The sequence below is a fragment of the Pleurodeles waltl genome, chromosome 12, assembly GCF_031143425.1.
Source record: "Pleurodeles waltl isolate 20211129_DDA chromosome 12, aPleWal1.hap1.20221129, whole genome shotgun sequence".
Lineage (NCBI taxonomy): Eukaryota > Metazoa > Chordata > Amphibia > Caudata > Salamandridae > Pleurodeles > Pleurodeles waltl.
This window is the reverse complement of record NC_090451.1, coordinates 420,250,487-420,322,575: the sequence shown is the minus strand read 5'-3', so window position 1 is coordinate 420,322,575 and position 72,089 is coordinate 420,250,487.

The window sequence follows — 72,089 nt, the reverse complement described above, 5'->3', positions numbered from 1 at the left end:
GCCAAGAAGGTCAGCCAATTAGACCTTAGAGTCACTCTGGGGTCCTAGGTTCAACAGATGAAGGTCCAGACATTCTCATGAAGGCAAGAGGGCAGCAGGTCAGCACAGCAGGCAGCAGGCCTTCAGGGCAGCAGTGCAGCAGAGTGCCAGTCATTTCAACAGCATAGCAGTCCTTCTTTCTGACAGATTATCGACAAGTCAGAGGTGTAGAAAAAGGTTGGTGCCTTATACCTGGGCCTTTCTTTGAAGGGAGAAGGTTCAAGAGGTTTCCCTTTGAAGGGCACAGCCATCCATGCTTCCTTGTCCTGGCTCCAGACTAATTGCAGGGGTTATCCATCCTTTTGTGTGGAGGGAAGACATAGCCCATTCATGTGCAAGTATTGCTGTGCTCAGCTCTATCCCTTTATCCTGCCAATGATGGCTGTCTTAGCGGAATACATAAAGCCCAACTGTCAGTTGCACCCAGTCATGTGCCCCAGAGACAGGCTACAGGTGCTAAATGGCTAAGGCAGGAACTTGTTAACTTTATAAAAGTGCCATTTTCAAAATTGTAAGACACAAAACATGAACTGGTAACCTGTTTCCCATTTGGCAATTACCACCTATTAAATATAATAAGGTAACTACGATGTTACCTATGTTAACCTATGGGAGAGGTAGGCCTTGCAGTAATGAAAAACAAATTTAAGACATTTTTACTACCAGGACATACAAAGCTATGAAGTACATGTCCCATTTTTTATATACACTGCTTGCTGCCCTTTGGGCTGTCCAGGGCCTCCCCTCCAGTTGCTTACATGTATATAAAAGGAAGGCTTGGGCCTGGCAAAAGGTTTACTTTGCCAGGTTGGCATGGCAGTTCAAAACTGTACACACAGGCTACAATGGCAGACCTGAGACATAAATAAAAGGCTACTTAAGACGGTGGCACAATCTGTGCTTCGGTGCTTCTGGCACACTAGTATCATTTGATGTACAGGCCTTGGGCACAGGTAATGCCACTTTACTAGGGAGTTATAAGCAAATTAAATGTGTAAATTAGGTATAAGCCAATTTCACCATGTTTTAAGGAGAGAGTACTTTAGCAGTGGTTAGCAGTGGTAACAGGTGCAGAGTCCTTAAGCCAGCATACATACAGCTAGCAAAACATGAGGATGGAAGGCAAAAGGTAAGAGGTAAAACAATGCCCAGAGTGCAAGGTCCTAGAGGTGGAATGCTTTAATTAATCTCAGCCACCTGCTGTCACTGGGGATTAATTCCAAAGTGTTGTCTTTTGCCCACCATGCTCCCTCAGTTTGCACCTAGCAATATGCAAATAAGACTTGACAGTGCTGCAATGAGAACAGACCAGCCCCGCACTGACAGGCCTGGAACTGGAACACAAGCAACCCAAGACCAGTCTCACCCTTTTTCAGGCTCATAAGCCAGGTACAGCTTGTTTCCAGTGGCACAGTGAGCATGGGACCTGTGTATGGTCATGAATCGCGATGAGGCCCAGAGCAACTGCTATTAGCTGAGATTAATTCAAGCAGTTCATCCATCAATTTGCTTTCTATGCCCTAAATGTGACGTGCATACTCAGACATAGGTCCTATGCTCTCTGTGCCACCGGAATCAGGCTAAACCTGGCTGTTAACAAGTGGAATGCATGATCGTATAATAATGACACAAATACTGATTCTGGAAATAGGGTTTAAATAATTTCACAGGATAATCTTTATTTGTAGGCAAAAGATACGATTAGCTCGCAAAATATTTTGTGAAACATGTTTTGCGAGAAAACTCATTTAAGCACCTGCAAGATAATGTTAGTCTGAAAGAAATCATCACATAAACATCCAATATAACTTAGGAAACATTTGTCCAATGTTACTGCATTTAAGCTTTTAGAAAGATCTTCATTTGGAAACATAGACCTATTGTTGAAGAATACAGTAAACCCAAATCTGCTATAGACAGGAGTTTATGATTTTATCAGGATTTTTGAGTGTGCGTTAACTCCGCACTACTATCTTCTTTCATCATGCAGCTAATTTTCAGCAAAATATGGTGAAATCTGAGTGAGAAAATGGTTTAACAGTGGGAAAAAATGGCAAATTAATGTGAGAATGCCCTATCCGCACTAATTTTCTTTCTCTCACTATGAAACTTGTAAATGTGGATCAGTTCGCAGACTTAGTGCCTCATTTCACATGGCCCTAGAGGCACACTTTGGGGGTGATTTTAACCTTGGCGGACGGCGGAGGCCGTCCGCCAAGGTACCGCCGTGAAATGACCGCACCGCGGTCAAAAGACCGCGGCGGCCATTTAAACATTTCCGCTGGGCCGGCGGGCGCTCTCCGAAAGAGCGCCCGCCGGCCCAGCAGAAATGCCCCTGCAACGAGGAGCAGGGGTGCGACGGGTGCAGTTGCACCCGTCGTGTATTTCAGTGACTGCAAAGCAGACACTGAAATACTTTGCGGGGCCCTCTTACGGGGGCCCCTGCAGTGCCCATGCCATTGGCATGGGCACTGCAGGGGCCCCCAGGGGCCCCGCGGCACCCCCTACCGCCATCCTGTTCATGGCGGGTTTCCCGCCATGAACAGGATGGCGGTAGGGGGTGTCTGAATCCCCATGGCGGCGGAGCGCGCTCCGCCGCCATGGAGGATTCAATGGGGCAGCGGTAAACCGGCGGGAGACTGCCGGTTTACCCTTTCTGACCGCGGCTGAACCGCCGCGGTCAGAATGCCCTCGGGAGCACCGCCAGCCTGTTGGCGGTGCTCCCGTGGTCAGTGACCCTGGCGGTCACCGCCCGCCAGGGTCAGAATGACCCCCTATGTCACTGGAACATAATTTTTTTGACACTCTGGTAACGCAGTGTGCCAGCCCATATTTACAAGGCTATACAAAGCCACCTTGCGTGGCTTTTCATAGCCTTGTACATATAGACCCCTTTCACTCAAAACACTACATGAAAGGGGCTTTTTACGGGTGTTGTGTGGGTGTTCCCACACAAAATCCATGGAATCCGAAGGAATCTGATGCATTCCTAGATTTATAAGTCTGGAAATGCATCAGATTCCTTCGCCACCTCAGGGGTGGCATAGGAATGATGCAGCAGGGTAAAATTTCTTTAGTTCTCACCCTTTTTCCTCTTTCTACATGTGCTGCATTCTGCAGCACACATAGAAAGAGGAAAACACCTTTTGTGAGTGTGAGTCCCACAATGCAGGCACCAGGCGCCTGCATTGGTCCTCGGCAGCAATTTGTGCACCAGTGCAAGGGGAGAGGACAGAAATGCACTGTATCTTGTAGATATGGTGCATTTCTGCCCTTTCACAGTGACGCAGGGCAGCACAGCAAGCTACTTGCTGCGCCGCCCCGCCCCACGGGCCTAGTAAACAAGGTTTTAAGTTAAAGCTTCCAAAAAGAGATGCAAACAGGGATAAGGCTTGTGTTACCAATCCCCATCCCTTTCAGACAGTCCTGTAGCACTAAGTGGGCCACCACTTTGAATGCCGTGGGGAGATCCAATGGGACCCACCCCATAACATTGCAATCGTCCTGCTTAGATAGTATTTCCTAAGTTGTGACAATTCTGTCACTATTTTGGAGTGAAATCAAACTGCCCTGGATTAAAGACATAGCTCTGTACCAGGAAATGTAGCTCTTTAGCAGCCAAATTTTCAAACAGTTTGCCTAGAACCAATAGGAGAGTAATGGGGCAATAGGTTGCCATAACAGTGACACAAAACAATTCCATGTTTTCAGTGCTCAGGGGCCATACCTCTGGCTAGGGAATTATTTGCAGGAGCCAGAAGGTTGTCTGGAATTAATGGAGCCAGCTGTTTCCAAATGGTTGCTAGATAATGAGGCTCTCTACAGTAAATCTGAATACATCAGAAAAGGTTGAACAACTATGTTCCTTATTCCCTAAAGGGAATGATTACCTTGATTATTTAAAATGACTCTGAGCAGATCTAAAATAATTAGAAATGCTCAGATGTTTGGCATAAACAATGGACTAAGGCCCTCATTATGACCTTGGTGGTAAATACTGAATACCACCATGTTGAATGCCACTAGCATACCGCCGCATAGGCGGACATCCGTCCGCCACATTGTGACACATTCATACAAAACCGACAGCAAACAGCCACAACCACAAATCTGCCAGACCCACTGAATGTGATAAACTGTCAGTACTACCACCCATGCCGTTATGCCACCAGTTCTACACCCTCCATAAATGACCCATAAATCACCACAGCGGACATTCAACGACAGTAGACCATTGGTGGTGAACATCACTTCAGCGGATGTGGCAACACAAAGACAAAATAAGACAACATTGGCCAGAACAAAAAAAACACAACTGACACAAATACACCCACCCACCAATAGCACTATAAAACACATACCCACATCACCCACAAACCTTTGCAAACACGAAAAGACTGCAACAGCTAGCCATGCAAATCACAGAGACAACTTCACACACACACCACAACCACCCATTCATCCGTGACGCACCACACTCCCCACCACATTACTCAACACCCTCAGCACAACACACACATCACACAACACCCATGTCCCCACAAAGGCACCCCCGTTTCACTGATAAGGAGTTGCGGGTCATGGTTGAAGAAATAGTCAGGGTAGAGCCACAGCTGTTTGGAGCACAGATTCAGCAGATATCCATTGCCAGGAAGATGGAGCTATGGCAGAGGATCGTGGACAGGGTGAACACCATGGGACAGCATCCACGAACAAGGGACGACATCAGGAAGAGGTGAAACGACCTACAGGGGAAGGGTGGTGGACCCCCCCCACATCCTCCCCCACAGCTGACAGCATCAGAGGAGCAAGACTTGGCAATCCTGAGGTACTCACTGGAGTTGCCGGAGGACTGGACACCGGTGAGTCAACATCTACTATCTATCACCCCCCAATACCTGCATGCCACCACCACCATTCACCATTCACCCTGACACCCATCACCCCACTCCATCCCACACAGTGCACCACCACAATTAACAAACCTAAATGGCAAGCCCTGCATGCCATACCCAATGCATGCACATCCCTTCCAGCCCTGCATGTACATGCACTACCAATGCATGCTCAGCATGGAGAACTAACAATCCCACAATACATAACTATACACAAACAAAGGCGGCAGGGCAACAGCAATAATATAAGGGATGCTAGGGATGCAGATTATGTCACAGACATGTAGCATAATACACCACTTACATCCCCACAGGTGACCCAGCTAATCTCAGTGGCAAGGAGGTGCCACGACTACCCAGTCCCCCACCAGAAGATGTCCCTAGTGATAACAGCAACTTTGGAGTTCTGGATTTGGATGAACTCCCTGGCCCATCAGGGACCACTGGTCAGTCGGCTAACCCAGCCCAAACCAAGTCCACCACAGAGCCTCCCCTCTCAGTATCCAACACCACAGCAGCCACCCAACATCCCCAGACCTCTGTCCCCAGGACACGTCAATCAGCAGTGTGCCCACCTGTACAGGGACCCCAGTCCAAACCTCACCGGGGAGACAATGAGGGTCCTGGGGCTGCTGGCAGTGAGCACACCATTCAGGGGACACAGCCACAGGGGGCCAGGGATGGTCGGAGGACAGCTGAGCGCCATCATTCGTACAATGTGTCAAAAACAAGATTGTTGGTACAATTAGGCTCCTATATTGTTTATCTGTGTATTTAAACAAGCTTTATTCTCTCCATAATTCTGCTGTACAAATAATATTTGTTCTAAAAACATTACCATATTTCTAAATGCTTTGTACAGCTAGGATGACTCCAGATAAAAGAACAGATAACATTTGGTATTTGGCAATTATTCTGAAAATCCATCCAGCTTATATCTACCTGTGCAGATCACTTCAGTTCCATCAGCATTTACAGCCTTGCCTTCTGTGGCACTGCAAAGCCTAGTTAATCAAAGATGGTGGTGGTGGTGGGTAAAGCTCGCTAGTGTTGCAGGAGCCAGACTCTAATTATCTTTCTGCCCAATTGGGTTGTTTCAGTGGCTTAAAGAGCTTTAACTTCAAATTGAAAATGTATTAGTTGATTTCTATCTTTTAACAGTTGTAGTTTTCGTTTTCAATTATTTATTTGTTATTTTTGGATGGAAGAAATGTTGTCACTGTTTCTGTTTTTATTAGTTCTGTTTGTATTGCTTGTTTAGTGGTCCCTTGAAGCTTAAATTGCTTTGCCATTGTTTTGTGATATTAAATGAACAAATACAGCAAGATTGCCTTCTTCCTCTGAAAGCGTCTGGTGTTTGCCAAGAATAGTCAGTTTTTAACTTTTGTAGTTTTCCTCAAGTACACTTCTCCACAATGACATATGAGGCCATATTACCTAAAGTGCCCTGGGGCCACAAAGTGTGTGTGCGTCACTTTCTGCACCCCTGGTGCACTTTAATATTACAGACAGGGGCAAAGAGGCTAGTGTGGTATCTTCACTAATACAGAGAGCACCAACTCACATGTAGCACTGGTTCAAACCTAATGCGGCATTCTCCCATTTGCATCTGGGCGTGGCCCCATGAAAATAAGGGAAACTTTTTGGCATTGTGCCCTCTTTGTATTATGGAAGTGGACACAGAGGCGAAGAGGTTGTCAGAGAGTGTCACAAAGAGTTGGTGCAGTCAGAGTACCTGCCCCAAGGGTGCACTAGGGAGGAACATGTGTGCTCTGGACCCCCAAGCATCCCCTTTAGGTCTGTACAGCCATTCAATTCACCTTCCTGCAGTGATATCCCTGACTACTTTGTAAAAATGATGAGTGTCACCAGCTCTGTGAAAGATGGGGAGACGGCTTGACTCACTGTGGCTTTCACTAGAGGGCTTCCCCCAGGGAATGCACAAGTTTGTGGCTGCCCTGGGGCAGCACATTAGCTGTCATATGGTGCACTGTCCCTGTTTGCACAGAGAACACCTATTTGCAGGTGTGCCCCAGTGTCAATCAGGACAGTGCACCCCTTCGATAATGTGGCCTATGTTATTTCACCAATGGAACTAAGATGCCAGAAAAGCTTCATTTATGTTTATACTTCACATCCTACAGATCATAGTTGACAATCTGCAGTGCAAATATATGCTTTATTAAACAGTCCTCATAAACTACAATATTATAGCATGTGTAGTGCTGTATGATATTTATGTCTACCTATACCAGGAGAAAAAGATTGCAAATTGCACTGTGGTGGGCAGGTGCCCACATGCATGCCATATACTTCAATGAAACTACAATTCCAAATGAGGACTACATACCATTACCCAAGGAACATCTGTTGCATCTGTACAAACCCAGAGAATGCTCAGTTACCAAGATAACAAAGAGTAACAATTTCATGTTGTCTTCCAGAAAGAGTCCACAATTTAGTAACAATGATTAAATATTATCTTAACTATGTGCGAGCTCAAACTCTAGCCATCAAACTTTCTATTGGGGTGTAGAAAATATCACCTTGAAACATATGACTCAGGAAGCAGTCAATAAAGAAGATTTCTTTTTAGTTTGGGGAATTTAGGAAGTATGTTAATTGCAACTTCTAGAGATTTTCTCTTATTGTTTTACATTATAATCAGGAGTCTGATTAGATCACAAAAGGGCGAGATGTTTTAAAGCTGATAGGTTCCCGACTGTGGACTTGAGTATCATCTAATTGGTGCTGTAGGTCTATGTAGACTATCTATTGTGGAAAGTGTAAGGAAGTCTGTGAACAATGCATGAAGAATCACAAATATTGTAGGTTATACTCAGTAGAGATGTTTTACTTGGTAATTTAGATGGTACAAATTTTTCACAAGTTGCTCTTTCAAACCCTGCAGTAGACAACATTGAAAATATCATAGAAGGACAAACCTTGGGTGTCTCAGGAGTGTCTTGCACACCTTATCTTTCCTTAGCCTTGGTAGATAAATCCCTATGAGAAAGTGTCTGATTTTGCATTGTCACTTCCATTTATTTTGGCTGATGTTGCTGGTTTATTGACTCAGTGACTAGAACGCTGCTAATTAGGCACCAGTGCATCTACTCTGACCCCCTAAAACATTTCCAATTGGCTAATATCTTACTAGCATATTTAACTTTTCTATAAGTCTGTAGAATATGACGGTCAATCTTCACCTATGGCATGGAAGGGTAAATGTAATCAATGGACTACAGCACTGCCAGGCCATCCAATATTTTTACTTGCAGGCATGACTCCAGGTCTGCCACAGCAGTCTGGCAGCTGCAGTTTACAACTGCAACCCAACATTTCAAAATCAACCCTTTCTAACAGGAGAAAATCTCCATTTAAATATTACTAGGTCACTCATATGTAGGCCCTGTAGCCCACAAGACAGGGAGCATTACATTTAAAAGCAGGACATGTAAAAATGTCAAGTTAAGCTATTCTTACGGTGATTACCACCCAAAAAGTCCTCTTTCTGTCAGAAGGCTGGCTAGCCCAAAGAGAACCACTGGAAAGGAATATTAATTATTATTTTTCTGTCTCAGGCTAGTGACTAGCTAGAAACATAATTCACAGTCTATAATTGACATTATTTAAAAACCCACTTCAAGGATGAATTCAAATTTGTAATAAATCTTAAGGAAAAAGGAAATTTAGAAAGCTACTTTTTCCTGACACAAAGGTCCTTGAGGACCTGATGAAATATGAAAACTTCTCCAAGAGCAAAGACAATGGCCTGGGTATCAGGAGGTGTATTATTGCTCTGGTAGGAAGGCCAATTTGCCAGTGCCCAGTGAGAGGAGTGTGGTTTATTATGTGTATTGTTGTGCAATCTCACTGTGTAATAAACTCAAAAACCCATCTTGGGTCATGTCAGGATTTCATGCAAGAACTTTGACCAGTAAGTATTTGTCAAAGGAACAAATTTGAAACATTTAGAAGTGTCAAAACAGTTGAATAAGCTCTTATTTTTATGAATTTTAGAAACCACAAAAAGAAGTCTGCTGGAGGGTTCCCGAGATATAAATTATTAAGCAAATAATAAAATAATACTTTCATTTAAATAGCAAACAAACATTTTCAACTACCATGTTAGCGTTTAGTTGGAAAACTTTTTAAACCTTTTGTAAAGTTGTATTCGGCTACTCTGCCCTGATTTGGGTGACCTACTCCGGCAGGTAGCAAGTCACAGGGGCCAATAAGGCTAGGTAGGACAGTTACTTTGCAGTCAAAGCATCCACAAGTCCAGCTCTAGGCTCTATGGGTGAACCATTATAGACATCAATTAAGTGGTTCTTGTAGTTGGCCCTTTCTGCATTCATCCCTAAACATTTTGCCTTCACCCTCCAGTTTTCTGAACTGATTTGTGTTGTTCTTAGGACTCTGCGCACTTTAATACTACTAACCAGGGCTAAAGGCCTTGTGCCCACTCATGTAGTCTAAACAGGGTGATATTGACATATTTAATTTACTTATATGTCCTTAGTAAATAGTAAAATGTGTACATAGGGCCTGTAAATTAAATAATGCTAATGGGCCAGCAGCACTGATTATATCACCCACTTAAGTAGCACTCTAAGCATGTCTCATTATGTCTCATTCCTGCCATTGCAGCCTCTGTGCGCATTTTAAAACTGCCATTTTGACCTGGTAAAGTAAACATTTTGCTAGGCACAAAGCTTCCTTTTTACAATGCAGAAGTCACCCATAGGGTAGGCCCTAGACAGCCCACATGGCAGGCTGCAATGTATTGAAAATGGAAGGCATGTACCTTTAAGTTTTACATGTCCTAGTAGCAAAAAACTCTTTAAATTATTTTACACTACTGCAAAGCCTACCGCTCCCAAAGGCTAACATCAGAGTTATCTTATTGCATTTTAAAAGTACAATTCCCAAATGAGAACAGGTAACCAGCTCAAGTGTTGTGTCTCTGGAATAGTAATAAAACATTCTATCTCATGGTGAAGTCAGATTTTAATTTGCAACTCTGAAAATGCTTCTTTTAGAAAGTTGACATTTTCTTGCCTTAGCCATTTGGTGCCTGCAGCCGGTCTCTGGGTCACAGGACTGAGTGAAGTTGACAGTCAGGCTTTGTATATTCCTTCTAGACATCCACACACAATGGGGAGCTTAGGTGTGATGTGCAGGGCCGTCACTGGCAGTATAGGATGGTGGAGCTGGACCCAGCCTACTTACACTTGAACAGGGTACGTGGTCTTCACACAAAGGGCTTCATACCACCTGTAGTTGGCCCGGAACCAGGGCCAAGAAGGCAGTTCACATGTGCACTTCAAAAGCATGCCTCTAGCAGCTTCTCCCCACTTCAAAGGCATAACTGGGTATAAACACTGGATCTCAGAAACCACCACATCTCGACCTCTGGATACTCTGACCTACCAGGAAGGAGGACTGCTGTGCTGTTAAAATGACTGCCAACCTGATGGACCGTTGCCCTGCTGTGCTGGCCTGCTGGCTGCTTCCTTCTTGTCAGGGTGAGAAGGACTAGCATCTTTTTATAACCCAGAACTAAAAGTGACTCCAAGGGGTGGTGGGCTGACCTCCCGATCTGAAGTCCCAGGAACACAAAAGGCTTCCAACAACCTTGCACCTGCACATTGACTCTGCTATCTCTGAGTCTACGCTGCCAAGTGGTGCTACCTCAGTCCTGGACTTTTAGAATTAGGCTTAAAGTGCTTTGCAAGTTTAAACAAGAGCAGAACCGCCAAATTACTGGGGCTGTGTGGATTGGACTTACATCATATCTCACAACATTGGAACCCCGATGTGTGATGCATCCTTCACATCTATCACCGACAGCAGCCTTAACAACATAGCCAGACTCTGCATCACAGCCTCGTAGCTTCTCAGAAACAACACATCGCCCTGACTGTGTACTTCATCCTCTACCTGGACTTTGCATCACAAGCTCCATCGATGGTGTCCTTGACAACAACACAGACCCTCACATCACAGCCTCGCTGCATCTTGGAACCAATGCATCACTTCAGCCGCATGACACATCTTTGACGCAAATACTGGTAACTCTCTGCAACCCAAAATTTAAAGTACCTGTTCAGCAGGCCTAACTGGGTCCCTGTCACTGTCCTGCACTGCACTGCAGTCTTCAATTATTTATGAAAATTAACTCTAGTTTTCAAACTTGGGTTGCAATCCTTTTTGTGTGGTGTTTTCACTTTATTACTATTTGGAGTTTTGCACAAATACTTTGCACATTGCCTCTAAGTTAAACCTGCCTGCTCTGTTGAGCACAGGTTAAGTCTGGGTTGGCTTGTGTCTCACCCTGACAAGGATTCTGGTTGCTGCTTGGCCAGGGCTCACACCACAGTCAACCAATAACACAATTTCTTACAGTAATCCTGATTAAAGGGATACAGGGTTGTGGAATTATTGATGGGTGCTGTGGAAGCTGATCAAATGATGAGGGTCTTCCTAAAGCCACTCCTCTGTCCATGAAAACAGAAGGGTGACTTTGGCCATGGGGGTCAATATCCCTTGATCTCTGGTTGAATGCCAGCCAAAAAACAGTTGCAACTTGCAACAGGTCTACTGGTCTCGGGTTACATTGAAACCAGTCATTCCCTTTAACTGAGGCTAGTGTCAATCCTGGCCAATCAAACTGCACTCTGACAATTCTACAAGGTTCAGCAGACTTGGTGCAACCTGCGACTTGAGACTCAGACTTCAAGGCTGTATTTCAGCTGGGATTGGTGATCAAGTGATTGAGGTGACAAACTCACAAAGGCAGACTTATTCAGCTTTATTTTCCCTGGACCTGTAACAGGAAGGCAGCCAACTGTCTCCTGGAGTCAGCTCTTCTTTCTGAGCTTGGGGACAACTTGTGCTTAAGCAAGGCACCACAGGCACAGCCCTATCTTTGCTAGCCCCAGAATCAGCAGGTTCAATCTAGTCTTTGTGCAGCATCTCTTTTTTCCAGGTGCAGGGAACAGCAGCACAGTCCTTCTTTGGTCCCAGTGTATACATGAGCTAAGGCCTGGGTGCCTTCTGTGCCATTTCTAATCCCAGAACGTGCCCTCAGGGTTACTTCTAGCCAATAGGATATCAGGTCCCCTCCCACCTGATGATGAGACCCTGCATTCTGTGGCATCTGCCTATCCCAGAGTGCAATATTCTGCCCACTCTTAAGATGGCAGAACCCCTCTCCTAGTGTGTGGAACTTGGTAGCCCACCCTAAAGGTGTGACTACCTGAGGGTTACACGCCCAGGGAAGAACAGCCCCTCTCATGTATGTCCTCCATTTGGTCTTTAAAGCCCCTTCCTCTTTGAAGCTTGCCTTTCAGGTTCACACACTGTTTGGCCTTCCTACCAGGAAGAAGTAACACCTCTACCAAAGACAGAACCTCTGCTTTCCTTTCTGAGAGACTGTCACACCCTCCAAGAGCTTAGAAGGCTGTCTCATGGCCAACAACTATAATGATCACTGGAAAACTTGAACTAAAGAGTTGCAACATTCTTAAGTTGCCTTTTATATAAAGGTTACATTAAATTAAAATCGAGCATCATGTCTGCTTTAATGTAATGATTTTTCTGATACCTGGAAGCACCAACTTTACTAGCCCCATTCAGACCTAGATACGATATAGTAGTGACTTATAAGTAAGTGAACATATGACAATTGTGAGTGTGCCAATCAGACATACAAGTTTTAAGGGATCCTTGATATCAAAGCATGTAAAATAGAAACACAAAAATATAAAAAATTAAATACCAATAACAAAAATATTGACTTCCTATACTTAACTATAAAAATCACAAATATCAAGAACACAAATATCATTGTTAAAAATATACATTTTTACCCATATTGAAAAGAAAAATATCAGAACCAAAAAAATTACCTTTAGATAAACATATATATCAAAAATATCAATTCCAACAATATTGACCACAATATTATTGCTAAAATAATTAATCATTAAAAAATGAAAAAATAAACACATTTTACAGAAAACATGCTTCAAATAAACCCAAATCTTGTTATACACATATTTAAATTGAATACAAATATATTAAACCAACAAAATACTTACTTTTTACCCCAAAAAGTATATTTCTAAAATATTTCCAGTACAACCTCCCCCAAAAATACCATTAACTACAAACATTTCAACACTGACCTAAATATTACTAAACATATATATAAATAAATTATGTGACCAAGGCTGCGGAGTCGGACGAAATGAGTCAGCTTCGGAGTAAATTTTCTTTTCACCTGCAGCCCAAGTGAGCGTGTTTATTCCTGAATTGTGGTCACATTTCCATCAGTGTGCTCCTCTGGCACATTCTCCACACCCCAGGGGTATCAGGCATGCTTTTGGAGCATCGGTTTGGTGTAAATGAACTTACGTCCAAAAAGATCAAAATGTATATCATACATCAAAAATAATGCCTACATTAGTATTTTCCATAGGACAGGACTGATAAAAAAAATATATCTAGGCTAACTCAACCAATAAAATAGAACTATCAACACCTTTGATAAAATCTAACAAATAATTCAATCAACAATATAAAAGGTACACTAATTTAAACAACGAAATACTTCAAAAATGACAAACGCTGCAAGAAGAGGAAACTCTGCCAGATTCTCTACCTAGACTATTAAAGAAGAAATATGTACATTTCAACAACAACCTAACCTAGTCAGTAAAAGTTATATTTAAAGTAAAATAAACCGTAACTGTTATTAAACTTAGAAATGAAAAATAGTGAATAAAGATTAACATACTCTCCAACATATATCTATTTAGATAGATTTCATAAAAGAAAAAAACTACAACATGAATCTGATAAACTGCCAAAAAACAACTATTAAAAATCTGAAAAAGATATAAGAATGTAAATATAAATACATTAATCAAAAAGTATAAACTCACCCAAATAGTGAGCACACATAGACCTAACAACCTTAACTTCTACAAGCTGCCAACAATGTAAATTTAAAATGAAACTTAATTTTTTTTCATCTTTCAGAAAAGAAAGCACCGGCTCCTGATTAGAACACGCTCAACGAGAGAGCTACAAAGCTGTGTGAAACATATAAACAGAACATACATGTATGTATACAAAATTGAAATAACTGCTTTTTATGTAAATAACAAATGTGCAAAAATTAAAATATAACTAATATTTATACTATTGTACTACTTTCAAAACCATGACAGAGACTGCCATATTTATAACTTCACACTAAGGAAAGCAGTTGATAAATCACATGGGCTACACATACAGACAATGAAGTGTATCATCAGAAAATATAAAATGGAAATTTACTAAATATTATTCTAATGCATGCTATGGGACGGCACTTACAAAATATGATGTTGCAATTCGTGTAAGAGACCACAAATGAACCCTCCAAATCTGACAAAAGTAGAAGTAGGAGAGGTAGTGCAGGATATCAGAGAGGCTAGCACTAGCTCCCAGAAAACCACAATCAAAATACTAAAAGATATGCTACCAAAAGTTCCTGAACACATCAGAGGCCAACTACTGCCTATACCCAATCTAAAATGTTTAATTGAACAAACTAAAAAATCCATCAGTGATACCTCACCTGCCCTTGGAAGATGCCAAGACATAAACATACCTGAATATTTAACAATGACACATAATGAGAAACATTTCCTTTTACATGACAATCTAAATAATGAGAAATTAATACTAATATTCTGTACATCGGGCAACTTAATAAAACTTAGACAATGTCAAACCTGGATAGTGGATGGAACCTTAAAATGTGTCTCAAACCATTCACTCGGATATATACCATACATGGTGAATAACAAAACACACAACACTTTTTATACATGCCCTACTACCAAATAAACAAAGCAGCACAGAGTACAACCCTTAAACCATATAAAACATAAAACAAATAATTACTACCCTTCAAAACATAATCATAGGTTTTGAGCAAGCCATGAATCAAACCATTCTAAAAAAGTACCCCAACACAGCCATACAAGACTGTTACTATCATTTCAATCAAAGTATATGGAGACAAGACCAAAACTCTGCACTGTTTAGGATATCCTACAAACCAATTTGTCTTTAAAAATAAAAAAATTATAGCACAAGTCTATGTCCCTGTCACAGAAGTAGCTAACCACTACAATTTACTAATAGAAAGCCCTTTCTGCCAAACAAACTGAAGACAAACTTAGGGCCAGATTTATGGAAAAGTGGCGCACCGCAGTGCTGTGCCAAAATTGGCAGCGCTGCGCTGCGTCACTTTAGAAATGCAGGGATGCACCATATTTAAGTGAATACAGTGCACCACTGTGTTGTCCCCTGCGCTGGTGCTAAATTTAGCACCATCGTGCAAGGATGTCAGTTTGAGGGTTGTGATTGTTTGTGTGCAGGAAGGTATCCCTTCCTGCAAATAAACAATCACTAAGGGCATTCCTGCACATAAACAATAACTAAGGGCACTTTGGCACTTCTGTTTGTGCTGCACAATGCAGCACACACAGAAGTGTCAAAGCATAATTTTCAAATGATTGTTTATGTGCAGGAAGGGACACCTTCCCGCATATAAACAATAATTTCTGGCATTTTGCTCTTTCTATGCATGCTGCAGAAGGCAGCATGCATAGAAAAAGCAAAAAACGAGGAGGAATAAAAGTATTCCTCCTCGTTGTGCCCTGCTAACAGCACCCCTGGGGGTGGCATTAGATTTTGGCTCTGCCTCAGGTTTACAAAATTTCATAAATCTGAGGCAGGGTCAAAATGCAATGGGTGTTGCTGTGGCACGCCCACAGCAACACCCATTGCACACCCCTTCGACGCACAATTCTGCATGCGAAGGGACCATATTTATAAGGTGATGTTAAACCACAAAAAGTGGTTTAATGACACCTTGTAAATACAGAGCAGTGCTTAGCACCACAGGAGCGTCATGAAAAGAGATGCTCCTGTGGCACTTGGGGCCTATAAATATGGCCCTTAGTCCACTAATGGGGCAATTTGAAAACCCTTGGGTTGGCAGACTGCACTGTTCAGGACACAGACACAACCCAAATTCCAAATACCATGGTACAATGTCTATGACAGCACCTTGGCACAGGAAGCCAAAAAAAAACACTGCAGTGGAATGATGGCAAACACAGATTCATTGAATTAAATGAATGACTCTGTGTGACTTGCCTTTACGACGAAAGAAACAAAGAACTTTACACTTCAGTGCCCCTAAGGCACAGCCATCTTGTAACAATACTGTGCTGATCCTTCTGAACTGCTGCCACCCTAATCTGGCAGCCTCTTCACTGCCTCTCATGGTCCTGCCTTATTCAGATGAGCTTGCTCATCACTCCAAACCAATGTCTCTTGGTCACTCGCCTATATAAGGAAAGAAAAGAAGAACACTTCGCTTCAGAGTCTCTAAAGCGTGGACATCTTGTAATTGTACTGGGCTGATCCTTCTGAACTTCTGCTTGTCCTAATTCAGGCAGCCTTTTCACTGCCACTCATGGCCCTGCCACTACACCTCCTCTGAAAACACTTGTGCATATGCTACAACTGACTGTACATCTGACACTTGTTTGTAGCCTGGTCTGACTCTTAGTAGGATAGTTTAAACCTTTAAAACTGGGAGTGGCTTTCACTAATATGGAGCCAAAGAACTTAAGCTCTAGTGATAGCTTGCTGGCCCTGGTGGCCACAATGTGTTCAAGAATAATTATAAGAACACAAAAGAGAGTTGTGGGAGTAATACAGCCCCACACGTACTCCCGAGAGGAATTAACACATCCATATGTGGCTAGGCACCGGCATGTAGGTACACCCATCGGTATTCCCTTTGGAGTGAGTGTGACTACAAGGGATACCTTACCCCGGCATCTCCCAGACCAGAGGCAATTTGCCTTTTTCTTTGGGACCTACCCTAATATGAACAATCAGTTCAGGTAGGCTGTCTATTCTTCCTTTATCACTCAGCGAGCATGCTTAATAGAATCCACCTCTAGGGGATCCTTGACCCTGACGAATGCCCCTAACCTTCCAGCACGTAGAGAGGGCAGAAACATGTTGGTCCCTGACTTTTAGACTCCGTGAGTCATTAAAACTCAACTGAGTCCCAATCATAATTTTAACCTTACCTACATGCACCTCTATTAAAGTACCTAACTAACCGTGATAGGTGACGTGTATGGTAATTTTATTTTTACCTCATCTGGATCACTGCGAAATATCCAGTTAGATTTATTTCAGCACTCCCTTTGTCGTTCCTTTAACAACGAGGTTGAGTCCGCCCAGGTAGTACTATCTTACCTAGGTGGGGCTAGGTGGTTAAATGATGAAGCATGATACTATTATGTGTGTGAGACCACTTAGGGGGTCATTCTGACCCCGGCGGGTGGCGGTTGCCACCCGCCTGGAGGGAACTGCCATTTGGCCGCCCCGCGGTCAAAAGACAGCTGGGGCCATTCCAACTTTCCCGCGCCTGCCGGCCCAGCGGGAAAGGGGCCTGCAACACTGAAGCCGGCTCCGAATGGAGCCGGCGGTGTTGCAGGTGTGCGACGGGTGCAGTTGCACCCGTCGCGCTTTTCACTGTCTGCTAGGCAGACAGTGAAAAGCATGCTGGGGCCCTGTTAGGGGGCCCCTGCACTGCCCATGCCATTGGCATGGGCAGTGCAGGGGCCCCCAGGGGCCCCAGGACACCCGTTCCCGCCATCCTGTTCCTGGCGGTAAAAACCGCCAGAAACAGGCTGGCGGTAAGGGGGTCAGAATCCCCATGGCGGCGCTGCTTGCAGTGCCGCCATGGCGAATTCGCCCAGCCGGGGGAAATCCGGCGGGAAACCGCCGGACCCGGTTTTCTGACCGCGGCTTTACCGCCGCAGTCAGAATGGGCAAGGAAGCACCGCCAGCCTGTTGGCGGTGCTTCCGTCACCCGCGGCCCCGGCGGTCTATGACCGCCAGGGTCGGAATGAGGGCCTTAGTCTGTAAAAGTAACTCCCTCTTGCAGACACAGCCACTACCATAGACACTCACTACACACACCTCCCTATATAACTAATATACGCTGAATCAGCATCATTAGTTGAGGGTTCACTAATCCAGTTTTACCCTCATTCTGACCACCCCACACTTTCAGTGGTATATTCAAGAATAATTACCCTCCCATCCTACTTTAATGCCCCTTTTCTGCTAAAAAATGAGCTGTGGTTACTGATTTTATCTTCACCAACAGAAGAACACAATGAAGGAGAGCTGTAGCCTCAACAAACACATAGAGGAGAACACCTCATGGGGCATGAATCACCATAACACCCTCAACTGTCTTCAAGGTCAACACCTCTCCTTTTACAACAATGCGAACATTCCCAGCCAGCCATCTGACCCTAATCTAGAGAGGTTTAGTGAAATTTTCATTAAGATCAATGTTCCAATCTCCTCTCAAAGTCAAAATTATTCCTCTGGCTCCACGTTTGGAATACATGCATCATCCAGACCACCTCTAGCTTATAACCTATTCCTCCTAACGTCCACTCTTGCCTCTCCGACACTAGAACCACTGCTGATGGCTCCGGATCACCTACTCCTAATGAGGATTCCTGCCCTTCCCCCATAATCCGCATATCTGATTTGCCCCTGTTCTTAGCTCATAGAAGGCCAGGAACTGATACAAACAGCTTGAGAATTGTCAAAAGCATCAGCTGGAGTCAATCATAGGTACTAATCACCCCCTTTCAAGCAAGGGCACCCCCTCACCTTCCCCATCTGCTACATCTTCGGCAACCCACACAATCATACCAACATCCAACTGACTGGAAACGATCTTCCAACAGCATGTGATGCCCGTCGCTGGTGCTCCTAGTAGGCTTCTTCCTATCCCACACCGAATGGAGCCGGCGGTGTTGCAGGTGTGCGACGGGTGCAGTTGCACCCGTCGCGCTTTTCACTGTCTGCTAGGCAGACAGTGAAAAGCATGCTGGGGCCCTGTTAGGGGGCCCCTGCACTGCCCATGCCATTGGCATGGGCAGTGCAGGGGCCCCCAGGGGCCCCAGGACACCCGTTCCCGCCATCCTGTTCCTGGCGGTAAAAACTGCCAGAAACAGGCTGGCGGTAAGGGGGTCAGAATCCCCATGGCGGCGCTGCTTGCAGTGCCGCCATGGCGGATTCGCCCAGCCGGGGGAAATCCGGCGGGAAACCGCCGGACCCGGTTTTCTGACCGCGGCTTTACCGCCGCAGTCAGAATGGGCAAGGAAGCACCGCCAGCCTGTTGGCGGTGCTTCCGTCACCCGCGGCCCCGGCGGTCTATGACCACCAGGGTCGGAATGAGGGCCTTAGTCTGTAAAAGTAACTCCCTCTTGCAGACACAGCCACTACCATAGACACTCACTACACACACCTCCCTATATAACTAATATACGCTGAATCAGCATCATTAGTTGAGGGTTCACTAATCCAGTTTTACCCTCATTCTGACCACCCCACACTTTCAGTGGTATATTCAAGAATAATTACCCTCCCATCCTACTTTAATGCCCCTTTTCTGCTAAAAAATGAGCTGTGGTTACTGATTTTATCTTCACCAACAGAAGAACACAATGAAGGAGAGCTGTAGCCTCAACAAACACATAGAGGAGAACACCTCATGGGGCATGAATCACCATAACACCCTCAACTGTCTTCAAGGTCAACACCTCTCCTTTTACAACAATGCGAACATTCCCAGCCAGCCATCTGACCCTAATCTAGAGAGGTTTAGTGAAATTTTCATTAAGATCAATGTTCCAATCTCCTCTCAAAGTCAAAATTATTCCTCTGGCTCCACGTTTGGAATACATGCATCATCCAGACCACCTCTAGCTTATAACCTATTCCTCCTAACGTCCACTCTTGCCTCTCCGACACTAGAACCACTGCTGATGGCTCCGGATCACCTACTCCTAATGAGGATTCCTGCCCTTCCCCCATAATCCGCATATCTGATTTGCCCCTGTTCTTAGCTCATAGGAGGCCAGGAACTGATACAAACAGCTTGAGAATTGTCAAAAGCATCAGCTGGAGTCAATCATAGGTACTAATCACCCCCTTTCAAGCAAGGGCACCCCCTCACCTTCCCCATCTGCTACATCTTCGGCAACCCACACAATCATACCAACATCCAACTGACTGGAAACGATCTTCCAACAGCATGTGATGCCCGTCGCTGGTGCTCCTAGTAGGCTTCTTCCTATCCCACACCATGGGCCAGATGCGACTCGCAATTTGCAACTCGCAAATTGGTATGCAGTACGGTGTCTCAGACACCGACTGCGACTCGCTATGGGGTCGCAATGACCCACCTCATCAATATTCATGAGGTGGGTCGCAAATTGCGGCCCCATAGCGAGTATAGGCACTCGCAAACATGGAGGCCTGCTGTCGTCAGCAGACCTCCATGTTCGTGACTGCTTTCAATAAAGCATTTTTTTTTTTTTTAAGTGTAGCCCGTTTTCCTTAAAGGAAAACGAGCTGCACTTAAAAAAAAAAATGAAACCTTTAGTTTCGGTGTTTTTTCAGGGCAGGGAGTGGTCCCTGGGACCACTCCCTGCCCTGAAAAAATATTTTTGGGTCCATTCACAAAGTGGAAGGGGTCCCATGGGGACCCCTTCCAATTTGCGAGTGGGTTACCATCCACTTGAAGTGGATGGTAACTGCGATACGATTTGCGACCGCGTACGCGGGCGCAAATGGTATTGCATACCACTCAGACTCGCAAATAGGAAGGGAACACCCCTTCCTATTTGCGAGTCGGAAATGCATTTTGCTAGTCGGTTCCGACTCGCAAAATGCATTTCTGCATAGCAAAGAGGCATTTGCGCCTCGCAAACGCGATTTTCGTCGTTTGCGAGGCGCAAATCCTTTGCTACATCTGGCCCCATGTCACTTGAGTTTGGACTCAGCTATTTCCAAATCAGTCTTGACCCTGCACTAATGAGAACAGTCCAACCCAAACTGTCAAGCCAAGTCCTACCCGAAGCAGAACACAAGCAACCCAGGACTGGTTTTGCCCTAGTTAGGGGCTCATCAGCCGGGTACAGCTTGGTTCCAGTGACACAGTGTGTCACTGGAACCAAGCTGCACCAGGCTGATAAATGATGGCTGATAAATAGGGGCTCACCATGCCTGTTTTCAGTGATCAACTGTGTGAGAAAGCCAGAGAACACAGTATTTGAATCCCATACTGACATCATGTGGTTAGTGATTTTAACCTTTAAATCACTGATAACATCACCTTATTCTATGCATGCTGCAAATGGAGACAACACATTCTTATTTTCCAATCACTGTACATACACGGCAAAAGGTACCTGTTGTTTTCACATAAAAATCATACACATTGCATTTTGGGTAGTCTAGCTGGAGTCCAGTAAGTTTTGTGAACAGACAAGAATCTTGAGTGTGCTAAAGCAGGGGTGATTTTAGCCAGAAATGGGGAGCGCCAAATCTTTTTCCATACTGCTTCCCTGAAAGAATTGTTGTTTGAAGCTTTCATGTATTCAGACTACTTCTTTTTTTTAGACCTTTCATTGGATAGGTTTTATTGGCTTCAAGCATTTTGTAGAGGCTCGATGTCATGTGACCAATATTTCCCAAGTTATCTAGCAGGCTTGGAAAGTTGGGTATATGAGAGTTAGCAAATCTTCTAAGTGCACCATTCAGTTTTAGAAAATTATACAATTCTATGCCCGGGAGAGACAATTTTGCACGTGAAGTGGCGAAAGGTATAGGGTTATCTTGTGTTCACTTTAGGATTTATTCCTCTGCTAGCCCATTATTTCCAATATAGCATTCTCCCTTCTAGCTTGGTTCTTTTATTGTACCACAATGAGGCCTGAGAGGAGTGACACATTAGTTTTGCAAGTAACTCGTCTATTTTTTGCAGGGAATGGGCTGTAGCCACAATTATGGACCACGAATATTCAAGATTCAATTTAGATATGTGTTGGATGGAGAGCGTGGATCTGAGAGACAAGGGTTGTAACAGAGGGGATTCTAGTGATATTTCAGGTAATTTGCTAGCGATTTCTCAGCTCTGGTTCTGGCACATATTTTTGTCAGCTAAAGAAATACCTACCCACTTTTTAGCTCTGAAATGGAGTATTTTATTATATTTGTATCGTAGGTGCAAAGTTTGTAAAATATGCAGAGCCTTATGAACAGCTTAGCTTCATTTCTACATTTTGAATTTCAGATTGTACTACTGCCAAATGATTAGACATTGTTTTATTTTTAATAGACATAAGGTGTATCAGGAGCACTTGCTGAAAATGTGAAGAGGTGGTGGGTTCCTTTGAACATGTTTTGTTCCTACAAAGTGGTCCAACCCTTTTGGGCTTAAATACAATTCTTGGTCCAGGACATCTTCAAAATACATTTTAGGAGAGGTTTTCTGACGATTGTGTTAGAAATGTCTGCAAACTCAATCTCATCAACACTGTCAGCTTAAAACTCATTATTCCTTGACCTATTCTTAGCTTTAGGTACCAAAATGATTTAAATGAAGGGGAAATCAACATCCCCAATCTCATTGTCTGTCTGCAAACTTGGGGGCATATTTAAAAGCCCCTAGTGCCTCCTTGCGCCACCATAGCATCATTTATTTTATGCTAGTGTGGCCCGATGAGGCCAAAATCCCCGCTCCATGTTTAGAAAGTGGCGCAAGGCTTGCATTGCGCCACTTTGTAACCTTTTGCGCTACATTATGCCTACGCCAGGCATAATGTATGGAAAGGGGATGTTCCCCCAGTAGGGGGGCTGAAAAAATGGCATAAAGAAATTTATGAGATTTCTTTCCCTCTTTTTATTCAGCACTTGTAACACATGCTCAGAGGAGGTGTTAAAAGGAGGCACACCATTGATTGCAATGGCCTCAATGAGCTTTGCAGGATTTGTGTCAACATTTTTTTCTCTAATCCTGCAAAGCTCCAGAATAGCATACAAAATTCTGACGATAGTCCCCTAACTACCACCATGGTGCGCCTTATTTTAAATACAGCACCCACAAGGTGGCATTAGGGAGGTGCTGAGGGGCACAAGAAAAGTGGTGCTGCACTATGTGCAGCACCACTTTTACAGTGCAGCACCACTTTTCATAAATATGCCCCTTGGTACGTTTAAACTGCTGTTTTTGTTATACACCTGGCTGTATGAATTTCCCTTCTAGTTTTACACAAAGACTGCATTAAGCCTCCCCACCACCTCTTTACAAGGTTTAAAAAAGGCTAAATACACCTCAGTGGCTAACCAGAGTTTGTTTAGAAGACTGCTTAATCTGGTCTGTGGTTAAAACTATGCTTGGAAAGTGTACGCAGCACTTGTTTTTCACTTGGAAAAGTGATTTCTTTTAGTGTGCGAAAAGCAGTTTTTTAGTAGTTTCAAAATCGTCCTTTACCTAAAACGTAGACTCTGGTAGCTAGGAATTATGGATTGTGCCAGTCTGTAAACAAGGAGATTATGAATAAAGGACCATCTCCCTGTCCCCTGCCCCAGCAGCCTAGGCATGGTGATTGGCTCTCTAGCTCCCAGATAACCCGAGCCCTCTTCTCATACCTGTCATTTAGGTTTGTGGAGGTAACACCAAGACAGCTACCTCCATTTTGTGAGCCCTGCTTCTCTATGCCCTAAACAGCCAGGCAAGAAAGAATGTGGTAAGTTCACTGACTTTCTGTGCATTCTTGCAATTTAAAAAAGTGCTGTTTCCCTACCGTTGTCTGTTTACATTTGACTCTCTGTTTTTCTGCAAATTTGGTATTTTAAACTGATGTTGTGTTCTACCCATGTTTGTATGAATTTACATATTGTTTTTCTCAAACTTGGTCCTTTTAAACTGTTGTTTTGTTCTGTCTCTGACTGGCTGCATTTACCTCCTGTCTATCTGCAAACTTGGGGACGTATTTATAGGCCTCTAGCACCACAGGAGCGTCACTTTTTGTGACGCTCCTATGGCACTAAGCACTGCACTGTGTTTACAAGGTGGTGTTAAACCACTTTTTATGGCTTAATGTCACCTTGTAAGTACAGCCCCTTCCCACGCAGCACTGTGTGTGAAAGGGGTGGTGCTGTGGGCGTGCCAAGGCAGCACCCATTGCATTTTAACGCTGCCTCAGATTTATGAAAATTCATAAACCTGAGGCTGCGCCAAAATCTAACGCCACCACCAGGGGTGGCGTTAGTAGGACGCAACGAGGAGGAATACTTTTAGGGCCAGATGTAGCAATAATCGATTTAGCGAATCGGAAAAAGGGAGTCGGTGCGACTCGCAATTTCCAATTCGCTAAATCGTATGCAGAATGGTGTCTCAGACACCTTCTGCGAATCTCAATGGGATTGCAAAGACCCACCTCATTAATATTAATGAGGTGGGTCGCATTTTGCGACCCCGTTGAGATTCCCTGCACTCACAGGGATGGTGGCCTGCTGGAGACAGCAGACCTCCATGTCTGTGACCGCTTTTTTAATAAAGCAGTATTTTTTTTGTGTTGCAGCCAGTTTTCCTTAAAGGAAAACGAGCTGCAATACAAAAGAATTACAAAACCATTTGGTTTCGTTTTTTAAGAGTAGGCAGTGGTCCATTGGACCACTTCCTGCTCTGAAAAAACATTAATAGCGACATTCACAAGGGGGAAGGGGTCCCATGGGGACCCCTTCCCTTTTGCGAATGGGTTACCACCAGTGTGACACTGGTGGTAACTGCGAATTGCTTTGCGACCGCGTTCGCAGTCACAAAACAATTCTGCATCGTGGTGCGAGTCGCAAATAGGTAGGGAACACCCCTTCCTATTTGCGAGTCGCATTCCCATTTTGCGAGTCGGTACCGACTCGCAAAATGGGAATGTGCATCGCGGTGCGCGTTTTGCATGGCGCAAACTGTGATTTTCGCAGTTTGCGTCATGCAAAACGCGTTCTATATCTGGCCCTAAGTACTTCTCGTTTTTTTTCTTTTTCTATGCATGCTGCATTCTGCAGCTCGCATAGAAATAGCAAAGTACCAGAAATGATTGTTTATGTGCGGAAAGGTGTCCCTTCCTGCACATAAACAATCATTTGAAAATGACGCTTTGACACTTCTGTGAGTGCTGCATTGTGCAGCACACACAGAAGTGTCAAAGCGCCATTCGTGATTGTTGATGTGCGGGAAGGTGTCACAGAAGTGCCAAAGAACCATTAGTGATTGTTTATGTGTAGGAAGGGGCACCTTCCTGCACATAAACAATCACACCCCTCAACTCAAACATCCTTGCATGATGGTGCAAGGATGCCTGCGTTGGCGCTAGCAGCTGAATTTAGCGCCAGCGCAGCGGACAACACAGGGGTGCGCCGTATTCACTTAAATGTGGCTCATCCCTGTGTTTCTAAAGTGATGCACCGTGGCGCTGCCAATTTTGGCACAGCACCGTGTGTCCTCACTTTTCCATAAATCTGGCCCTTGGTACTTTTAGAGTGCTGTTTTTGTTCTACCCATGACTGTATGAATTTCCCTATAAGTTTTTCAAAAAGACTGCATTAAGCCTCATCCCTCTACCTCCCGCATACAATCTGTAAAAAAAGGCTAAATACATCTAAGTGGCCAACTAGAGTGTGTTTAGGAGACTGCTTAATCTGCTCTGTGGTTTAACATGTTCATGGAAAGTGTATGCAGCACATGTTTTTGACTTGGAAAAGTAATTTCTTTTAGTGTGCGAAAAGCAGTATTTGAGTGGCTATAAAATTGTCCCTTACCTGCAAGTAGAATCTAATAGCTAGGAAGTGTGGATTGTTCATGTCTGTATCCAAGGAAATAGAGGAACACCTCCTTGTCCACAGCCATGGTGGCCTGTAGCCTGGGCTGAAGATCACTTGCCTGTTTTGTAGGTTTCTATTTGTTGTTGCATCTGTTGCTGTGATTGGTAGTGGACCTAGTATTTCCATTGGTTCTGGAGTTTATACAGTATATTTGATATTTGAGATGTGATTGGCTGTTCGGGCTAAGGTTATGATTAGCTACGAGGGCAAGGGTTCCCACTCTACTAAGGGTGTACGGTTACAGTTCTGATTGGCTGCCAATCTAGGGTTCTGATTGGCTAATAGAGCTAGGGTGGCCACTGGACTAAGGGTTAGGGTTACAGTTCTGATAGGCCTCCAGGGCTAGGTTCTGATTTTTTTGCAGGGTCAGGGTTCGTGTTGGACTTAGGGCTCATGGCTTTGGTTTTGATTGGCTGTGATTAACTAATAAGGTCAGATCTCCCATTGGCTCTATGGTTCATGGTTAGGATTCTAATTGGTTAGGGTTATGTACCGGGTTTCTTTGGCCAATAGGGCTATTTAAGTCTAGGGTTCAGGGTGTCTCAGCCCAGGCATCGAGGCTAAGGTAAGAGAATGCAAGGGCAGTTGCCTGTTTGGGCCTGTTCTATAGCCTAGGGCTATAGATGCTGCCCAATTTCTCTTTTACTAGCTAACACCTTACGCCCTCTACATCTGTCAACATTTAAACATAATATCAGCAAAGGCATTCTACTCATGCTTCACAAACAAACCTCTTATAGATTTCAGTGTCTCAACAACCACCACAAAACCCCACAAATGACACCTATACACAAATCAACTACAACACTATGGCACCTTCATTGTCACATAAAACACAATTCTATGCTATACCACTAACACATCTACACATCGCCAACACAACACAAAGCCATACCATACAGAACTTTAATGCTTCCAGACACACTCCCTGGCCATACAAAACAGTAGCTCTATCCTCTCCTTGCTCCTAACAGACCCCTTTTGATCATGACAAAACCTATACTCAGCCTATCACCAGCCTATCCACCAATGCCCTCCTCCTATTTTTACCAATTACATACAACCATACAATCCTTACCCCCTGCTCCACCACACAGATTACCTCTTCCAATGATCTAATCTAACACAAACACTCATAACTCTTGGCCATCCCCTCTTACACACCACATACACTCCTCTCCAAAATACATCACCACCCCCAGTACTATTCAAATACCGCTCACCAGCAGTAACTTGCATTAAAAGCCTTCACAGAAAACCCTCTCACAACTTCACAAAAACAAAACAAAACACTCACACCAGCCCATCAAAATTACGCACACTTTCATAATACTTTCCTCACACACACTCCCACCCTCTTGACTACACAAATAATACAACTCCTCAACCAAGTTTACTCCTAAATTCTCAAGCTTCACCAACATCAGTCACAAACACCCCAACACAGCAACATTCATTCACCCGCCTCTGATCCATTGCATGATTTAGAACCTTAGAATATAACCCACATGCTCCACCACAAACCCATATTCCTTCCAGCCTAAAAAGGCACAAAAAAACTAAACATCATGCCACTATCACAATTTCTCATTCCCATATCTATTACGCAACAAGAATACTGTACAAGAAGAACACAGCTCACCATGTCACTTTCAACCACCAGCTCCACCACCAACACACACAGACCCAACTCTCGTACAGGCCCAACCAAGACTCTCATACAGTTAATATCAGCACTAATGAAATACCTGCTGCAAGTTCAAAATGTACTGATCACTCTTCTACAAAACAAAATCACACCACCACCAAAACACAATGGGGGTCATTCGGCCGCCAGGGCCACCGACCACGGGAGCACCGCCAACAGGCTGGCGGTGCTCCCACGAGCATTCTGACCGCGGCGGTTCAGCCGCGGTCAGAAGCGGAAAGTCGGCGGTCTCTCGCCGACTTCCCGCTGCTCGGGGGAATCCTCCATGGCAGCGGAGCGCGCTCCGCCGCCATGGGGATTCTGACACCCCCTACCGCCATCCTGTTCCTGGCGGGTCTCCCGCCAGGAACAGGATGGCGGTAGGGGGTGCCGCGGGGCCCCTGGGGGCCCCTGCAGTGCCCATGCCAATGGCATGGGCACTGCAGGGGCCCCCGTAAGAGGGCCCCACTGTGTATTTCAGTGTCTGCAATGCAGACACTGAAATACGCTACGGGTGCAAACTGCACCCGTCGCACCCCTGCAACTACGCCGGCTCAATTCTGAGCCGGCGTCCTCGTTGCAGGGGCATTTCCTCTGGGCCGGCGGACGCTCTTTTGGAGAGCGCCCGCCGGCCCAGAGGAAATGTTTGAATGGCCGCTGCGGTCTTTTGACCGCAGTGCGGTCATTTGGCGGCGGTACCTTGGCGGACGGCCTCCGCCGTCCGCCAAGGTTAAAATCACCCCCAATATCTAAACTGCCTACTAATAAATGTTCAATCACTCTCTGTCAACAAGCACCACATCTATGATCTTCTCACTGATGCACAACCTGACTTACTCTGCATAACTGAATCCTCATTGGGAGATTACATGGCCCCAGTGTTACATGAAGCTGTTCCTCCAGGCTATCAAACATCACACAAAACCATGTAGGCAAAAGAGGAGGTGGACTAGCTATTACATTCAAACAAGCAATAAATGTCAGCAAAATGCACTACATCTCCATACAAGGTTGTGAGGCCCTCATCACCACATGCAACCCTACACCAACTTCCTCTTGTAACTTCCTCCTTCTTTATAGACCACCCCTAGCAATTCAACATTCCCAGGCACATTTCTAGACACAGTTTCAAACCTCATAACACCATACTCCAACCTATGCATTCTTGGTGACCTAAACATTTGGGTGCATATTTATACTCTGTTTGCGCCAGATTTGCGTAATCTCTTTTTATGCAAATCCAGCGCAAACCTATCTCCATATTTATACTTTGATGCTAGACCCGTCCAGCGTCAAAGTTACGGAGTTATCCTTATTTTTTGACCGTGAAAACCTACCTTGTGTCAATGAGATGCAAGGTAGGCGTTCCTGGACAGAAAATTACTCCAAGACCGCAGCGCCTTATTTATCCTCCTGTGCAAAAATCACGCACAGGAGGAGGAGCCTGCTTAGCACCATTATTTAACTCCTGGGTAAGGGCAGGCGTTAGGGGACCTGTGGGATCATTTCCATGGTCGGAGACCATGGAAGCAGTCCACAGGTGCCCTTCCCTGCGCCCTGGGACAACCCCACCCACCCCCACCGTCACCTGGAGGAAACCTAAGGATGGCGGGACTGATCCCAGGTAAGTCCAGGTAAGTGTTTTTCTTTTTAAAGTACCATGGGGGGCCTAACTTGGGCCCCCCTCTACATGGCACTGCACCCAATGGCCATGCCCAGGGGATAAAAGTCCCGTGGGCATGGCCATTGGGCAGGGGGGCATGACTCCTGTCTTTATTAAGACAGGAGTCGTGCCCATGGGGATTGTGCATCAAAAAATGACGCTAGTGAGGTTAGAGTCATTTTTTCACTCTAACCTCACTAGCGCCATTCTTTCACACACAACCTCCAGTCTTACCTACGCCTCCCCTACCCGGTTAGCGTCATTTATTTTGACGCTAACTGGGCCTTAGCGTCGGCTAAAGTAATTCCTTAAATATGACTCCCGGCTGGTGTCCAGTAATGGCCGTAGCCGGTGGTAAACTTTTTGACGCAAACAGCCAACACAGATATAGGTGCAATAAATTATGTTCAAAAACTTTATGAGTGGCTGCAGGAAGCTTTTGTAATCCTAAGAACTCTCAGAAACACAATAGAGGACAAAAAAACAAGCACCTGGGAGAAATACAGAACTAAAAAAGATAAAACAAGAAATCAGAAGGCTGTAACAAACCTGGCTCAAAACAAACAGCATTCAAGACAAACTTCACTTATGCAAACATTACAAAATACAAAAGTCATCAATCAATATAGCTTAAAAATGTACTGCTCAGTATTCAAAAAGCTATATCTGAAAATAAAGAATTTTATAAAGTTCTCGACAAATTTTTGAAAACCTAAATGCATGAAAGGAATACATCCCATTACAGAAGAATTCACAGACAAACTGGCAAATCAATACACAACCAAGACAGACACATTGGACTCCTATTTAAAACAAAGGAATACCACCATCACCAACCTGTTCCCAAAAATGCCATCCATGAGTAAACCAACCCAGCCTCTGCACTCCTTCAAACAAATATCACAAAGTGAATATGTGGATCTGGTCAAAGCATACATACTCCCATTATTAAAGAAAACAAACATTGACCCGCATGACCCCATCAACTACAGACCAATTACAAATGGATCTTTCCTGGGCAAACTGATAGAAAGGGCAGCTTTCGCCCAGATATCACAATTCAGTTACAACAACTCCATGCTTTCAGACTTCCAAACTGAATTCCACCCAGGAAGATGCACTGAGGGCCAGATTTATAATTTTTTATGCAAAACTGCGCACACGCAGTTTTGTGTCAAAAAGATTAGCGCTGGCTAGCACCATTTTTTAACGCCACTCGGGCATCATAATTATACTATGATACTGGGTGGTGCTGAAAACAGGTTAGAGTCAAAATTTTTGTTGTTAACCATTGCGCCTTGTTGTAAGGCAAAATGAGATTAACGCTGGAAAAATGACCCTAACCTGTTTTATGACACGTAAACATGTTGCAAAATGGAAATGCAAAATTTTTTACCACGTTAGCGTCAACTTTAGACGCTATTGCAGAAAACAGGGCAAAAGAGAGGTCAAATGGAGCCAGAACGCCAGGAGATACCCTAGGGTGACCCCAATAAACCAGGAAACAACCAGGAGGACACACACAAGACCCAGGGGAGGGAGAAGAAAAAGAGAAAGTGTTGTTTTAGTGTGGAGGAGCATGAAATACTGGTGAGAGTTGTGACGGAGCATCAACATCAACTCTTCATCACCTCAAAATTGCCAATTAGCAGGAGAGAGGCAATCTGGCATCAAATAGTAGACAAGATTATCAGTGTGGCAGAGGAGAGGAGAACCGTAACTGAGTGCAGGAAACGTTGGCATGACTGCAAGCAAAGGACAAAGGAAAAAATGGCAAGGAACAGGAAGGCAGCACTCCAAAATAAATGGGGTAGTCCAGCACCACAAGAGGACCTGGACAAGATGGAGGAGATGGTTGCGGCAGTCATCCCCAAGGAAATGGTCACTGGAATCACAGGACAGCGCAGACTACAAGGAAACACCACAAATGCAGGGTAAGTTGCTTGGGGGAAATTAATGCTAAATTGTCAAGTGCAAAAAAAGGGAGGCACATAGGATACACACTATGCATGTCAAAGGAGCGCAGAGGGACACATTGCACATGAAGCAAGTTGCATCATGCTGAAGTAAGCTACACATGTACTCACTCCTTGGTAGTGCCATGTACCACAACACATACACAACCTGGACATATGTCAATCATCAGGGCTAAATACCTACATGTGCATATGCAGCACATGGGATGGATGGCATTTTCAATGACTATGCCTCTGGTTGTGTCATCACAACATTCCTCGAATATAGTCAAGTTAGCCCTACCAACACGACCATCAGTGACTAGAAAGTCAGTCAATACCATTCCTGGGGTTACGTCATGGTGGTGTCCCTTGCAGTAACAGCTTGCAACTGCCTTGCCTCATTGCCCAAATACGTGTGCTGCATCTGGCAGCACACAATTCATTGTAACCGTCCCTACAGTACCCATAAATATGCCGGTTGCACCTCCACCCTGCACATTAACAAAACATCCACATAAGGCAGCCACCACTCCATCATGCAGTGAGGATGCCCCCTGGGTGCAGGGCGAAATAATAAGAGCAGGCGCTGGGGGGAATAGCAGGGTGTTCATGCCACTATCCAGAACAACTAAACTGGTGTAGTATGGAACCCACATCTTGATACTGATCAGAAATGTGCCACTACAGAAAATATGTACCACAGATAGCAAACTGTAGGTCAAAACGATACAGGCTGAGCCCACAACTACTCTGACACAACCATGGGAGACACATAGGAATGGGGAAATAAACACACACATACAACACATGGTGTATGACTGTGAACATCATGGTTTATAATACCACATTGATGGGTGGATGGATGGTGCATGGGCAAGTCTGGTATTGGTAAGACTGCCAGTGCAGTGTACCCTTTGGGGTTGGCAGTATGAGTCATACATTGGGATGGCGGATGAAAATCTGTCTGATCATGGTAGCTCTGTGGTGCACTTAGCAAAGCATTGTTGATGGATCAAATAGAGTCAGTGCCAGTCTTGGGGTGCATTGGGTGTGACCGGACACGCTGCTCTTAGCCCTGCAAATCAGGCAGCGGAAAGGGCAATGGGGCAGGGCATGGGACCCCCTGCACTGCCCATGTCAGGTGCACGGGCTGTGCAGGGGCACCAGGGGCACACCAGACTACATCACCACCAACCTTTGCATGGGGTTTTCACCGCTATGCAAAGGCTGGTGGAAAAGTGAGAACATACCTGGAGGGTAACGCTGATTGTAATACAGGTCTGGTGTCACAAGACAGGTGGCAGGCCATTAGCGTATGGGAATTCCGCATTGACAACATGTGCCACTACCACCTGCGCTGTTGGGGTGGTCATATAAACAATAGCAGTCAGGTGGTCATAGAACTACCACCCTTGTAATGAGGGACCTGTATGACTACCTGCAGTATCACCATCAAACTAGCTCAGGGCCCTGACCTAATTTCAACTCCAGTTACCTGGCTGGGTCCATGAAATAATTTACCATCCTACACTGTCATATACAAATGGATGCATGGGGGCTTGACCATAACAAGATGGTGTCAAGCCACAAAAGGATATACATCACACCTACTAGATATGACGCAGCCAATTGTACCACGTGAGCTTCCCTCATGTAACACCCGGGTGGGGCAAAGGGCTGATAGACTGCAACCATGATATACAGGAACAATGTTTGGGAAGTAAGATGACAATGAGCCTCCAATAGCAAGCCAGTGACGTGACATGTTAACTGCCACAACACAGAAAGATTGATTCATTGCAGAGGATGATGGCTCTTATGCTGATCTGACTGTCCTGGAGTACTTCAATAACCTGGATGACTGGCTGACAACGATCAGCCAAGAGGCCCGCCAAGAGGCCCGCCAAGAAGTCCTTGTATCCCTCCAGACACCACCTCCAGTCACAAGGAGGAAAAATAATGTAGCAGCCATCCCAGATGCCCCACCCAACACCCCAATAGCATGAACTGCCAGCAACGACACAGCTGAGGACTCCGAGCACCCAGGGACAGCTTTGAGAAGACAGTGGTAGGAGTCCAGCGGTAGCTAGCCAAGGAGGTGTGGGTGGGGATGGAGACTGTGCGAGCCAGCCTAGAGGATATGCGCGCGTGCCTTGTTATGGCAAATGAACAGACTACAGCAAAACGAGGCACACACTCCCCACTGCATGGAGTCCAGCAATGTCTGAGGGACATAGCTGCTGCCACGAGGGAAAGGCCACAACAACTGCCCTCCCAAACTGGCAGCAGCATGATTGAGAACAAGCTGGACTCCATGCACTGGGAAGTGGCCTCCCTCAGTGCAGACATGGCTGACTACCACCAGGATGTTGCTGCTGTCCTCAAAAATCAGCAGCTCCTCCTTGCTGCAGTGATGCCATATGTTGTTTCACAGATGGTAGCTGCCGAGAATTGGGAGTCCAGATCTCCAACCACTGAAGTGTGTGTGGCCCCCTCTACCTCCCCACTACAACCTTCAAGTGCAGAGGAGACACCACACACATCGGAGTATGAAAATGTGGAACAGATCATCTTCACCCGTAAGAGTTCCCGGTAGCACCAGCCCATGCCACATGGGCAGTGTTTTCCTTTGTCCTGTGCTTGAAATTATGCCAGTTTTAGCACAGTTGGATGTGTGCACTCTTCACCGATACACTGTTGACCTGTCTGCTATGGACTGTCATTGTCTCTCACTTTGCAATTGGCAATTCATGTTCCTCCGCACTTACTGACACTTCACCCAAGTATGTCCCATGACATGTCCCTCAACCATGGACTTGTGTTGTTTCACAATTGTATGGATTTCACAAATGGGGTCACTAATCTGAACATTGTATACATTGCACTACGACACTTGCAAATAAACATCTCCTACACAAACAGCTTGTCTTTGTGTATTGTGACACATCTACTACGCTTAAGAATTGTGATGTGTATAACCATGTCATTAGTCCAAGAGTGTCAGTACAATGAGTGCAGGAATATGGAGGCACATACCTACACACGGTTCCAACATGATAAATGTCAATGCTGGTCTCATCCCCTACAAGCAATTCAGTGAGTATGTCAAAATTAAGAACACATGTATGCTTCACTCAGTACATACGGCAGGGATGGCTGTGAAACAGTTCTCGACAATATTATCAGCTGGGAGTACCAGTAGAACACATTGGTGTGAAACAGAGGTACCTAACCTCATTAGTGATTGCCACCGATCTCTTTTGCAGGATAATGTTCAAATGTAAGCTATTGTCAGATGTGGGACAGTCCCCAACATTCCTGCACATGACCCCAACACTGACAGCTGAATTACCACACCTACCTGTCCAATACAAAGTTGACATAGTCACCTTAAGTGGTTGGTACACTGGATGGCAGATTCATGGACAAGTAGATTTGTTGTTACTGACACTGACAATGTGACAGTTCAGTTGTCAATAGGTGATGCACATGTCAGGAGATGTATTCAGAGGCAGGATGGAATCCCTAGGCCAACACACAATTTGCACTGTGTACTCACAGGAAGACCCTGAGACACTAGCATATAACACAAAATGTATAGGAGTATACAAAATGTTTTTATTTAGTATTAAACTGAACTAAAAAAATTAATAAAACCTACCCTATCCTAAACGAACCTATACTAACTATACTTAACCAACAACTAAAGCTAATTACCCTATGCTAAACTTAACTTAGACATTTAACACCACACTCTAAACATTGGCTCACACCCCCCTTAAGTTACAAGACACATGCAGGACAACATATACTAACATAACTTAAAAGCAGAAGGGAGGGGACAGAAATTGGAGGTGGCAGTTCAGAGTAACTCATAGTTTATCCCTCTTCAGTTTTTTTTTGTGAACTTCAGCCTCTTGGTGTTGGCAGCCACCTCCTTCTCCAAACTGTGTGAACATTTCAGGACCAGGGAAACGTCCCTCTTCAGATCCTGCAGCAAGTTTGTGTTTGGGGTTTTGCACTGTTAAAGTGGAAGTAGCTGCAGCTGAGGTAGTGGGAGCGGTGCCAGATGTGCCCCCTGCACTGCTGAGGAGCTATGTGTTGGCGGTGCCTTCTTTGCCAGTGTGGAGCCCCCTTGTGGGAATGCCCAGCATTCCCCCGTTGCCCTTTCAGCAGGGTAGCGGTGAGCCATTCTACGGTAGCCATATTCCACTGCCAGGATTTGGTGGTACCTCACTGCCCTCTTTTGGAATGCGTGTAGTTCATCATTGCTCACGTTGGCAGCATTGAAATGGAGACAGGCAACCATCAGTGTCAGCATTCTATGGAGTCTGTACAGATTAGTAGCTTACACTGCTACATTTCATTACACATGCATCCAACTCACATTCCAGAAAAGACAATGGCCCTGATAAATGTAACAACAACGCTGCCTTAGCATCATTTAATTGACATTAAGTTGACGCAAAACGCAAATATGAACTAAACATCTGGAAGTGTGCATCGCTTTTGCATTATAGTAATGCAAAGGCAGTGCACAATTTACATAGATCAGGCTCAAACTTCCTCATCATCTGTGTCTATTTACAACCATACATCACCAGGAACTTGGACATGTTATTGGGAGAATGGGATGCTGTTGGTAACCATAAGGGGTCAGAGCTGATATGTACACATGGAAGGCTGATCAATATGACTGTCAACTACACTGTGAGCATCTCATCTACCTACAAAATTGGTATTCGACTCCCCCTGAGCCTAAGGGGGGATGTCCATGGAATACATCATCTCAACTGTCCTGGTCATCCACCAAGGCCTGCCACTCATACATGGAGTCCAGCATTGCAGCATATGTTAGGAGGGCTGACAACTAAGAAGCTGGTATTCACAGGACTATCACATCTACATTCATGTGTCCCGGTGTAGACACCCATCAATACCTGATCTGCCACGACTATTCCTTACACACCCATTTCCATGCCAGCACAAATTTGGCCTTGACCTGCATGCAAACCAATTAAATTCCACATAGGTGTAACATACTTGGAGTGTAAAAGATGGAGCGCCATGCTGGGGGACAATTGCCAGCCCAGTCCTCCAACTTCATAACAATACAAGGATGCGCCAAATTGGGTTCAATATGGGGCATCCCTGTGATGTGAGAATGATGGCATGCGCCACTACCAATATTCTCACAGCGTTGCACGCTGTCATTCTTAGTCACATATGGCCCTACATGTGGCTTGTCATCACCTTGTGTACACGATGTTGTCCATTGTGCACCACGTGCCGCACAAGATTTGACCCTCTGGTGGTGCATGGGGATCCTTTAAAAGGGCCATAATGTCAGCATCCAGCCTACTTTGATATCTGATCATTGGACAGCTTCTCACATCTAGCATTGTATTCAACACACAGGACTCACTCACACCAAAACCTGGATTACTTCACAGGACACACAGTAACACACTTACTGGATACATCTGGCTCCTCAAATCACACCACTTCACTGATTGTGGAGGGGGCAGGTCCACCTGTAAGACATGAATGGAAAACCATGCTTAGGGCCAGATGTAGCAAACTGTTTGCGACTCGCAAACGGCGAAAATCGTCGTTTACGACTCGCAAATGCGTGTTTGCTATGCAGAAATGCATTTTGCGAGTCGGAACCGACTCGCAAAATGCATTTCCGAGTCGCAAATAGGAAGGGGTGTTCCCTTCCTATTTGCGAGTCGCAGTGGTATGCAACGCGGTCGCAAATGGAGTCGCAGTTACCATCCACTTGAAGTGGATGGTAACCCACTCGCAAACGGGAAGGGGTCCCCATGGGACCCCTTCCCCTTTGTGACTGGACCCAAAATTATTTTTTCAGAGCAGGCAGTGGTCCAAGGGACCACTACCTGCCCTGAAAAAATCCGAAACTAAAGGTTTTTTTTTTTTTTTTCTAAGTGCAGCTCGTTTTCCTTTAAGGAAAACGGGCTACACTTGGAAAAAAAAAACTGCTTTATTTTAAAGCAGTCACGGACATGGAGGTCTGCTGTTCCCAGCAGGCCTCCATCCCCGTGAGTGTCCAGAGTCGCTATGGGGGCGCAAATTGCGACCCACCTCACTAATATTAATGAGGTGGGTCTTTGCGACCCCATAGCGACTCGCAGAAGGTGTCTGAGACACCTTTCTGCATAGCAAATTGCGACTTGCAATTTGCGAGTCGCACGGACTCGCAAATTGCAAGTCGCAATTTGCCAGTTTCCTACATCTGGCCCTCAGTGTCATATCACAGTCACTGTGAGTGGAAAACAAATGTCAGTGTGAATTACTTGAGAGGAGTGATCTAGTTATCCTAGTGGAAAACAGTGCATCCGTCACACTACTATGATCACACAATAACACAGACACTCAGGTAAGTTAGAGCCACACAACTGAACACTAACACTGGGTGAGAGACTCATGTAGTGCCACACCCTGCAACAACCATATGTGGGCCATCTATAGATGACAGAACGACATGGTATAAGGGGGAGTTGTGGAAAAATGCAAGACATACGACTCAGGTTCTCAAGCCTGTCCTGCAAGGCACCCAGAGGCGCTTTGTAAAAGACATGCCACTCAATTTTAAGTCTGCAATGATCATGTGTTGATTAATCCAAGACTGATGAGGCAAAGTCGTCTAATGGTATCAAATGCCCCATATACATCGCCCCCTAAGGCGGTTAAGCCCCCTTTGCTAAAATAATGGCAGGGGTCATGTGCATTAAATGATGACAAAGTTGCACTATACATGCTTTGCCCAACTTTGTTGACACAATCCTGGGAAAATATGGTAGGCTGGGGGTGCCTTGGCGTTTCATACATGACACTATGCCAGGGCATAGGTGTCGCCATGGCCTCTGAAATGCGTGCTGACGAGATGGTTGTGCAGTACTCACCAGACATGTGACCTGCATTGGTATCATGGTGGGACATGTGAACTCCAGGCCTAGACTGGCACTGATACACTTCAATCTGGTTGCATACAACCTGTCCACAAGCATTGCATGCAGCATTCCAACTTATCTGCTACTGTCATTCAAGAGCAGTGAACAGTAAATAGTATACCAATGGGAGACTTACCAACAGGTCCACCGTTCTCGAAATCAAGGTGATCAAGCAGATCCTGCTCCCTGGCCACAGGATCTGCCCAGTGATGCTTGAGCTGGTGCTCATTCCTGCCGCTCCTGTACACTCTGTTCAGATGCACCTTGCCCCACTGCAGCCGTCTGGCCTCGTCCGGTATCCCTGGATGACCCTGCCACCCATCTCTAGCATCATAGGTAGGTAGTGGCATACCAGCCGCACAAATCCACCCAACTCATCCTCTGACATACTCTGCAGCTGGCCCCCCCTACCAGACATGTTGTAAATAGTCAAGGTTGACCCGAAATACCAAGAAAAAAATTAAAATTAACAGAAACTTAACCCCACCAACTAATCCCAACTATCCCAAATCCTCAACTACCCCGGACAGACACCCCACAGTAGAAATACAAATTCAGACAAAAAACAGACAAAATCACAACTACTGCGACAAAATGCACACAATATATGACAGGACACGACAGGAGGGACACCACAAACTGCAGTCAACAACCAAGACACAACCACCAGCTCCAAAATACAACCAGGCAATCAGAAAGGCACAGACTGCAAAGAGAAAGTGAAACTACACCCACTGTACCATGCTTGTAGACAGGGTTTCCTATTAAATCACTTCCTGTCCCCGTTTTAGACGCATTTGCGTCGTATTTTTTTACTCAATTCCTGATTGTGTTTTTTTTTGCATTGTCCTTAGATGCACCCTGAATCAACATACATATGACATGGGCTGTGCTGCATTGTGGCATTTTGGGCATGGCCACATCTGGTAGTCCATGCAACAATGTGACAAGGGTGTGATTGGTCTGGTCCACCAATGTGTGTGTTACATACTCAACAACATGCAAATTGTTGCACGTCATGCATATATATGCATGTGTGACAACAGTGTATCCACATATGTTTGGCATTCAGTTCAATTCAATAGTATGTGATTGTGTATTGTCTTTTTGTCTGTGATGTGTGATGTTGACATAAAGAGCATAATATTTAAAGCTACATACACAGGTCAGGCATTGTCGATGATGGGTGAACCATTGCTACCTAGGAATTAATACCCAACAACTGTCTCCATATGTAGATTTTTAACTTATGGAGAATAGTGTGAAGCCTGGATATTTGTCAGACATGTGTACATCTTTCGTACATAGTGTGTATGACACTCTGCCTACATTCCTCCCAGAATATGTTTTGATCTCAAAAGTTTGATTAAACTTGTTGCAATTACCAATGGTTGTTTGTTTTGTGTGGTGGACCTGCAGCCCTAGCTGCATATGGTCTCATCCATGCTGATGTGCATTCCACAGACGTGTCCGTTCATAGTGTGAGGTCATGTGTACCCTGTGACAGAATTGTGCCCCATGGCAGTTGCAGGACAGATTACCATCGATATTCTGCACAGGCCCAGCTTCCACCATTGTTTGTTATACTTGGGCAAATCATGATGACCATAGTTACAAATTATGTCCCTCTCTTGTCACACATGTTCCATGCAGCCATTGCAACTCTCATACTGAGTTGTGGCAGTGTTGAGTTCCAAAATGACTTAATTTCTATTTTCTGACATCCACCACCTCATGTGTGTGCCCCTTGCATCCATCCTATTTGGACATGATATAGTTGTGTCTGATGACCTATTGACTAACACGTTGGCAACATAGATGTTAAAAATATGTAGTGGTCCATAGATTGTGTCCTTCATTTTTCACATACCAGTGATGAGGCTGTTAGTGATGTGTGTGATGGTGGCAGTATAATCTTAAATATCACATATGATGTTGCAACAGTACTTGTCAGATTCCTATTTGTAACATTATCTCTGACCTTTGACTCACATTCCTATGCTATGTGTAGTGGAGATTGAAAAGATCGATGCAGGATTGGTTGTATTAGTGAAGTGTTTATTTTCACAATTGGGAAGGTGAATTCAGTGGTTCTTAAGAGTAAAAGTTCTCAACTATGTGCTGTCTCCAGCGTTCCCCAGCAGCTGTGTTGTGCTGCTCCCCCTCCATATCGTCACCACCATCCTCCTCCTCAGGCAGGTCATCTACCTGGTCATACATCGGAGTGTTCATCTGCACACATATGCTGTGCAGAATAGCACGTCAAGATGATTTTACGCACAATGTGTGGGGCATATAGAAGGTTTCCTCTTGTGAGGTTCAGGCACCTGAATTTTGTTTTAAGTATGCCACATGTCCTTTCCACGATATTCGTGTCCCATGGCGTCCCTCATTGTATACATGCTCTGCTGCTGTGCTTGGGTTTGCAAATGGGGTCATAATCCTCTGCTGTATGTCATAACCCTGATCCCCTGCAAAAGATAAAAGGTGGAAGTTGTTGTTTAGACTTGCAACAGGTTTGTTATGTAGCATGGCAGTTGTTATTTTGATTTGGATGTGACTCATACATGTTTGTGGTATGGTGTAAGTTCCTGGCCTTGTGCAAAGTTTACTTAGCACTGTGTTGTTGAAGATGACAATCTTGGGTATTGGCTCAAGGACCTGGGACATATATTTTAGAATCCTAACTGATGCTCAGCATGTATGTACCATGTGTTGTGTAGTGCACCTTAGTATCAGTGTGCTTTCACTAAAGGGGACATGACTCATCCTCACAACACAATGGGGTCAGATGTGGTGACAACATGGTAGGCCTGCAGAGCCTGGACATCCCAGCCATATTGACATGTGTCATTACAGATGAAATGCAACACTTAGGCCCATTATAATGAGTAAGTGTCAATGCACACCACAGCTCCAACATTGCAGCACTGTGCTGCAACATTTTGACTATGCAGGAATGCACCATGTGTGACATGTTACTAGGCAACCCTTTGTTGACCCCTGCGCTGGTGCCTAATATGGAGCCGTGCACCAAGACTACCAACCTTGCACTAGGATGCTTGGCTAGCTGCCCTGTGGAGGTGGATGTATCTATGCAGGAAGGGAAACCTTCCTATACATGTATATTTTTGATGGCCAATTGGCTCTTTCTCTGTGTGCAGCAGTATGCAGCATGCAGAGGTGGCACATTCATATGAGGTCAAATCACAGTCTATTTAATTTTTGCAACCTGCAAAGGGGAGCCCTTGGGTGGTGTTTGATGTTGGCACTGCCTCAGGTTTTAGGTGACACCTACATCTTTTTCAGCATCATAATGCTGTGTATCTTATGGTGTCAGACTTGCAGTTACACACATTACAAGCCCCTTCCACGCTAAGTGGTGCGTGGGAGGGTGGCTGATTTCCAATGTGGCTTCAAGTCACAAAAGAATGGTCATCCGCAAACTTGTACATACATAGGCCCCTTAGTAATCCTGAGTGGCAGCTGATGTTTGTGCCTACCATCAGGTATCTAAGGGTGTGTATCCCATTGTATCAGGATGAAAAACATCACTACCAGTGTCTCTCCTATATTCCAAAACATGAATCAGCATTTCTTCTGTCCACACATGCACAGTGAAGGCTATGGGATGGAGCTCAGCTACTTAGTAAATGTGTCCTCTAGCACAGTGCATGTAAGATCAGTGATGTCCTAATTACTCCTACAGGGTCCCACTATGGCACCCATGATCTGCACTGTCTAACAGTGACTCCACCCCATGGTGGGCCATTCATTGTTTACAGTACAGACATGATAGTGTTGTGGGTCAGTAAGTGGTGCATGTGAGGTGGCACTACAGTAGGTGTGTTGTGACTCCTCACAAATCTGGCACACAATATTTGATGGCCATTGATGTATTCCTGTGTGACCCAATGCATCAGGCAATTGTATATGCACACTGCAAATAAGTCGGGTATGTGCTGATGAAAATAGTTGTGCCCCAGTTGTATGGCATGTGCTGCCAGACTTGCACAACATGATATGAATGATCTGTGCCTATGTGTGACTTACATTACATGAGCTTAGTGTATGCCATTGACATTGCTGTGCTATTCTTTGTTTTGTGTACTGTGTGTGAAGTGTACATTATAGGCAAACTGTGGGCACTTGTAGAGGTTTGTGTGCAACTTCTGTTTGCAAAGGGTACATATCTATACCTGTCCTTCATGTGGTGTGCCTGTCAAGTTGTGTGTGTGTTATGTACATGTGGGTGTATGTGTTTGTGGTGTGCACTGATTGCGCTGTACTGCAGCATGGTGCATATGTGTTGTTACCTCCACATCTGTGTTACCATGGCCATGTGTTTTTTGAGTGGTGTATGTCTTGTGTGTCCTACAGGGTTGGTATGTTGTGTGTAAATTGCTAGCTTTGTTGACTTACCCACAAGTAGGCCATTTCCATATTGTCCATCCTGGAAGTGTTTGTTGATCCTCCTGTGCCTGAATATGTCGATGTCATGGGCACTCCAAGGATACTTGGCCAAAATGTTTGTGAATAGTCCCCAGTGGTCCACTATGGGCTGCACATTTATGTAATGTGTGTGTTTGTGATTCCGGTACAAATGCTTTGTTGCTGCAGGTGGAACAAGTCAGACATGGTACAGTCAATTGTACAAAGCACATGCGGGAAGCCATGAAATTGGTAGAACCCTTGTTTTATCTCCTGCTGCATTTGCTGGGGTTTGCAAGGAACACTGAGAATGACGGCTGTGACACACCAGCAACCAGGGCACCCATTGTTTGAAATTAGCCACTTGCCAGCATGTACAGGAAAGTTAGCAGCTTTGTCACAGGTGATGTACTATATGGGGTCTATGGGGTCTGCAGGCTGGCTGTGATCTGTGGCTCAATGTGGTGCAGCAGGTGTGGTAAAGTTTGACGGTTTAGTCTGTATGTCCTTGTAATGTTTTATTCCCTGAGGCCAAGGAGGGTGGTCCTGTTTCTGAATATCCTCGCTTGCCTTCTGCGTTGCCTTTGTGGGCCCCGTTATGAGGTGGTGGTTGCAGTTGTTGTTGCTGTCCTCTGCGTCATCTCGCAAGCTGGAGCAGTACCACTTGTATGTTGTTCTGTGGGTTGGTAATATTGCTTTTGTGTGTTTTCCTTAAGTAGTAATGTGTGGGCCTCATTATAACTCCTGGTTTGACCCAGGTGTTAAAATTTGACGCAAATTGGAGTTAATGGCAATTTGTGGGTCCGCCTCCCACTCATGTGTCATTTTTGTCTGGGTGGATAAATATGGCGCTAGGGGGGATAGAGTCATTTTTTGGGACGGGAATGCCTACCTTGCAACTCATTGACGGAAGGTGGTTTCATGCATCCAAAAAATTACATTAACTCCAATATTTTGACACTAGAGTCAAAATGTAAATATGGAGTTAAGTTTGCGCTGAATTTGCGTTAAAATAATTATGCTAATTCAGCCAAAGCAAGTATAAATTTGGGCCTAAATTTGCCCTTGTCGTCATCTGGGACCACCTTAAAAACCCAATAGACCACAATAGAGTTGCTGCACTACTTCCCCCTGAACCTTTCAGCTGCCTTTGACACGGTTTACCATGATACCCTAATGCAAAGAATATACGAAGTCAGCATAGAGGGGACTGCTCTAGACTGGGTTACATCCTACCTTCAAAACGGAACAAATGTCACTCCCCTTTCTCATCCAAACCCTACTTCACAAAAGCAGGGGTCTCTCAAGGCTCAGTCGTCTCACCCATGCTTTTCAACATCCACATGATGTCATTACAGGCAATAGTCAATGAATTTGAGCTCACTTGCTGTAGCAATGCAGATGACACACAAATACTCCTCAAAGTGGAATGCCCCAAACACATTGGAAACTCAAAAATCTTCAGTTGCCTCAGAGCTATTGATCAGTGGATGACATGGAGCCATCTCAAACTGAATGCCTCCAAAATGGAAATACTCATGTGGCTATTGGAAAAATTATGATCCACTCTGCACCTTGACTGACGATCTGGGACCACCTCCTAAAATATCTAAGGAAGTTAGAAACCTTGGAATTACCATTGACTCCAAGATAAAAAATGAATGCTGAAGTGGACAAATTAGCAGATTCAAGCTTCGTCACCATGAAAACTCTGCAACCCATCTTCCCCACCTGGGATTTCCACACAAGGTACAGGCTACTATGCCTCATGTACTATCTAAGCTGGATTGTGCTAATGACCTCTACCATTGGATCATCTCTATCTAATATAAAAAACTACAATGCATTCAGAACTCCGCTGCCAGGCTTCCCTTCATGTAAAGCCACAAGCCCAGATCTGCCCTGCCTAGAGGGCCCTACATTGGTTCCTAGTTGCCAAAAGACGCACCTTCAAGCTGCTTTGTATCACTCATAAAGCAATACATAAAACAGGATCACTTTTCATCAGGAATAAAGTCACCAAATACATTCAACAAAGAAACTTCCGATCAAGATTGGCACCCTGCAAAGACACCACCACACAAAAAAAAGACAATAGGTTGTAGATGTTTCTTTGTTCAAGTAGCCAAACTATGGAATTCATTACCCCCAAATATAAGATCAAAGAATAACTAGCTTGTCTTCAGAAGACTATCAAGAGTTGGCTCTTTGGTAAATAACCACAATTATTCAAACAGCAATGGACTGCATATCCCTGTGTGTACAAACATTTATAATTTGGTTATTTGTATATCCCTAGATATTTGTATTTCTTTGTACAAATAAGTATAATAACTAATATATCTCTACATATATACATTCTCGGTAGGCCTGTTTGCCAAATATATATTTTACTTATGGTTAAATGTATATATGTATGTATGTGTATGTGCATGTATGAGTATATATATATATTATGTATATGTGTAGCAATGTATGTAGATATAGATGTGTATATCATTCTGTGCTTAACATTTTCATAGGTCTTTGCATAGTTTCTATAAAAGTTGTTTGATTCGATGCTTATGAGTCTCTGTTTTTATTTTATCTGTCACAATAGGTAAATGTGATCTTAACTATTTATCTACAAGCATTTCACTATTAAGATATTGATGCAAAATAAGATAATGTTATACAAGTACACAAATAATTTTACTTCAAATACTGCAACTCTTGAAAGTATGTATTTATACGATACAACTTTAAATCTCAAAATATTATATTCCATACACATATATTCCTTTACTATTTAATCATGTATCTATATGTGTATTACTTTAGTCCTACTGTAGAAGAGGAAATATAAATTACTTTCACAAAAGCTTTACCCTGTCTCACCATCACCCTACACCTCTATCAATCTAGCCTCTATCTCCACTCTCAGATTCATCCCATACCCATTCTACAACAATGAGCTCCAAAATGACTCTTTCAAGGCTCTTCCCACCTCTATGCCTCCTGCCTCACCCCAAACCTCAGTTTATTACTATGATCTCCCACTACTAAATTATTAATCATTTATCTCTCCTTTAACACATTCCAAACTCTATTTCACTACTATGATCTCCCTACTCCCTTTCTACAGACTCTTCCCTCCTCCATCTCTTCTTTGCTCATCCCAAACCTCATCTTACTACTATGATATCCCAATTACCACTACTGGAGTCTTCCCTCCTCTATCGCTCCATTATTCTATTTAGTCCTACTAACAGACTGATATGTCCTCTGCTCAAATTAACTCATATTTCCCCATACTAATCCACAACTAATCCTTTGCATGCTACTCACTGAAAAGCACTTCAATGCCTAATCAGGAGTAGTAAGCACTTTATAAATGCAATTACAATTACAATGTACATAGGTGAGGGTTAAATCATTTATGGAAACCTGGTAAGCAAATTAGGTTAATGCACAATGCAATAATTATGGTAGTAGATAAATCATTTATGGAAACCTGGTAAGCAAAGTAGGATAATGCACAATGCAATAATTATGGTAGTAGATAGGGGAACTCATCTGAAATGTCGAAGTCATTCACATAATCAACCAGAAGGCAAACAAATAGGGTTTCCAGAAAAAAACACCATGATGGTGAAGGAACTTGAACCTTCACAGCACAGAGTAAGTGAATGGCAGTTGCAATATCAGTGTCAGTGAACAATACCCTATGAGAATTCAGGCAAGTACCAAAACAAGATCTTCAGTAAATGCCTAATGGGCATAGTTATTTAATTTTCAACAATGTGTTAACAGTTTTTTAATGTCACTGGACTATAGAGGCAACAATTAAATGGGTAGTCTTAGTCCTCTTAAATGACAGAGGTGCGTTTCATTATAGTAAGACTCAAGGCAAAGTATTTACAAAAAATGTATAAATACTTTCAAATAATGCACAGAAAATCTAGGAGGATGGTATATTGCTGCATCTACATCAACTATGCCCCTGACTACATGTCAAGTATGTCTCTGTTTATGAGAAGACCCGAGTGTTCTGATCTTTGTCCAAAATGAGTTCTGTAAAGTGAATCACACCCTGCAATTACCAGGCTCAATAAAATCTGCACACTTAGTTAAATGTCAGCACACCAAACCTGCTGGAGCCTATCATGGGAAAAGAGTACAGTACTTATTATGACTTGCTGATTTTGCTGCGGTAAATACCAATATCTGCACATTATTCACCAAAACGTAAGACTGGTTTTGATTTATCTCACTAGATCAATTCTGAACCCAGGGTGTCCGATTTTCTTTGCGAGAGAAATCAAAGTTTAGCCTTATGCATTCATCCTCTTAAAATGTTAACCTGTTAACAAGAATACATATTCAAATAGCCACTAAAAACATGAAAATCTTTGACCTGAGTATATTAATTTTAATTCAATATCTTTTATTTTGGTTAAAAAAAACATTAAAAGTAAACATTAAAATTATATTCCCTAAAATAAAAAGAAAGGGAAGCTAACAATACATCATTTAAAATACAGTACTTAGTTTACAGCAGCGTTTATAGTTAAGTCCCTAATCATTACAGTTTCAGACCCACCTTCCTCCTTATAAATCCTATTGATAACAAATATTTGCTCATTATAAAAACTATATGTGAGGCAGTATCACTCTTTAGTACCCTTAAACATCTTGATATTTCCTGAGCCCTAAACTTTTGTATAGTGGTCATATCCATCTTTTCCTTGACTCTTTGTAGGCAGTACAAAAAACAAAACATGTCTAATATCTTCAACGTGGCCTAAAGTGCATAAAGTGCAGTAGAGTCTTTGATTTGAATTGTGTTGTAAAGAAATGTCATATATAAAATTATCGCCTAATGGGGTTGAACTTCATCTAAGAAATCTTCAAAACATGGCATTGGCTAGAAAAGAAGGAACTGAGATGTGAGCCTGCCCAGATTTGAGTTACTATTAATTGTATTTAAAATGTGGTCCTAATAGACTTACTTTAAGTGGGGCTTTAAACTTTGCGTCAACAATTCTGACTCAATCCAATAAGAAGATAAACCAAGCTTATATAACCACTTCTGACTTTGCCTAAGCCACGGAAAAGTTAATCCACTATCAAGATGCATTAATTCCTCAATACCCACTCTATAGTGGACCAACTTCTGAGTCAACCATAATCTGACCCACTAGAGAAATGGCCGTATGGTTACAATATGCTCTATCCTTTTAATATCCAGATCACCCTACAAAGATGATAAGGGTGTCATCACAGGTAGACCTAGTAATTCTCTCACAAATGTATTTTCTCCTATTACAAGTTGTTTAACATCACCTTCCCCCCACAACTCTGACCCATATAAAACAGCCACTTGAACTTTGTGTTTGGATACTTCTAGGGCCGGTGTAATCAGTTTGCTCACAAATTCATTGTATTTGTTGAGAACGGCCCTGGATCTATGTGTTATAACTATACTGGCCTTGACTAATTGAGGGTTCCATGACAGCCTTGAGTAAGGATTACACCCAGCTAAAGAAAGTTAGACACATGATCTAAAGTTTGCTTTCCAATCCGGATTTCCCTCTTGAAACTTCTGTGGGATTTCGTGGCCATATACTTAGTCTTCCCAACAGTCACAATATTCATTTCAGGCCCTTCTCTATGTAATATGCACTAAAAGTGTCCAACAGATTTGGAAGAACCTTAGGTGTCTGTGAAATCAAAATGATGTCATCTGCGAATAATAATGCAGGAACTGTGATTCCACTAAGTTTCGGGGAGTCGTGCTTGCATTTTATGAGATGTTACACAACATCATTTATATAGAGTGAGAACAGGGTGGGTGCCAACACACATCCCTTCCTCACTCCCCTTTTTATTGGAATTGGTTGGGTAAATTTGCCACATGTACCCCAGCAGACCCTAACATAGCTATCTTGGTGTAACCTGACTATCTGACTCAGGATCTCTTCAGGTGCTCTATACCTCACTGATGATAACCACAAGGTCCCTTTCTGTACCAACCAGAATGCTGCCTTTTGATCGATGAAGGTTAATTAATGCATCCCCCCTTTATCTTAATGTACTTCCATAGAATACAAATGAGTCTAAAAACCTGAACTACTGTACTTGTATGTGCTCTAAACCCTGCTTAATAGGCTGGTAAAACATTCCTGCTAGCTATCTAATCCCTCAATCTATTGAGGATCTTCCGTGCATAGATTTTCTGCATTATGTCTATAAAGCTAATAGGCCTATAATTCCCTGGTTCTTGTCTATTCTCTTTTTTATATACAGGGACTATTTCAGCCCCTTTCCATTATGAAGGAATTGGTGCTCCTAGTGCAACAGCATTCATAACCATATTAACATAAGGGCCCCAAACTGCATTATCGTGTTTAAAGATATCCCCCGGGTGCTCATCCAAACCTGAGGCTTTTCCGTGTTTGATGCTAATTATTGCTTGAGAAGTCTTCTCTATACTAAAATAGGATGGATCTCTCTTCTTGGAGTACTGAGATTCCCATGATGGTTCCTCAGGAGCACAGTATAGACTAGTAAAATCGTCAACCCTGGTAGCAGGGCCAAAGTAATGTTCTGTTTGCAAAGATACATCCTTGCTTCCCTTAGCTACTATTCTCCAAAAAGCAACCGTATTTTTGGATTTGGATATGGCCGCTTGGTGGAGGTCATTCCAATTTATCCCCTCCCATCTTCTTTGGGCTCTAATTGGCACTTTCTAAAAAATATTCTTAGCTTACTTTACCTTATATGCACTACCAATCCACTAACAATGTTTCAATAAATAATCATCAATTCCACAAGCAAGATCCAATTAAGAATGTTATTTGGCTTTGTATAGGGTTGTTTTTTCACCTCTATGGTGTTATGGGATTATTCAGAAACAGAAATGAACACCTACTTGTTGACTCAAATGTAACATTATTCTGACATAATTTTTTTATATAATGTATTTTTGCTGAGGCAGGTACATACCTTTAAAAGGTCCTTTGTATAATCTGTGCTCTAGACAAGCGCAACAGACATCCAGTACTGTCTGTTAAAACCACAATCAAAACCTCAATCATCAGATATGAGGTGGAAATGTGGTGCTTGGTTGAAGTCCAATGCATTGGTGCTCAAGCTCAGTTGCAGCCATAGTTGAATGGAAATGAAAGGCATCTCTAATTTCATTCTGAATCATAGAAAGAGTCTTTTTTGTGGCTGTGGAGAAAGTGACCGAGGAGTGCCAAAATTGAAAATACTGAATGCAAACTAATTTTACCTGTCCACAAAAGACTCATTGACTTTGCAATGCTTGAAGTTTTCAGATCTGCACCCACAAAGATGATTTCATTTAACGAAAGTCAAGGCTGACCCAGGAAGGTTTTATGATAGTGTTAAAGCTCATTAAATATGAAGGATCCAAATACAAATTGACATTGGCATGTTATGGGCATATGCATCCTGGAGGGAGGAAAATTATGTTACGTGTGTAAGAGTGTCTAACCATTGCAGGTTAGTTGTGGGAGGCGATGAATTGCATTGTCTTCAATTGGCTCACCAAATTTTAACTGGATTAACTGGAAACAATAAAGATGCCGGTTATTGGCAATATGATATTGGTTTACCCAACATAACGTCTAGAAGACAGCCAACCCTGTTGGACTGAAAACGGGCACTACTATGTCATTTAAAATCCTGCACCATCCTCCAAGTTCCTCATTGGCCTTCTTAACTGGGAACATAGGGGTGCTGCAAGGTGAAGTCCATTCATATATCACTTCTTGCTCTAGTAAGGATTGTATTGGTGAAAAAAGGTCTCCCCTCTGCTTCTCTGGATAAGGGATATTGGTGCAAACTGGGCAGTATCGCTCCTAGTTTCAGAATTATCTCTATAGATTCTGACCCTATTATTAGGCCCACATCATGCGGTCCCTTGGTCCATAAGGCCTCTGGTACCCCTATTAGATGTTCTTCCCGTAATGAACTGTACTTCATATGTGTTGGCACTGCCCTGCACTGTAATTGTACTCTAATAGTGATGTCCATTTCATACACCACTGTTTTGGTCAGTGGGTTGTCTTCAAATGTTTCTTCATCTGAAATGTCTCTTAACTCCTGGGTCTGAAAATACAATGTATCTCCACTGCTATTCTATAAATAGCTATCAGTCCTGCCTATCTTGGTCACAACAGCCTGTGTGTCAAATATCATGTGTTGTTCCTCCACTGAATCCACAGGTGTCATACACCTGTACAATAGTAGTTCCTTAAGGATTTGTACTGTTTTCCTAGTAATACTGGTGTCTGTGCTATTAAGACATATGCAGCATAAAAATGCCTCTGTACCTACTGGAATTGCTCTAATTGGTTGCACTAGTTTCTTTATGAGCTAACAATGATAACATCCTCTCTGATGTTGTACCAGGTGTATGACATATCATAGCCCCTTCCTGTAGAAAGGAAAAAGTCATGTTCTGTTTAATCATCAGGTCTCTCCCAGATGAGATTCACTGGTGCCTCAGGAGAAGATAATAGTGGACCTTCAATTTGGGTGTCTCCTCCTGTCATGTTTATTGGTTTAGATAAAAGAGCCCTGATCACAGCCACAGAGAACCCCTGTGTGTCCATTGATTGGTGAGAAAATGGTAGTCTCTCTTCTCTTATACAAGATCTAGTGGCCCCAATGTCAACCAGAAAACTATAAGGCCAAAATTTAGTGGCTACCATCATAGTGGGCTCCTCCTCTGACCTGTGGGTTACTGATCCACTGAATCCACAGGTGCCATACACCTCTACAATAGTTCCTTGTGGATTTGTGCTGCTTTTCCTAATGATTCTGGTGTCTCTGCTATTAAGACATATATGCTGCAGAAAAATACCTCTGTATCTACTGGAATTGCTCTGTCTTGTGGCCCTAGTTCTTTAAGAGCTAACATTGATAACATCCTGTCTGTTGTGGCATCAGATGTGTGAAATATCATAGTCCTATCCTCCAGAAAGGAAACAGTCATGTTCAGTTTACTCATCAGGTCTCTCCCAGGGGAGATTAACTGGTGCCTCGGGGGAAGATAATAGCAGGCCTTCGATCTGGGTGTCTCCTCCTGTCATACTTATTGGTTTAGTTAAAAGAACCCACCTCACAGCCCGAGAACCCTTGTGCGTCCATTGATTGGTGAGAAAATGGTAGTCTTTCTTCTCTTATAGAAGATCTAGTGGCCCCAATGTCAACCAGAAAACTATAGGGGCAACCTTTAGTGGCTATCATCACAGTGGGCTCCTCATCTGACCTGTGGGTTACTGATAGTACTGGAAACATAGTGGGTGTCTGCAGGCATTCTTACTGGGTAAAGTTGTTGGTTGGTATTCTTCCAACGATTTGTTGTGGGGCTTAGAAGGGATGATCTTGTTGCACCGTCACTCCACCTATTTCTTGGACCTGTGATGTTATCCATGCAGTGTTCCCTGGTCTCTGTTGCTGCGGCACCCACTGCATTTGCGGATCCTGCAGAGGTCCCTGCTCTATTTGTTGCCTTTGGACCCATTGACCCTGCGGTCGAACCAACTGGTTCTGCAGTATTCTTAACAGTCCCTGTTGTGTACTCCACCCTTGTCCCTGTTGATCTCTCATCTTTTTCCTGCTGGCATAATAACTTGACACAATTAAAACATGGCTGTTCTTTCCTTGTTCCTTGTCCCTTTGCTGCTCCCTGACCTCTTGAAAAAACTCCTTGTCCTCTCCCCATCCAATCTGACATTTCACCTGCTGGTACTTGCATTTTTCCTGTTGCCATGAGGGCCATTTGTGGCACTGTCACTAGTGCACTTCCTGTACCAGTCTTTTTAAGTTTCTGTTGCACCAACTTTGCTGCTGCCCTCTATGTCTGTTGTACTCTGTGTCTTTCTTTCTCTTGTTTGTGTTTATTAAAATGAAGCATGTTCTGGCCAAAGTTTTGCCTCGAGTTCTACTACAACATTTAAGCTGGATTGTACATCGCTTTGCAGCCCCCTTTTAATTACATTATAAAACAATATTGCATTTCCCCCTGTGTTTTCCCACATGTGACCTGTCTCCTGCATCCAGCATTCATTCATCCTTGATAAAATATCATTAACTTCTTCCTTTTCCGTTATACTGTCTGCTTTCAGGACACCAATGTCTGGTCTATCAGGGTACATCTGCCGGAGGCCATTCCAAATGTGTTGACAGACATTGTTGAAGGAGGAACTGTCATATGTGTTGTCTACCATTGTTACTTGATCCATCCCTGCTCTACAAAAAATTAGGTTGGTCTCCTCTCCCACTCAAATAACTCAATAAACCTGTAATATCACCTATGGCAAGGTTTACTCCTGCAGTGTGTTTCTTAAAACATCTGATCTATTTCCCTGCTCAGTCAGCCAGTGGGGAAGTGCCCTTTTCAAATTGTCCATGTCCACCTGGGGCCATGTCACATATACTCGTAGATGACCTCCTTTATAAATGAGGGGTAATTGCATCGCTGTTGTACTTTGACGAGATCCATGTCCCAATCTGGAGTCGTCCCCTTGTGTTATCAATAATATGGGTCTGCCAATAGCATATTTCCGCATACTCAGAAACACTTTTGCATATAAGGATAATCCCAGTCGAGGTCCGTACCACTGTGAAATATACAGTCTTCTGCTGTTTGCCAGAGAAGTTTGACAGTAAAACCCTCCTTCATTTTGTTCTATTATTTTTATGGGAGTGAACTCATTGACCCTTCCTTTTAAGACATGTGTGCCATCATCTGCAGTCGTGTCCCTGACCGTACATAGATGTGTGAGTTCATGACAAAAGTCATATCTATCAAATTTATTAAATTGACCTTTGATCCCCAAAAACTGGTGTATTTCCTGCTCTCTGACCCCTTTTTGAGGAATTTCAACTTTCATCAAAGGAAAGCCTGACCACTTGACCAACTGTCCACTATCCTGGGCTGCCCATTCTCCTGATTGGGTAACCTCTATTTCAGGGATTGTCCCACAAAGCGGTGTTTGTACATTCTTTGTCCTATAAACTGGTGTACCTGGACCCTCTGCCCGTTTTTCTACCTCTGGCAACTTTTCTGGTTTTGTTGTCTGTGGTGTATCATTTATCCCTGTTTGGCTCGGTTCACTGTTTTGCCATTATTCAATTGTCCCTTTGAGTGTATTTGATATGTGGTCATCTAATTTCATTATGACACATCCTTTGGCCCATTTTCCAAGGGGAAGATGCAGGCTATTAGACTGTTGTTGTTCACTTTGTGTTAAGCGATCAAAGAGTTGGTGCCTTACTTCTTCTTGAGGAGGTTGTATTTTTTGTTGTGACCTCTGAATTGCGACTTTCGTGTCTTGCTGTGAATCTTGAACTGTAACTTTTGTGTCTATTTCTTAGGGTTCTATTACTATTGGATTTTGATATCCTGTAGCTGCGGGCTGTAATATGGGATATACTCCTGTGTAGGGTGGTGGGGAAGGATCAGATATCTCTTGGGATGGTGCCTTTGTTGGTGTTGTTGGGCTTGAATTCCTTTTAGTCTCACAAAAATCTTGCCATATATTTAATATAGCATCCATGTCTCCTTCTTCTTTCCTATATACCTGATATGAATGTATGTTAATGTATGTTAATGTATGATCTATTATTGTATCATCAAATGTGCCATCTTTTTTTCTCTTATACTATTCCTTGCAATGTTTGGCTATTTTTCTGCAAATCTGGATATGTTTTCCTCTTGTGTTCAGAAGGGGTCCCCATCTTCAAAACAATTTCTATATCCTCTCCTCATCCTTCCCCTAATGTCTGACAGTGGGTACAGAAAAATGTATTGACCCAAGTCTTTCAACTGTCTCCTTCCCAAAACATCAGACTTTACTGGTTGTCCAGTCTCTGTCAAGTCCGTGAAGGTAATCCCTCCAGTGTAAGACTGGTTAATACTTCAATGTAGGTCTGCCATTGTCCAACACTATGTAATTCACAGTGTATGCCATGGCCTCAACTTTACTGTCTAACCTGGGTATTGCATCATTCCATATTAATATACGGAGTATCCACAAATACAAAACATCACTGTCATGTATAAATAGACAGACTTTGACAAACATGGTGTCTGCTTACCTTGATTTATGCGCACTTTTATTCAGTCGGGTCAGGCCTTTGTTCCTTCGGGTGCCGTTGGTGTAGACTGGACTTGATTTCTGGTTGGCTCACTAAACATTAACTGGAAAAAATCAAAGATACAGGTCATTGGCAATATGATATATGTTTTCTCAAAATAACAGCCAGGAGACAGTCAACCCTGCAGGACTGAAAACTGACTCAATCTTGTTGCACGCAGGCAGCTCCTTCTATGCAAAAACCACAATGAGTCAAACATCTTATCTTTGCAAGACACACTGAAAACAATTTTCAAGGATGCAATCTCTCTCATATAGCCTACTGGTATATGCCCACATACCTCATGTTCCCTGTATTTTGGTTACATTTCTTTCCCTAAATTGGTGTCCCTTATCCTCAACACCGACTAACTTTAGAGGTTATCAGTTCTTTAACCTCTCCCTTCCTATCCATGATCCTGTCCTTTGACGGTTCTTGGAGTTATCTTGTCTTCCCACCTGCTCTACTGGTTCAAACTGGTTTCCTGACCATTTAATGTCCTAACACCCACAGCTCTGTTGGGGGTAGGGGTGGGTTCATGCACTTATATGAAGTATTCGGAAACTCCATTTCTACACTGGTATGAGTACTTCTAATTGGTGTCCCTTCCATGAGACACCTTCTTTAATGTGGGTGGAGTCATAGACATAGCCTCTATTCAAAGTCTCATTATTTCTATGAAGTCCTGTCATCTACAACAGTGAATGACTATTATGTTGTCTGGATTGACTTACTGTATCTACTGGTTTACATAACTCCTTTTACACATATGAAATCAGGAAAGTTTCAGAATTTAGCAAAAATGTAATGTTTTCTGCTCAGTAAATTGTTTGGTGCAGTGGTTCTTAATTGCTTGACTTCTCTTGACCCCCTACTGAATCAGTACTTGAATATGGGGTCTTCACTGAGTCATTAATAGAAGTCAGGGACAGAGGCCTAAGGAATTCCTATGTTTTTAACATCAAAACAATACACAAAAAATAAAAAAACAAGTATTCACCAAACAAATGCTCAAATATTGCAATATTTTGTTTAATACACAATCAAATATACAAAAGGTTTTTACATGGTGAATGTTGCATCTTTAATCGTATTAGTTTATTATTTTAATTCATTAATTTTAATATTATTCAAGTTTGCTAAATAGTACAGACCCCCCTGAGTAAGTCTCTGGGACCCGCAGGGGTCCTTTAACTACATGTTAAGAACCACTGGTTTGGGGAATAATTGTAAATAGGGCTATGGTTGTATTCCAATTTGGTTACACGTTACTTTCAAGGCTTGCCAGGTCCAGCAGAGATTAGTTCTGGGGCTTTGTGGGGACACAGCACTTGTAGGCCAAGCATGTCAGAAGCCAGATGAAGGACATTTGACAAGGTAGCAAGCCTGAAAACCGCAGGTGATCAACCACCCTCAGAAATGAATATTAGGACAGGAGAAATGTTAGGAACAACATTGCTGTGGTTTTAACTGAATATGCATGATAATTATGATATTCCATCTGCTGGTGGTGTTTTAAAAACTCAATAAACTGCAGCTCATATCCCTCAAAGGGGGTATCTGTGAAATGATTGAACATTTACAGTTCAATCGATAGCTGATTGGGAGGGATGGCTCTGATGCATGGATTAACGCAGTGGTGAATTACCTCCAGTGCCCTTTGATTTAACAAATCGCAGATGAGTCTCTGTGGGGCCAGTCGTTAGCAATGTATTTCCTTCAGGGAAGCAAAATTATTACCCCATTCCATGTGACACTTTTAGGATTAGGAATGGACGAGCAGATTCGTGGGACAAATTTCTGAACTGGGATTATAATTCTGGAAAACTGCTGATTTACTTTATAGCAACATTAGAGATGCTTCGAATCGTGAACGAAGAACTCTGTATTTCTGTTTTAAAGCAGTAATGTGTTAGCTTGATTGTGTCACGGGTTGGTACATTTTGTTGTTTACAAATCTACTTCCTTTCGACACAAATCGATTTTATTTTAATACATTTTTTGCCCAATGTGTTTTGTAAACTTGGACTGCTTCACGAATAAGGGCAAAAAGTGAATGTGTCATAACTTCCCTTCATTTGTTTTGAGGGAAAAAAAACAGTTCCTGATGCGATGCAGAGCACTAAGAATTCGGTTGGTGAGGATTTTACTGTAAATCTTTGAGTATAATTATTTGAGCAATAATGGTATAACTTTTCTATAACTGAGAAGGCTGGAACTTTGTAACCAGCATTGTTAAACACATTTAGCAAACACAAATAGCAAACTCACAGATTTAAGCCTCACAATGCAAAACAATATTCTTTTTATTATGCACCATAAAGGGAGTCACAACATAGGCATTTTTTATTTTGTTTGAGAAAAAAACATGTTTTAGATTATGTCACCATGAGACTCAAACGACTTATCAAGAGATACCCCAAATCACTCCCACGACACTAATCGGTAAATCACATGAGACAGCAGTTATTCTTTTATAAAACACACATATAACAGTGAAAACGTCCTTAACAATTCCTAATGCCACTTTGAAAAGACGTTTTTAATTGAAACTTCAAAAACGAAAAAACACTAGTGCCTTTAACTGTAAAATCCATTTTAGTAGCAGGAAGCTGTTATATGATTACCACAGTTATTTTTTATTGTCTGTCTGGTGTAGTTTTTTTTAACAGCAGGTACAGAATAAATCAATAATGTCATAAAGCCTCTTTCTAAGGGGACCTTGTTCTGGACCTTCACAACAATGTGACACGGCGCCTTTGTGCCCATGAATCACCCTGCCCTATTATTATATAAAAAAAGAATACAGTTTCAAGTCGGGAGCAAAAGGCAACACACGCCGTATTCCAATTGTATATTGTGGGCACCAGCGGCCTTCGCCTTGATGCCATGGGATCAGATTAGAGAGCGAACTCCATCTTCAAGTGAGGAAATGTCTGTGATCTAATCAAGCTCTCGGGTTAGGTTATGGCTGCGCTGACCTTGATGTCTGTTTAAGCAAACACCAATTTAAAAATATCATTTTGAAGCACTTGAGCATTCATGCTCACACTCTGTTAGTAGGATGCTTGACTTGAGAAGCAGAGTTGTAAGAGAGTTAATGCAATCCCCAGTCAAAGAGCCTTGGCCAATCGTGCTCCACCGCCGGCGCTTCAAAAAAGATCGCGGTGTGGGACTTTCAAGTTTCAGTCCAATACATAAATTTAAATTGTGGGTGTAAATACACGGAACAAATGGAAAAACGTTTTGTATGTGTTGTAACTTGAATATCAGTCTATTTGTGTTAAAAGTGCAGATTTTCATGTCTCTCACCTGTGCATTTTTCCTGCCTTATGTCAGCACTAACCAGGCCGAAAGTAGTAAAACTATAGTGAAGCAATGATGATTGTGCTAGTGAAAATCTTGTCGCATTCCTTTGACATACTTTTTAAAGGCACCCAACGCCTGTTTGTGACAGCTCACAGATGGTAATTGGATATCAATATGTGGTAGAGATGTGGAGGGAGGTCGTACCGAGACATTTACAAAAGTTGGCGGTTTTCATGAATCCTGGCATGGCTCTGGTACTCATTGGACTAACTCTGAGCGGCACAGCCATAGCCTGTCATTTAAACAGTGCAACGTTAGCCTTTCTGCAAAATGGGAATTTGGATCAGTATAACGTTTTGAAACATAACACCTCATTTGCTAATTGTAATGTTTGAAAGGTTTAACTACTTTTTTAGACAACAGAACTGTGCATAGTGGAATGTGTAGATTCATAGTGGAAAAACCCACACCAATAATCCAGTATGCCAAGTGCTGTACTCAAATACATCTTCATGGAATGGACCTAGCTGGCAGATATAGTTAACCACATGTGATTGGCAAGAGCATTTAACATCAAAACCCCAAAAATCATCAAGTTGGTTGACTGGGGTGTTAGCCCTGGACAAGCAACAGCCACGCTCCCTGGCAGGTAAAGTTTAGTGGGCAAGACTGAGGAGTAAGCATTGTTGTCGGGGAGCACTGGATAAAGTAGCGGTGAAGATTTCTATGTTCGATTTAGTCACTTTTAAGGAAGTCAAAATTCTCCAGCGAGACAAGGCAGGTGGCTGTAGCTGACAAAAGTTCAAGGAGACCAGATACCCCTTTGGAGAAGGACTGAAGAGCAGGATTTGGTGCTGTAGAGAAGTACCTAGGAGGAGCTCCTGCAAAGTCAGGCCGACTCACGATGCACCTCTGGTGGATCAACAAGAAAGTTACTACCAGTCTTCCATCAATTCTCAGAGCAGTTTGTAGCAAAATAGTGCTAGGTTTTGGATTATGGCTATCCGGGAACCTTAAGCAAGCACCACCTGAGGGTTAGGACACACTCAGCCTGGGTCCAGGTGCACATTCAAGTTGGTGGAAGCCTGTTATATCCTTGTGTCTCTGAACAGGAGGCCAGAAAATTAGCCCTAGGAGTTACTGTGGTAGTCTTGGGTTCAGTTGGTGAAGCAGGGCTCAAACAGCGCTGCAGTACTTTGAGGGTTCAAGGCAGGCTCCTCATAGCAAAGCAGTCCTTTCAGGTGCAGCAAAACAGTCTTCTGGAGTATATAGTAGGCCACAGCAGCAGGCAGTGCTCTGAGAGTCCTTCCACAGGTTCAGAAAGTGAACTGAAGAGAGAGTCTGAGGGCCCTATTTTAACACCTGGTGCCTTCTTTCAAGCTATAAGTTATTAGATGTTCCTCTTTGAAGTGCTTGGAAATCAATTATTCCCCTGTCCTAGCTCTAAGCAGGCTGCAGTAAAAATGTAGTGGTGACAAGCCCTTTGTGTGAAGGCAGACCACAGACTATTCAGTTGCAAGTGACGCTGTGTACAGCTCCCCCCTGCCAGCAGATGGCTCATTCAGGGACCCCTAATCCTCTATTGTGTGTATGTGGGAGAAATTCACAAAATCTAACTACCAGCTACATCCAGTCATGTGACCCAGGGAGTCTGCAGGCACCAAACTGATAAGAGCAGGAAAATGGCAACTTTCTAAAGGGGCATTTTCAAAACTGTAATAAAAATCCACTTTACCTTTTAGAGGATTTTTAATGACAATTTAATTGGTGCCAAGCATGAAACGTGTATCTGTCCCTAATCAAAAGTTAGTTCGTAATAAAAAAAGGCATACAAATGTTATTATATGAGGTAGGTAGGCCTCACAGTTGTGAAAAACAAATTTAGCTGTTTTTCACTGCAAGGACATGTAAAGCCTAAAAGTAAAGGTCCAACCTTTTCAAAACAATGCACCTTGCCCTATGGGCTACCGATTGCCTACCTTAGGGTTTACTGATGAGTAATATATGTGAGTTTAAGGCTTGGCAAAATATTTATATTGCCAAGGTCAATTGACAGATTAAAGTTGCATACAGGCTGCCATGGCAGGCCTGGGACAGGTTTTGATGGACTACTCAAGTGGGTGGCCCAAAAAGTGGTGCAGACCCACTAGTAGCATTTGAATTACAGGCCCTGGGTATATGGTGTACCACTCGAAAAGGGACATATAAGTAAATTAAACATACCAATCAGGTTTAAGCTAATTTTGCCATGCGTAGGGGAGTGAGCACAAGGACTCTAGCACTTGTTAGCAGTGGGAAATTGCACTAAGTCCAAGACCAACAAAAACAAATTCAGCAGAAAAAATGGAGGATAAAGACAAAACCTTTGGAGGAAGACCACCCTAAGACTGGCAGGTCTAACACACAGCTATAATGTTGCCTTAAATGGGTGGTTGCTCCCAATTGTGAAAGCTTCCATATATCATTGTACTTTGCATACAAAAATTATTTAGTTCATGGTTTTCTAGGACATAGCAAGAAATCTTGCTAATCTTGCAAATCTATGTCCTCGGAGAAGAGAAAGAGATGTTTTTTAACAGCTGTAAATATGGAGTGTTGCAACCACTGCTGAGATAATTTGCCCACACTGTATGTGGTGAATATACCTGTTTGTTTTACAGTGATGCAATGAGGGTCCAGTCTGCTTGCTTTAAGACCTGTACAAAGTTAAAAAAACATGTATTCACTGGCCACAGTAACCATTCATTGGGACCTGAAAGTGTGGAATTAAATGTACCATTCTTAACCATACGATTGAGTTCATTTTCAGTAAAATTCACAACATTTAGCCAATTTCAATTGTTGCTATCGAGGGAATTTTGAGCACATTAATTTCTTTGACTTTTGCTAACCCAAGACAAAGGGGGTCATTCCGACCCTGGCGGTCAAGGACCGCCGGGGCCGGGGTCGGCGGGAGCACCGCCAACAGGCTGGTTTGGCCGCGGTCAGAACAGGAAAACCGGCGGTGTCCCGCCGGTTTTCCGCTGCCCTGGGAATCCCCCATGGCGGCGCAGCTTGCTGCGCCGCCATGGGGGATTCCGACCCCCTCACCGCCATCCTGTTCCTGGCGGCTCCGCCCACCAGGAACAGGATGGCGGTGAGGGGTGTCGTGGGGCCCCTGCAGTGCCCATGCCAATGGCATGGGCACTGCAGGGTCCCCCGTAGGAGGGCCCCACTTTGTATTTCAGTGTCTGCTTTGCAGACACTGAAATACGCGACAGGTGCCACTGCACCCGTCGCACATCCTCCACTCCGCCGGCTCCATTCGGAGCCGGCATCCTCATGGAGGGGTGTTTCCCACTGGGCTGGCGGGTGGCCTTTTGGCGGTCGCCCGCCAGCCCAGTGGGAAACCCAGAATACCCGCGGCGGTCTTTTGACCGTGCAGCGGTATTCTGGCGGTTCCTCCAGGCGGGTGGCTCCCGCCGCCCGCCGGGGTCAGAATGACCCCCAAAATGTTTGCTAAACAGTTTCATTCAAGAAAATCATTTGCAATGGAATTAAGCATGCTTTGAATAAGGCATCCATGCCTTGCACCTGCCAATCTATATTGTTAGAACTCCTCAAAGGTGGAGTTGGTCAATGTTCCCATTGTGTGTAATTAAAAACTATGTGTGGGGTACTAGCACTATGCAGGTTATGGTGTCCATAATTATGATAACAGAACATTTTGCTGTAATTTGCCAAATTCATATACATATCTTTACTTTCAAATAAAGCATATTATTCAAGCTCAGAAAGCACAGCGTCAACTGTTTTAACATCCCAGTCACCAGACACAACCCTAGGTGTGTCATTCATAGAATTTTCATAAACATAAGGAAACAATATTATTTCAGTAGGACAAAAAATGTCATATACAACTTTACCCCAAACAATCCCATCAGAAACTGGAACATTCACTGGGGACAAGTCTGGTCATACTTAGTGGGAAGATAAATATGTTTTAGAACCTCATCCGCTAGTTCAACATCAGAGCATTCAGGAAAATAATGCCCTGATTATGAAGGAAGAAAATAACAACAAATACAATCCAAAGAACAGAAGCTAGCAATGTCAATATAGTCCACAGATAATGCCATGGCCGAATGAAATAATGGTGTTTAAGCCAATTAAAAAGCTTATGCAAACCATATGCTGAGCAGCAGTTAATGTTGAGGAAATATTATCCTGGTCTACAAAATAACCAGAAGCAGTCTGTGAAAAAAATGGAGCTGGTGCAAATGAAAAAAGAACTGGTAAACGTGTCCAATGGTGTTTCATCATAAACAATTCCATCAGTTTGTGTTGCGTTAGTGAATTGCAGATTAGCATTCTGGATAATTCTTGTACTTGTAGCAGTAACTGGAATCAACAAAAGTTCATTCCCCTCCCTCCCCAAAGTAGGGATCAAAACTTTAGTGTTGTTTAATGCTTAGAGAGTTATCTCTGGTAGGGCAGTGAGAGGGGTATGTGATCTACCCAGGAATCCTTGAGGTCTACTGTGTAGGACTGGCCGAATGATGTAATTTTAAATGAGCAATGAAGGCAAAGTGATTATCTTTAGAGCCAGGCAGCAGAGGTAGAAGCACCATTCTGCCACCCTTTACCCATAAAACAGTGACTGATGCTCAGCAAGATGGATGAAACTCCTTCTTCACAGGTATCTTTTCACAAACCAGAGCCCCGACTTTTGAAATCCATCCTCTGGATGCCTTTGAATCCCTCTTTCCAAAAATGGCGGAGGGCATTGTTGAATGCTCCTGAAAACAGTGATGCAACCATTTATGTCAAAAGCTGGGTCTGCCCCCACCGCAGCTGGACTATCAAGATCCGGGACAAATATAGAGATGGCAAACAGGTCTTTATATATGGCACGGCCACTCAAAGATCTTCCAAGGTAGATTATTCAATGATCCCTGGACCTCATTTAGGTGATGGATCCAAATTTGACCTGAACCTAAAGCTCTAGCTGTTAAGGATTGCTTTCAGTTTTGTTTATTTCTTTTCACAGTCAAGGTGATTTGGAGAAGAATACTGTACCACTATACCCAGCGTTCCCATAACATCTCTCAGGGCCCTGGTTCAAATGGAATGCAGCAACTGTATATTTCCCAATGAAGACGTGCAAATCTTTAATAACAGTGCAAGTGTCAGATGATCACTGTGGCCACATCCAAAGGAATCTGGCACAAGAATCTGCACCTAATAGAATGTATTTGTAGGCACCATCTGAACTGAAGGGACCACAGTGATCCAGGTACATGCACTGCATAGGCTTGTTTGAGAATACGAGGGGTGCCTGGGGTGGGTGCTTGATGGTGGGACCTTTGATTTGTAGCTAAGGACATACTGTTTGGTCTGTTTGAATAGACCATGCCACCACTAATTCTTTTGTAGCAATGAAATAGTAGCCAATACACCAGCATGAGCAGAAGCAACACCCTCATGCACTGCTTTAATTTGTTCTAGCCTACGGTCTTGGTTGTGGATCACAAGATTACTCACCCCTGGTATTGTTACATAAGGAATGTTTTGGGCACTTAAATGCTAGCAATATTTTGTTAGGTATGTTTTCAGGTAAGGGCTTGCCATCAGCCGATGCCCTTACAGCAGCTGAAATTTCATCATTCATCCTCATATGGGAATGAGTTATCGCAGCAGCAGATGAACTAACAATGACAGACTTAATTAGCCAATGAATTCCCTACAATGTGAATTGCAGCACGTTGATTGCCCAATGTATGTACTACATGAGCCCGTAGCAGTTTGTCTTTGAGTTCTGCCACCTTCCCCCAAAGCATTTTATGATTGATGGTGTTCCCTTTACAATATCTGATTCCATTTAAGCAGCAGTATTGTACATTTTCATTGAAGGACTGGACACAATAATACCAATCATAAAAAATGAGTATGCAGAATTGTGGATTTGAATGTTCTAGTGCCAGAATCAATGCTTTGAGCTCAGCAAATTGAGCTGTGCAGTTACCAAGTGACGGTGTGTAGGTTTGTTGAGGGTAGAACTCACCATCCCTCACGACTTCATAAATGGCTGTGCAAACCCCAGAGTACTGGTGTTTGGTACCTATGGCAGGTTGTGCCAAACTATCAGTGTAAATTATGTTTTGGTATTGTTCTTGAGAATGACATTAATGGGCTTGGGGTACTGAAGTTCATTTTGAAAAAGGTTCTTGTGCTTGTAGTTTTGGATCAAAAACATAATCAACATCAGTGGCAGCCAAGGAGGTAGCCCACTGTATCCATCATGGATGTAATGCTTTAGCGCTAGGAATCCTCACTTTGGCGACAGCCAAACTGGGGTAACGACAATAATGTATTTGAAGTCAGTATTTCTCAATGGATGCAAAACACATTGATGCATTTGAATATAAATGTGATTTGTATGCAATTGGTATTGTGTCACATTCATTGTGACACAAGTAAGTCTAGTTTTACCTGGAATTATCATGATGACCAAATTTGTTTTATTCTCATGTGTATGTAAGTGTTTTGCTTCAAGCATATTAGTCTGTAATGATCTGAGTATTTGTGTGTGTTGTCAAATGTGTGCTAGAGAAATCAGGATGAATTAAATCATAAAGTGGTGTTATGCTCTCTGCATAATCTGGTATATATGTTCTGCCAAAATTAAAGAATCCTAACATGGATTGCAATTGTTTTATAGTATTTGCTATTGTGCACATTTCTCTAGGAAGTGGGGTGCCAGAATCTTCCCCCTAGTTTAAATAGGACAATGAGAAAAGCATTTTTTAAATTAAATGTGTAGCTTTATTTTGCAAATTCAAGTACATGTGATCCACCCAGGACAAATGTGTGTTGAGTTTGTCATCTGTCAGATACATGTTATCTACATAGGACAGTGCCTCAGGATCAATAATATGCAATATTGAAGTTGCACAGGCTGAGGACAATTCTTGACTGTTCTGACACTCTTGAGGAATTTGACAAAATCGGTGTTGAGATCCAAGCACACAAAAAGCAGTTTGATTCCTGCTTTCTGGTGCTATATTTCGGCAGCAAAAACATTGGAACTGTCCAAGGTTGTTTTGTATATTTTATGGACAATGTTGTTCATTAACCCCTTCGCTGCCAGGCCTTTTCCCCCTCCTGTGCCAGGCCTTTTTTTGCCTATTTGGGGCAGTTCGCGCTTAGGCCCTCATTACTTTTTGTCCACATAAGCTAACCAAGCCAAATTTGCATCCATTTTTTCCAACATCCTAGGGATTCTAGAGGTACCGAGACTTTGTGGGTTCCCCTGAAGGAGGCCAAGAAATTAGCCAAAATACCGTGAATTTTGTTTAATTTTTTTTTTTAAATGGGAAAAAGTGGCTGCAGAAGAAGGCTTCCCAGCTTTCAGGAACAGGCAGACTTGAATCAGAAAACCCAATTTTTCAACACAAATTTGGCATTTTACTGGGACATACCCCATTTTTACTATTTTTTCTGCTTTCAGCCTCCTTCCAGTCAGTGACAGAAATGGGCATGAAACCAATGCTGGATCCCAGAAGCCTAAACATTTCTGAAAAGTAGACAAAATTCTGAATTCAGCAAGGAGTCATTTGTGTACATCCTACAAGGGTTTCCTACAGAAAATAACAACTGAAAAAGAAAAATATTGAAATTGAGGTGAAAAAAACATAAAATATTCTCTACGTTTTACTGTGTAACTTTTTCCTGCAATGTCAGATTTTCGTAAGCAATATACCGTTACGTCTGCTGGACTCCTCTGGTTGCGAGGGTTATATAGGGCTTGTAGGTTCATCAAGAACCCTAGGTACCCAGAGCCAATAAATGAGCTGCACCCTGCAGTGCGTTTTCATTCTATACTGGGTATACAGCAATTCATTTGCTGAAATATAAAGAGTAAAAAATAGCTATCAAGAAAACCTTTGTATTTCCAAAAAGGGCACAAGATAAGGTGTTGAGGAGCAGTGGTTATTTGCACATCTCTGAATTCTGGGGTGACCATACTAGAATGTGAATTACAGGGCATTTCTCAAATAGATGTCTTTTTTACAGACTCTCCTATATTTGGAAGGAAAAAATGTAGAGAAAGACAAGGGGCAATAACACTTGTTTTGCTAATCTATGTTCCCCCAAGTCTCCCGATAAAAATGATACCTCACTTGTGTGGGTAGGCCTAGCACCCGCGACAGGAAACGCCCCAAAACGCAATGTGGACACATCCCATTTTTTTGAAAGAAAACAAAGGTGTTTTTTGCAAAGTGCCTACCTGTAGATTTTGGCCTCTAGCTCAGCCGGCACCTAGGGAAACCTACCAAACCTGTGCATTTGTGAAAACTAGAGACCTAGGGGAATCCAGGATGGGGTGACTTGTGGGGCTCTGACCAGGTTCTGTTACCCAGAATCCTTTGCAAACCTCAAAAGTTGGCTAAAAAAACACATGTTCCTCACATTTCTGTGACAGAAAGTTCTGGAATCTGAGAGGAGGCACAAATTTCCTTCCACCCAGCGTTCCCCCAAGTCTCCTGATAAAAATGATACCTCACTTGTGTGGGTAGGCCTAGCGCCCGTGACAGGAAGTGCCCCAAAACGCAACGTGGACACATCCCATTTTTTGAAAGAAAACAGAGGTGTTTTTTGCAAAGTGCCTACCTGTAGGTTTTGGCCTCTAGCTCAGCCGGCACCTAGGGAAACCTACCAAACCTGTGCATTTTTGAAAACTAGAGACCTAAGGGAATCCAAGATGGGGTGACTTGTGGGGCTCTGACCAGGTTCTGTTACGCAGAATCCTTTGCAAACCTCAAAATTTGGCTAAAAAAACACATGTTCCTCACATTTCTGTGGCAGAAAGTTCTGGAATCTGAGAGGAGGCACAAATTTCCTTCGCCCCAGCGTTCCCCCAAGTCTCCCGATAAAAATGATTCCTCACTTGTGTCGGTAGGCCTAGCGCCCGCGACAGGAAATGCCCCAAAGCACAACGTGGACGCATCCCATTTTTTTACTGAAAACAGAGGTGTTTTCTGCAAAGTGCCTACCTGTAGATTTTGGCCTCTAGCTCAGCCAGCACCTAGGGAAACCCACCAAACCTGTGCATTTCTGAAAACTAGAGACCTAGGGGAATCCAAGATGGGGTGACTTGTGGGGCTCTGCCAGGTTTTGTTACCCAGAATCCTTTGCAAACCTCACAATTTGGCTAAAAAAACACATGTTCCTCACATTTCTGTGGCAGAAAGTTCTGGAATCTGAGAGGAGGCACAAATTTCCTTCCACCCAGCGTTCCCCCAAGTGTCCTGATAAAAACGATACCTCACTTGTGTGGGTAGGCCTAGCGCCCGCGACAGGAAATGCCCCAAAACGCAACGTGGACACATCACATTTTTTGAAAGACAATAGAGGTGTTTTTTGTAAAGTGCCTACCTGTAGATTTTGGCCTCTAGCTCAGCCGGCAACTAGGGATACCTACCGAACCTGTGCATTTTTTAAAACTATAGACCTAGGGGAATCCAAGATGGGGTGACTTATGGGGCTCTGACCAGGTTCTATTACCCAGAATCCTTTGCAAACCTCAAAATTTGGCTAAAAAAACACATTTTCCTCACATTTTGGTGACAGAAAGTTCTGGAATCAGAGAGGAGCCACGAATTTCCTTCTACCCAGTGTTCCCCCAAGTCTCCCGATAAAAATGATACCTCACTTGTGTGGGTAGGCCTAGCACCCATGACAGGAATTGCCCCAAAACGCAACGTGGACACATCACATTTTTTGAAAGAAAACAGAGGTGTTTTTGGCAAAGTGCCTACCTGTAGATTTTGGCCTCTAGCTCAGCCGACACCTAGGGAAACCTACCAAACCTGTGCATTTCTGAAAACTAGAGACCTAGGGGAATCCAAGATGGGGTGACTTGTGGGGCTCGGACCAGGTTTTGTTACCCAGAATCCTTTGCAAACCTCAAAATTTGGCTAAAAAAACACATTTTCCTCACATTTTGGTGACAGAAAGTTCTGGAATCAGAGAGGAGCCACAAATTTTCTTCCACCGAGCGTACCCCCAAGTCTCCTGATAAAAATGATACCTCACTTGTGTGGGTAGGACTAGCGCCCACGAAAGAAAATGGCCCAAAACACAACGTGGACACATCACATTGTTTCCTTATAAACAGTGCCTACCTGTGGATTTTGGCCTGTAGCTCAGCCGGCACCTGGGGAAACCTAGCAAACCAGCACATTTTTGAAAACTAGAAACCCAGGGGAATCCAAGATGGGGTGACTTGCGGGGCTCTGACCAGGTTATGTTACCCAGAATCCTTTGCAAACATAAACATTTGGCCAAAAAAAACACTTTTTCCTCTCATTTCGGTGACAGAAAGTTCTGGAATCTGAGAAGAGAATTTCTTTCCACCCAGTGTTCCCCTAAGTCTCTCGATAAAAATGGTACCTCACTTCTGTGGGTAGGGCTAGCGCCCACGAAAGGAAATGGCCAAAAACACAACGTGGACACAACATATTTTTTCACAGAAAACATAGGTGTTTTTTGCAAAGTACCTACCTGTGGATTTTGGCCTCTAGCTCAGCCGGCACCCAAGGGGGGCAGAAATGGCCTAAATATAATTTGCCCCCTAGGGGAGCGACCCTTGCCTAAGGGGTCACTCCCCACCTAAAAAAAACAAAAAACAAAAAAATAGAAGAAAAAAAAAAAAGACCCCTGGTGCCCTAGAGGTTTCTGCCCCCAGGGGGGGCAGAAAAGGCCTTCCCAAAAAAATGCCCCCCCTGGGAGCGACCCTTGCCCAAGGGGTCGCTCCCTTTTGTCTATTTCAAACATTTAAAAAAATCCCTGGTGCTAGTGGGGTTTCAAAAGCCGGATTGCAAGCAATCCGGCTTTTGAAACCCTGGGAGGGACTTCAAAGGGAAGGAAATACATTTCCTTCCCTTTGAAGCCTCTCCGGGCCTCCCCCACGTGATTGAAAGAGAAATGCTGAGCATTTCTCTTTCAATCGGGGGAGACCCTGTGACTAATCAGCACGCGCTCGCGCGCTGATGTCACGGGGGGCAGGGGGGTCGGGGGTGGAAGGGTAAGGGCTTCCCCTTCCATCCCCGCCTTGGGGAGGTGGGTGGGGTGCACAGGGGGGCCGCACTAGCGCTCCCCCCAGTTCCCATGCCTTGGACGAAGTGACCTCATCCAAGGCACACGGGAACTGTAGCCTTGGATGAGGTGACCTCGTCCAAGGCACAGAAGCGGTTAAAGCTGTGCTATGTGAGTTTTGTATTGCAAATGTGTAAGTACGGCTATTTAAATGTCACTAATATAAGAATATTCTATATGAATGGTCTGGCTTAGCTATGAGAAACAAAGAATTGTTCTTTGGAGATACACAGGGTTAAATTACTCCTTGGTAATCAAGTTGTGAGAGAATTACCCTCACAGAGACTTTTCCATTGTGCTTTATTGGGTACTATGGTTGTACTTGTGGGCTAGACCGTAGAGGTATAGTATGGTACGGAGAGTCCCTATCCCAGCCTACATGTTTGCAGTACAGTGCCCAAGACTGTGCCACAGCCCAATCTGCGGCATGGGCTTCTACAACTGGATCTGAAACTAGGACTTAAAAAGCTGGCAAAGTTACATCTTCACCTTGTGGGAGCATTCTGACAAACTCTTGCAGCCAATCTTTTTCTCCCTGAAGAATATCATAACAAAGAGTTAATCTTTCCAGAATTTTACTTTAATTGTGTGCATTGTGTCCCCTCAATTTGAATGTTTGATTTCTAAACATGAACTGGAGGGGAGACTCACCTGTCTGGGGTTTTGACTTCAATGTAGGCATTAGCTGCTTTAACATCTTGAAAATTCTGGTGAACTATTGTGTACTCTGCCACGCTGATTAGCAGAGTCATTGCCCACATCTTGTTTTTCAATAATGTCTTCAATATTTGTGGCATACTTATCTGAATTCACAGCAACCTTCTTCTTAAACTGTGATTTTTCTTGTAGCAGTTTCTCTTCCTTTTTTATAATGACGTCAGATGTTTTTTCTATTCCACATACTGTTCTGTCCTATGTTCCGACTGTACACCTCTCTTGGATTGTGTATCGAATGAGTCCTGAAAGGACCAAGAATGGCATGTATCAGTATTCTGTTACCGATCATGTTGTTTCAAATTGTCACAATTTCTTAAATTATATCTTTTCTCCAAGGCTCTGAATGCGAAGATTCTCCCTGTTGTTTTACTTTATCATTACTAAATTTACGGTTTTCCCAGCATTTTTTAGAAGACTCCTGTGCTTGCTTGGTTCTGTCCTTGTTGGAGTTCACCTAAAGTGTGGTTTACTTGGTCTGATCTCCAAATTATCCTGATCTTTACTTCGATAAGTCTTTGAAATTATTTCTGGTAGTTTGTGTTTCTGGCCTGTGTGTGGAACTGGTGCGAGCCATTGGTGTACTGCAATAATACTGTTTTCCCTTTAATATTTTCTAAAATAATTGAGGAGAATGTGGAAAAACTGGCCATTAATTTCATCCCTATATCCAGTGCAGGGACAGCCCCTTGCTCATTTTGATTTTGTTTTAACATCTACAGAAGAACCGGAAAAAAGATGGAGTACCTTGTGTTATGGTATAAACTGCATCAAAAACTGTGTCCCATGTAGCATAATCATCAACGGAGCATACAGTCCCAAATGGCAAGCATATTGTGAGAATTCTATGTTTATCATGGGCACTGCTTCCAATTGATTTGTTCGTGCAATCCAGAATGGAATTTGTTCACACCTCGCAGGAACTTTGCCCATAATTGCATTGATAGTGGGTTTATCCTTGCTGTAGCCAATTGGTGTTGGACAGCTAGAGTAGCCCTCACTGGGCAGTAGTTAATGTTCATGTTATGAACTGTACTAAGTGTCTGTATAGTCTTACAAAATTATTATTTAGTGGGTGTAAATCTGATGCTTGCACACTTTGTATATTCGGAAAAGGGTAACTAAAAGTAGCCATGAGGCCTCACCATTACTAAGGGGACACAATCTAACCTGTTCAACTATGTGTGGACGGGTGCCTTGGATCCAATTTGGATGTTCCTGGTATGTCAGTGGTATTAATAAATATTTGTGTGCTCTGTATTGTGCTGGTGGGTTGGCCACTGTGTATTTATGAAATGTATTTGTGTTAGCATCATCTGCAGGAAAATTGATCCGTGAGTAAAATGTTATAGTTCAGTATGCATCATGTGCCTCAACCACAAATGCAACATCTCCATCCCCATTCTTTAGCCCATTTGCTAGTAAGTGCTGTGTGACAGTATGTCTACAATTTACTGGAATTATTACTGGTTGTGCCATTGAAAAACAGACTTTTCAGAGATCGAAACACCAAATGGGATATCCTTTTAAAGTTGAAGCTTGAACAAGCTACAGATTAGTATAGGTGCTTCCTATATAGCTGATGAGGATTTTCCCTAATACCATGGATGTCCACAGATTTTCCCTAACACCACAAATGTCTCCATATAAAAAGGTGAATAGGGCACCTTTGGCATAAAAGGGAGAGTTACTCATGAGAATAAATAAGTACCTGACCTCACACGTTGGCTGCACAATGTTATGTGGTACACATTTTGGTAATAGGACTGCATGTTTAGGATGACAGCACTGCCGAGCATGGGGAACTGAGTGCACCCCGCACCGCTTGGCAGCTGCCTAGCTCACAGTACCTCACCCTCACTACCAAACCTGTTGGGGAAAACAATGATTATAGCAAGTTCAGTATGACACTCTCAGGGAAGTCGTGGAAATAGATCATATCCCTTTCACTCAGTTAATCACGCACACCAAGTTGAAACATAAATATGATATGGATTTCAATGTATTTATTGAAGTAATCACATTCAAGTATAAAAAGCATGTGCTGCGATTATCAGGCAGATGAAACAGAGCACAGCATTCAACATGTCAGCAAGGGTGAATAAGATAAATTACCCTATATTGAGTGTTTCTAAAGAGTCTAGATGTTCCTACCAAAACCCTATGTCTAAATCTGAGAGCATAGTGGTTGTAACCCTCTGCCTGGACCAAATTAAAGGATTCGCCCCAACCCTATGCCTGGATAGAATAGCAGGGTCCGCCTGTAAAGCAGAA